The sequence below is a fragment of the Eriocheir sinensis genome, chromosome 19 (assembly GCF_024679095.1).
Source record: "Eriocheir sinensis breed Jianghai 21 chromosome 19, ASM2467909v1, whole genome shotgun sequence".
NCBI classification, from domain to species: domain Eukaryota; kingdom Metazoa; phylum Arthropoda; class Malacostraca; order Decapoda; family Varunidae; genus Eriocheir; species Eriocheir sinensis.
In genome coordinates, this window is record NC_066527.1 from 1571173 (window position 1) to 1642919 (window position 71747).

Here is a 71747-nt window from a genome sequence, read left to right on the forward strand (position 1 = left end):
TTTGATAAAAATCTTCCCTGCTCAAACTGTTGAAATCCAGTTGAAAAAAAACGCCCTTGTGTGAAGACTGCCATTAACTATCTGCCGTGCTGTTTTGGAGAAGGAATTCGTGCAAAGTTTACTGACAGCTGAAGGAACACAAAGGAGTGACGCGCACGCGAAGAGCACTGGAGATATTTATGCTCATAAAAACAAAAAAAAATCCAAACTAAATCCTTAATACACCTCCGTGGTTCGGATGAATAGGAAGAGGAAGGGGAGGAGGAAGGGGAGGAGGAGGAGGAGGAGGAGGAGGAGGAGGAGGAGGAGGAGGAGGAGTACAAAGGAGTACAAAGGACAAGCAAACAGCAACAGACCTCTTGGTCCTAACTAGGCTGTTTGTTGTTGCAACCATCTACTCTAATCTACGAGTCAGAGACACAGGACGGCGAAGGCTCCTCCCCTCCCACCAGTCCCTCCAGCCGAGGCTGGCACGAAAAGGAAGAATACCATGTAGTATAGAAAAATACAATGGAATTTTACATGGACAGAAGGAAGATCATACACGACAACTAAGCTAACACTACTTTCTGTTAGACCGGAGCAAAATAGCGGATGTTCGGGTAAGCTTCTAAATATTTGCCTAGTCGGTTTTTGAACGTGCAAATAGTTTCGCTTTCGACGACGTTTTGAGGCAGACCATTCCATACATCGATGGCACGGTTGAAGAAGTGTTTTGATTCATTTGAGTTGAAACGCTTCCTCGTTATTTTGTATCCATTGTTTCTTGTCACATTTAATTGAGAGACTGTAAAATAATCATGCACATTAACGTTATCGAATCCCTTGAAAATTTTAAACACTTCTACAAGGTCACCTCTTCGCCTGCGCTGTGATAAGCTGAATAAGTTAAGTTCTTTGTACGGTTTGTTTCGCAGTCTAGGGATCATTTTAGTATCTCGACGCTGCACCCTCTCGAGTTTATCTATATATTTTCTGTAATAGGGAGACCAAAACTGAACGCAATACTCAAATTGTGGGCTAACTAACGAATTGTACAGTCAATACTACTTTTTCTGATTTGTGTTCAAATGTACGACTAATAAATCCGATCAGTTTGTTGGCAGTTTTTACTACTTCTGTGCAATGTTGACTCGGTTTAAGATCGTTCGAAATTATTACTTCAAGATTTTTTTTTTGTTGGCTTGAGTTGCACTCCGTTAATTTGATGATTTCGATATGCATAACCTTGCACTTTTCAATACTGAAATTCATTTGCCATGTTCGTGCCCAACTACTTAAACGTTCGAGATCAGCTTGGAAGGAGGAGGAGGAGGAGGAGGAGGAGGAGAAAACGCCTGTTGTCATACTGGAGGTCTGTCCGCTTTAGTGAGTGCATATGTTAGCCAAGCTTTTTGCAGAACAAACCGAGTCACTCGCTGCACGTACGCACGAAAATGTTGAATTCAACTTTTTCGCGACGATGTAATGGTCAGTACGCTTTTTAAGTTAGCTAATTATTTTAGTACAAACTACTTTTGCAATAAGATTATTCCTGTAGCGGAGGAGCCGGCTCAAAACAACAAAAACGGCCGGTATCTATACTGTATCGTTTCTCTTTGAGCGGTAGACGGTTCTCTATAGTAATCAGGTCAAACTGGAGCTGAAATTACTATCAATGATCGATATTATTACCTTCCTCAGGTATTTGAAGACCTGGATGAATTCCCTCCGTAGAGTCTGAGTAATTCAATGATCTTTTCGTTTTAAGGGATGGGAACTGAACTGCGTATTCCAGGTGGTATTACCCGCGAGTCACACAAGTACTGCAGAGCTCCCAGCGACATCAAAGTCCCTCGCGATGAACCCGACCGTGGTTTGGCTGGAGCGGTGAGTAGTGGGTATTTTTTTTCTCTGCACTCTTTTTGTTGCCCTTGAATCGTCTTCTTTGCTGTAAAAAAAAGTCAGACTTACATTTCAGGTCACTGTTGATCATGATTCCAAAGTCTAATTCCTCATTTATAACCTGCAGGGATCTCCAGTGCATGTTGTGTGTGTGGTTACCGTTTCTGAAGGCGAGCTCTATGGGATTAGATTTTTTCAAGGTAAATATACGTCTGCCAATTCTCAGACAAGTGAATATTCCGGCTAAGATCATTTTGTATAATCTCGCAATAGGCCGCAGCGAGGGACTTTCCTACTGACAGAAATATCCATTGTAAGTCTGTTATAACAACTAGAGCCCTGTGGGAGAGATCACATCCAATAATTTTGGGTGTAAGGGCGGAAGCTTCCCTCATCAGCTTCGATATCTGGAGCTGAGGTGAACGATTGTTTCAGTCCTTGTAGCTGTACCTCTCTCACAATGATTTCCATAGACAGTACAAAGGGAGGGCGGTTACGACAGCAAGACACGCAATGGCAGTGTATGAGTTTTGCTGTCATAACCGATGGTAAATGAACCGCGAGAGACCGTGCTTTGAAGTCGGCGCGGTGCTCGAAGGGCCAATAATGGCGCCCAGCAGCCTTATACACAGGCCCGCCTATGTCGGGACTCTATCAAGGGACTCTAGGGCTTATCAAAATAAATAAACAAAGTACACATAAAATAAGGTAAATTTGTATGAAAAAATATATGCAAAATACACATAAAATAAGGTAGATATGTAGGAAAAAAAAATAAAAAAATAAAAAAAATTATATATATATATATATATATATATATATATATATATATATATATATATATATATATATATATATATATATATATATATAATAAGGTAGATTTGTATGAAAATAAATATACAAAATACACATTAAATTAAGAAAATCATCAGTGAGCCCTTTACACAACAGAAAACGGGTAACCTTGACCGTGACGTGGGCGAGGCTGGCGGAGGCAAGGTGGCTGCAGAGGAAACATCAAAACCCGCACGTTGGCAGACCTGGCAGACACGAACCAACTGGCAACTCAACTCAGTCAGTGTTCCCGGGGCCACAGTGAAGGGTTTACGTCTCTCCCCTTTCTCCACCCATCTCCACACCGGCCAGGGAGACGAGGAGGCAGCGAGGTGAGCGAGGCAGTGACCCAATGAGATGGGTGTAGTGTGTGAGGTTAGTGCGAGAGAGGACCTAAGGAAAAGGATGGTGATGCTGAGGTGAAGCTTTGGGACTTATGTTAAAGGGGAGACTCACGTGAGGAAGGTTTGTTTACTGTGTGTGCGTGTGTGTGTGTGTGTGTGTGTGTAGGAGAGGTGCTGAGCAAAGGAAGGTACTGGGGCAGGCACACAAAGCTGGTATCGATTTAACAGAGGAACATAAGAGTGCAAGAGTGTGCGTGTGCGTGTGTGCGTGTGTGTGTGTGTGTGTGTGTGTGTGTGTGTGTAAGAATATGAGGTGTTTTTCTCAGCATTTTATATTGCCTGTCTTCGAGAAAGTGAGTGAGAGTGTGTGAGAAAGGTGAATGACTGGGTGAGTGCGTAAGAATATCAAACGTTTCCATCTATATCTTATCATGAGTGTCCTAAAGATAAAGTGAGTGAATGAGTGAGGGAGGGAGAAATGTCAGTGAATGAGTGAGTGTGTGGAAGAGGTGCGTGACTGATTGAATGCCTGAGTGTCAAACGAATATGAAACGTTTCTATCTATATCTCATTATGATCGTCCTGCAGAGTGAGTGAGTGATAAAGGTGAGTAAATGAGTTTGTGAGTGGAATAGCTGCGCCAACCTTGAGGACGTCGCGAGTTACTGCTAAACGCTGATAGATTCTTCCTGAGGCCACCGTGCAGCGCCTCCATGCATACATGAGCCAGGGTCCAATGCATGATTCACCTGGGCTGCTACACGTGATCTGGCGGCAACACGTGAGCTCCCTGACGCTTGGGGGCTAAGGGCCAAATTTTTAAACATTACAGAGCCCAGGCACACATATTTGACAGGGCTTTCGGAGGAGTTTGGGGTATTTTCAGAGGTAGTTATATCTATTACAAGTCTTTAGTGGGATTTTGGGGCATTTTCAGGGGTAGTTATATCTCTGACAAAGCTTTCGTGGGAGTTTGGGGCATTTCCAGGGGTAGTGACACACATTTGACAAGGCTTTCGTGGGAGTCTGGGGAATTTCCAGGGGTAGTTATATCAATGACAAGGCTTTCGTGGGAGTCTGGGGCATTTCCAGGGGTAGTTATATCTATTACAAGGCTTTAGTGGGAGTTTGGGGTATTTCCAGGGGTGGTTACACACATTTGACAAGGCTTTCGTGGGAGTTTGGGGCATTTCCAGGGGTAGTTATATCTATGACAAGGCTTTCGTGGGAGTTTGGGGCATTTCCAGGGGTAGTAGCACACATTTGACAAGGCCTTCGTCGGAGTTTGGGGCATTTCCAGGGATAGCTTTATGACCCTGATGGTAGTTTGACCGTTCTTCTATACCATGAACCTAAAAAATAAACGCTCATTCGAACCCAATTGATCCTCTCTTTGACCTTTGGAAATAATTAAGTTGAGAGGAGGAAACGTCTGAGAATATCGACCATAACGACCTGACACACGACCACTGCCCGACGTGAAGACTAACTCGGTCTTGGTGTGTGGCGTCTTTTTTATGAAGGGTATAGTAAGAAGCGGACGTGGGTTAGTGGAGAAGGTACAGGAGGGGAGAAAAGGAAGGACACTTTTCATTCATTAAGCATCAAGCGCCACAAGCAGCATGAGCACCAAGCGTTCTTTTATAGAAGGAGGGGCAACACGTGTCCTGTACATGGGCGAGGTAGTATAGGCGCTGCATAGCATGAGGCGAACGAGGCCTGACATGCATACACCAAGGCGAGGAGTGACCGAAGCGGCGTCTGACGTTCTCTGTGAGTATAATTGACGGAACTAACAGGCCGCCGGAGGAAGAGGTACTAATGGAAGCACTTATCACACCACTGCCGTCTCATTGTCTCCTCCTGCTTAAGCCTCTGGGCCTGAAGTGTGTGATTTTCAAGACTGGACCTTCAAAGTCGGTATGCTCAGACGCTTCTGCCTCTCACATCAACTATCTGCAAAGGCCGAAAAGGAGATCAGTCGCTTTCTAATGAGCGTTTTTGTAGGTTCAAGGCACAGAAGAATGATCACACCGCCAGAAGGGTCATAAAACCACCTCTTGAAATGCCCCAAAACTCCTACGAAAGCCTTGTCAAATGTGTGTGCCCGGGCTCCGAAACGATTAAGAATATGGCTCTAAGATACCTTCCATACTTGTACAGTATGTGACCTTCCTTCGACACTGTACAAGACCTAAGAATGTGGCTGTCCCGCCGACATTAAGTTTTTCAATGTAGAATCAAGGTAAAGAATCGCCTTTATGCACTAACGGAGATGGTGGACCTTCACCCTTACACACACACACACACACACACACACCACTTGTAAATGCCAAAAATACCTTCATGATCACATGACCCCCCCCCCCCACGCCCTACACACACACACACACACACACCACTTGTAAATGCCAAAAATACCTTCATGATCACATGACCCCCCCCCACGCCCTACACACACACACACACACACACACACACACACACACACACACACACACACACACACACACCAACCACCTTTCCCCACTTCCCCCATTACTCATCACATAAATCTCATTGTACTTTGTATATTTTCAGCCTTATGGCTGCCAACAAGTGAATAAACCATTTATTATTATTATTATTATTATTATTATTATTATTATTATTATTATTATTATTATTATTGTTACACACACACACACACACACACACACACACACACACACACACACACACACACCACAACCCTTTACCGCGGTATGACGCAACACTTTTTTTTCGTGGGCAGCCGGGTGGCCTCTCCTTGCCCTCCTGCCCTTGAACCCTGTCATGCCCTGGCCACCGCCCATTCATCCGTTCTGTTAAAAAAAAAAAAAAACAAAAAAAAAATAAATAAAACACGAACGTAATTATCACTCCAGTATTATGCAACGTGTCGAAACTCACTGGCTGAAAAACGCTATACTCGTAATTAGAACATTATCAAGTATTGCATAACCTGCATTTCAACGAAAGAAAAAATATCATAAGATGCGTTACAACACCTTCAGTGACAGTGATACAATATTGACGATATCAATGCGTGCGCTGCAGAGATTCTTAACTGTTCCATAAGTCAAACACTTCAATCCCTTATCACACACCCTCGTATACTTCAACACTGTATGGTAACATTGAGAATCGAGTCTTATCTCTAATAAGCCCCTATTACACGTATCCGGTTTCCTACGGCGCCGTCGGTCGCGACGCTAGCATATGTTCAAACCGGAGCGTGTGATAGCAAATCGGCCGTATGAACGCTCACCCACGGCCGGCCGGATGAACTTTCGCCAGTACTAAAGTTGGCCGTACGGCCAACCTTCAAACAGCACGCTAGAGCAATAGCAACGAGATTGTCGTCGAGAGAAGGCATGTCACTCCTCCACCACATCCAGTGCTACACTGACCCACTTGCCACCGGCCGTTCAAATACGTGTAATAACTCTAGCCGTAGGCCAGAATTTTCCTACGGCGCCGTAGGCCAGGTTGGCCGTAGGAAACCGGATACGTGTAATAGGGGCTTAATAACTCTAGCCGTTGGCCAGAATTTTCCTACGGCGCCGTAGGCCAGGTTGGCCGTAGGAAACCGGATACGTGTAATAGGGGCTTAACCCGATGGCCGCACCTCCTTCCAAGGGTCTCGTGACGCAGCAAGTACGCTCTGTCTGTTTTTTTTTTCTCTATCTCATTTTCCTTCTTCGTTCTTCGCTTGATTGTGTCACATGGCAACCCTTCAGTGGCTCAAGGCCATATTCATAAACTTTTCGGCGCTCAAGGACACATTTGACAAGGCTTTCGTAGATGTTGTGTGGTATATCCGTGGGTAGTTTTATGATCCTGGTAGTAGTATGAGAAAGCTTCTGTACCATGAACAGGAAAATAACACCATGAGAACTCGATCAATTTGCTGTGAGAGCCAAAAGCGTCTGGGAATACGGGTCTTGGCCTCCTTCGATAAAGGGTCTAGAGCTGCCTTTGTTTTATTTAAAGGTATATTAAGAAGATGAAGAGGGTTAGTAGGGAAGGAATATCGGCAGGGGAGGGATGGGGATGAGTGCATAGTCGCAGCCTTTCTCTGCCTTACCCTCCCACCTCTCCCTCGTCTCCCTCCAGTGCACTTATCCACACAATCACAAGGTCTAAAGAATTGATGATGCCTGACACAGTTCTCTCACCGCAAGACTCCACAAGCCCTTACCACTTACTTATTACGAATTATCTGTGACGCGACTTCCCTTTCTGTCCTGATGTATACAGAAAAAAAAAAATCTTCCATAGCGACGTTTGTGGCAGACATCGCCCTTGTTATGTACTTGGCTACAGTATGAATAACTTTTTATATCAGTTAAAAGAGCGAAGAAATAAAAAAAAGGCTATTAATTTTAGGATACAAAGTAAAGGTGGAAATCTACCACTCTTTTGAAATGTATTGTGTTTCTTATGCAACAAAGGAGGCACAACAAAGAGAAAGAATCAGTCCGCAATAGCACTGCTCTCACAAATTAAACATGATTTGAAACAAGAAATGTCAGATTCAGTAACTTGATCCTCCCCAGTTGAAAGCATTAAAGCCATAAGAAAAAGACTTTGCTCATGAAAGGGATGAAAAATGAGGATACGGATTAACTCTTGCATTAGGTATCTCAACAGAGTAAGGGTGAGCTAGAGTGTAAAGTCTTGTAGAGTGAGGCCGCGAGGGGGTGAAGGCATGCACTTATCAAGTCCAAAAGAGCAGTTAGCATTAAAGTATCGATGATAGGAATGAAAGCAACACTGTAGTGGATATATTGTGATCTTTAACGAATATAACTTTTGCTAAATAACAGAAAAAAGTATCATCAACACTTGACATTAAAGCAGAAAATGCCGATTTTAGTACACTTTAATGCAAGATGGCGCCAATTTAAACATCTGCCTGCACTAGAACGGGCGGGGGCCGACCATCAGGTTCCTACTAAGAAAACCTACCGGCGCTATAAATTGAAAGTAAAAAAAAAAGCTAAAATATGATATGAGAATTAATATATATATATATATATATATATATATATATATATATATATATATATATATATATATATATATATATATATATATATATATATATTTTTTTTTTTACATGTGGCCTATAGCGCCGGTAGGCTTTTCCATAGATGCCTGATGGTTGGCCCGAGCCTGTCATGGCGCAGGCAATTGTTTATAGTGGCGGCATTATTATTGGCTCATGCTGCCCCTGTAACGGTTTAAGGCTTGGTTGCGAGGAGCTGTGGGCGTGAGGAAAACACTTGCTGCCTTAGAAGAAATGTATTCTTAACCTAAGATACAGCGTAGCGGTGATGAGAGAGCCGAGACAATAGGTGTGTGTCGGTCGAACTCTCTGGAAGGAGTGACGAATTACAGATTGGAAAATAATGAAGTTACAATTGGTCACGTATGTCAAGGTGACCTCTAAGCTTGATGAAATGCTTTGTATACATACTGAGACGGTAAACACTGACAGATGACATTCCTACAAGGTGGCGTGATCTATCTGTCGTGGGTTTTTTCCATTGATATTTGCATGCCTAATTCGTGGTGATATTAAATAATAATAATAATAATAATAATAATACACTGATATACTACATTTACTATAACACCTCCCGGAGCTCATTCTTGATTTCACTTGCACAGTTTCTTCTAGAGTCCGGGTTGATAGGTGGTCTTCAGGACAGCATTTGGGTAGTCTTAGGCCACTCGGCGGTGACTGAAAAATCCCAGGTGGCTAGCGGCGGATTCGAACCCGCATCATGGACAACGTGCCGAATGCGAAGGCCGGCACGCTAATCACTCAGCCACCGCCTCCTGAATACCTTTTACCCATTAACTTATTGTTTGAATCTTCCGAAACAACTTTCGCGTTTGGGATCATTCATAGTTATACACGTTTGATCTATTTTTTTTCTTCCCTTTAATTTACCCTCTTTACTTTGCTGTTAATGTCTTATTTTTCATCGAGGGTACTCTGGGTTTATATCAATGAGTTTTATGTTAAGGGGGTATGCGACCCTTGGGGGGGAGGGGGGTCAAAATATAGCTTTTTGCAAAACTGGGTTAAAAAAACGTTCTTATACCATCTATGAATAATCCCCTAGCAATGTTTTCCTAGTGGCGCAAATTTTAAATGTCTGGCGCGGGTTTAATTGGACCGAGTTAAAGGTTAATTTTCCTCTTTTTTTTAATCGTAGAAAATCTAAAATCAATCAGATTTACGTGTAAAGTGCAGGGAATGTTGATTGTACAAGTAGCTAGGGACCTATGATTATATATTGTTGATAGGATAAAGGAGATAGGAGTATTAAGAGGAAAAAAAGTGACAAAAAAACAGGATTTAACGCGATGTTCGACGAACATAATAAAAGAAATACCGTTATGCCTTTCTATATGGGAAACTTTCAGAATATTTTCCATAGGGTTCTAGGCATACCTAAAGACTATTCACTGCCAAAAAATGAAAGTGATTGGCTATGTATTAATGGTGCTGTGTAATTTTAAGTGTCGCTACACGTATACGCACATGTATACGTATGAGTATACATATAAGTATACATACATTGTTCTGGCTCGTACAAAATGTAGGCAACATAGATGCCTACTTAGTTTCATCGCAATACCCAATAGTTTAGTTAGATGACCTCAGGCGTCCCGTACCCCCTTAAGCTTCTCTTGATGCCCTTTCATGGATGTCAATAATAATAACGATGATAGGACAACGTTGAGGTGGTCAGAGACACGCCAGTCCTCGTCGACAGACCGACTTGGTCGGCTAGATTTCGATCGCCGATAAAGTCGGTCTGTCGGCACCCTGCTACGGGCCGCCCTTGGCTAAGGCCCGTGCTCCCTCTTCGGACAAAGGCCCGTTCCCCTAGTGATACTAGGGGTAAATCTTTTAACAACAACAACGTTGAGGTGAGTAACCTTCCGTACTGTGAACGTGGAGGCTGCAGGGCTGGCGAGGCTGCGAATATATTGACTGAATTAAGGCAAGGCGATGTTCCCTACTGTGCTTGCGTGCTTGTCCTAGTCCTGACCTACCAACAGAGACCTTAAACCTCCTCCACCTCTTCCTCCTCTTCCTCCTCCTCCTCCCTGCAGCTCGTATGTTCGTGCAGTTGATTACAAAGTCACTCAACGATCTTTTGTCATACAGCTTTCTCTCCTTTTCTTTATTCTTCCTTCTCCTCCTCTTCGTCTTCTTCCTCTTCCTCATTCGTCACTCTGTTCTGCGAAGGTCAATTCTAAACTAGTATATTGTAGTCCCTTTGTGTGTTTGTCAGTGTGTCAGTGTGTGTGTGTGTGTGTGTGTGTGTGTGTGTGTGTGTGTGTGTGTGTTTCTGTATAACCTACTATATATTTCAGCGGCGGACAAACGCTGTTTTTCGCAAATATTCCCTAAACGAATCGTTGGATCAGTATGATATTTCAGCACACTACAATTAACATCCGGACCTAATTTATGGCTAACATACCACATTACTATATGTGTTATGTGAGGAGTTTACTGACTGATATTAAGCCTAATCCAGTCATCATATCTAAGGTGTTATACAGAATCGGACGAGTGTGGGGTACTCGTCTAACCCCTCCACCAACGTCCTGAACAACCCCCAGACCACTCCTTCCCTACCCCAATATCTCAGTATCCCCCTCCTCGTTTCCCTCTTCACCATCACTCACACCATCCCCCTTCCCCAGCCCGAGAATGACTTGCAGAGGCAAGGTATAACTCATGACTGCCGAGGCGCACCCAGGTGTTGTACAGTTATCAACGTGAAATACGTCTTGCCTCCATGGAATTGTACCATGCTCTTAGTTAATAATCATATCTATACATATACACCTACATAACATTCTAATATATAATACAGTGATGGGAGAAATAGGGAGGGACACAAGAGTGATGAGGGAGGCGAGGAGCTAGGGGGAGAAGAGGAGGGATAATGAGAGCGAGAAGGAGGAGTAGTTGTGGTTAGGAATAGTTTTTTTTTTTTGGGGGGGGGCACACTTTCATTCGAATGCGTCAACATGACTCGTCGGGTTTGTGTTATTTTTCACGAGTAAACTCCTCACATAACACATATAGTAATGTGGTATGTTAGCCATAAATTAGGTCCGGATGTTAATTGTAGTGTGCTGAAATATCATACTGATCCAACGATTCGTCTAGGAGATATTTGCGAAAAAACAGCGTTTGTCCCCCGCTGAAATGTATAGTAGCTACCAACCTTCCTACCTACAGATCTGTCTACCTATGTATGTCAACTTCTCTCTCTCTCTCTCTCTCTCTCTCTCTCTCTCTCTCTCTCTCTCTCTCTCTCTCTCTCTCTCTCTCTCTCTCTCTCTCTCAATCCATATATGTAAAAAGCTGAATCAATAGACCTCTTCTATTTACAAGGATCCGTTTTAGATCACTGATCTGGCTGAAGAACCCGTGTTCTATTTACCACTGAGAACTGGATTCTCATTATCTGGGTGATCCGGATCCTCATCTGCCTGAACCAGAGGCCGAGGTGGGTTGTGGCAGACGACACCCGCGTCCAGCTCTCACGCGGTTACACTCAGCATCTCCTCCGACTTTATTTCGAGCATACAACCCAAGAGCGCCTCCCATAATGAGTGAAGAGCGTATAATAAGATGATGTTGCAGAAATGGTTCTGAAGGCAGTAAAGCTGTAAAATAGAAGTATATATTGCACAATGGAATTGTGGGAGATATATACAGGTCACACCGACGTAAGCAAGTGCTCATTATCGTCGATCTATGGGTACTGCCAGGACCTCACACACCACACACCCCATCCCCTTTGCTCAAGGGGGGACAGTAACCACTCCTAGTTAACGGAAAGAATCCGGCCTGAGCGGGGCTCGAATCGTCGCCTGCTTGGCGCGGAGCTCTAACCAGTTGAGCTACCGGAGCGGTGCGTGTGTGTGTGTGTGTGTGTGTGTGTGTGTGTGTGTGTATGTGTGTGTGTGTGTGCTTTGCTTTGATCTGTCGCTCTGCGTTCTATTTACCCAGAGCAAGGCAAGTATAGATAAGGTATCGTCATACGGGCGGGAGGAAATCACTCGTTGGCAACTCTTAGCCTAGCCACGCTTGGCCACGCCCCTTCCTCGTTGCACACTGCATTATAAGTAAAAATATGGAGCTGTAATGATAAGAACATCGATTTTTCATATGAAATTTATTATTTACATGGCATCACATACCTATACAAACGATTTAATCCAATATACAACACACGCACACAGAGAAACACATTATGTTGGTGTAGGGTGTGACCTCAACAACATTAGACGACTGCCCAGTCCAAGGGGTCTTTAATATATATCAGTACCGGTAAGGTACACATACAGTATATACACTGTGCCAGGTAGCGTTACCGGGCACGGGCACTGCACTAGTACAAAGAAACACAGCAAGAGTAATATGTTTGAGCGATTAAGATCCCCGTGGTACAGTTTCCAATATCGAAGTATTAATTGACATCTGGAACAGCTTGAGTGAAGAGGTGATTGTTGAGGTTCAAAATGTGAACAAATTTAAAGAGAAAGTGAACAAATATAGATATGGAGACAGGACATAATGAGCTCTGTTTGGACCCTATATAAAACATAACTATAATAGTAGGTTTATACACATACCCACACACAGTATAAAAGTCAAGGACAGAACTATATAGATTATCAATTATAGCAAAACAAACTTAAACAATAATTTCGATGAGCTACCTATCGAATTTATTATTTTTTTTTTTTTTAACGCCATTTGCTCTCTTTTTGTAATAACTAAAATATTTCTAAATTTTTCATATTAAATAGCCTACTAATTCCGTGATAAAAATTAAGGCAGCTATGCCATGCATAACAATAACAGTAATGATGACAATGATATTGATTATCATAATTATAGCTATAATATATTAATAATAATAATAATAACGATGGTAATAATATTAACAATAATGATAGTAGGCTAATATTAACAATAATAGCAATGCAACCTTCAAAATATCACTTACCCTGTCGCTTTCTCCTTTAAGATGATCCTGATATGAATGAGGCTACTTAAAGAAACCATCTACAGGTAATCTTACAACATTATAACAGTTAAGATATATCCAAAAATTTGACCTCATAAATTTTTGTATGAAATTCTGTACCCGCCATGGTGTATTATTATCAATACATATTATCAATATTCATTCTGTGTTCTTCATATAAAATGCAGTTTCTGGTGGTGTTCTCCAGTCTTGGCAGGTTCAGCGTTGGGCAGGACTATGATGTTATGGAGAGCTTTATCTTTTCATTTGTCAGGTGGAAATTGAAACACTGAACACTGAAGTGCATTGAACAAATATAATGGCACTTCTTCACGTCGCCGTATTTTCGCATGTCCTTTCTTTTGCAGGCCTCTATCCATATTTTTCTAAGTTTTCTGTTCCCTGGAAAGCTTTGAAAGGTTATAAATTTTCTTTTGTTCTCCCATTTCACTGGCCACGAGGCCACAGCACACGAAACCATGCCCCATAATATGAAAATGTAGAAGACACTAGCGATAAAACGTCGCGCTTCGTGGATGGGGCGGGGCACAGTCTTCATACACACACACAGCCATATTCTCAGTGAAGCTCTTCCCTCTTCGTCGAAGCGTCGCTTAGAGAGTGTGTTTCCGTTGAAGGGTATGCCCAGTCCCTAACCTTCGAAACAATCTTTCCGTGTAGTGTTGGTACTACTGTAAATCAAACAAACGTTGAAAACCGAAACCTTAATGCAATTTAGGTACATTTCTATAATGGATTATATAGTGTGACTAATATTTATGTAAACAAAGCTTGATACAGTGACATACATTATATATAGCAGAAATTTTACATTGATGCATTTAATTGGTTGGTACCCATGGCTATGTTTGCTTCGCTTTCATATCATCCCGTTACTTGTGGGCGGAGCTTAAGAGACCTCGTTAGAATAAACTGCTTTTATTTTCTTTATTTTCCTCCTGTTCCATGAGACATCTCTTTCTCCCTTCGTTATTTCTCACTTATAAATATATTTTAACTAGCTTTAGAGCTCCTATCAGTGGGTGGAAAATGGTATCATGTATATTGCTGAACTTTGCTAAGCTCCACCCACAGGTGACGTCACGAGTTTGTAGATTGGCTGTGGTAAGCCCAGCACGGAGTACCAAATACCACCACATATTCATACAGACTTGTGAAACAAGCGCCCGGAGAAAGCCTGTTTGTCCGTCACTTTAAAATTCATCCCAGCCATCTTAATTCATGCTTATGGTTCGAAGTGCCCGCCCTACAAACGCTCAAAAAGATAACTGTTGTGAATAGTTGAGACTAAAGAGCGGGCCTTCACCTCCTTTTCGTCAAGAGAGGAAATTAGTTCATTTTTTTTCCCGCTCGCCGCTTCGCGCGCTGCATCAAAGACCCTCCTCGTCACTGAGAATGCCGTTTGGTCCACGAAGCCTGGTTTCCTCGCGTGAAGGGGGAAAAGATAGTTTGAGAATTCCACCGACAGTCAGCCAGACCAGACAACCCTCTGCCCGCGCATGGGGGGGGGGCGGCGGTAGTGACGTCACGCGCGCTGAGACTCCTACTCACCTCACCTGCCCCGCACAATGACACATTCTCATAAATACTTCTGCAGTTCGCTTACAGTATCTTCTAACTATAATTTGACAACTGCGTTCCGTTCAGGAGACATTCTTTTATGAAATGTAATCGTTTATAACAGTATTCCTTTAAAAACTTACTCAGGATATAATTACAAATAAATAGTGTTATAAACATTTTGGAACACAGCTTTCACTGCAACTCACCGAATCGTCTTTATTATTGGTTATTGCTATTTTTTCGCTGAGTATTGAAAGTTCTGCATTCACTGCCGAGTCAAATGGTACAAACAGAAATCGTCTGTCTTGTGTCTGAGGCAAGATATAACGATAAGATAAAGAGATAAAGTGAGAGCCATGCCGCCTTCAGACAATTTGTAAAGAGGCCGCTGATGACTGACTCGCTCTCTGGCTTATTGGGAGGGGAGAGGCTGTGTAATGGATGCTCTCGTGGTACATGTTCATGTTTTATTCGTTATATCTTGCCTCAGACACATGACAGACAATTTATGTTTGTACCATTAGACTCGCCAGTTCACCGATAATTGCTTCATAGGATATATAACAAAAAATCCACATCATATTTAATTTTATTGTAGTAATTTGTAACATAAAAAAACATCCAAGCGGTACTAATAAAAAAGCTAATTTCGAAATTTGTTTCTTCATGTTCTATGAGAGTGACGATACCTCTCTATACTTGGCTTCACCCAGAGCGAATCCAGATCAGATTCAGATCCGGGCAGTGATCTAGAGCTGATCAGCAGTGTCCTAAACAGAAGACTTCTAATTATCCAACATACACTTTACAACAAACATAAGTGTTATTTTAACCAAGGCAAGTATAGAGAAGGTATCGTCATACAGGCGGGAGGAAATCACTCGTTGGCAACTCCTATAGCCTTCACCCTTGGCCCCGCCCCATCCTCGTTGTCTGCCCAAACCAACGACTTCACACACCTCACTCCCACCCTGTTTCCTGACCCCATTATTTTTTACGAAAACCTGAGACCACCATCATCTTCCTGAGAAGATTCTGCATCACACTAGCATAAAATTGTAACAATAATGTAAAATTACACATACGAAAATCCGAGTTAAATGAAGTAGGGAATAAATATTTTCTTGTACTTATTTCCCTTCAACCCCTTAGTACTCAGCTGGTTTTCGTCGCATCACTTTTATAAGCACAGATTCTAGATCTGCATGCAGATTTAGAATCTGTGCTTATAAAAGTGATGCGACGAAAACCAGCTGAGTACTAAGGGGTTGAAGGGAAATAAGTACAAGAAAATATTTATTCCCTACTTCATTTAACTCGGATTTTCGTATGTGTAATTTTACATTATTGTTACAATTTTATGCTAGTGTGATGCAGAATCTTCTCAGGAAGATGATGGTGGTCTGTTTTTCGTAAAAATTAATGTTGGGGTCAGGAAGCAGGGTGGGAGTGAGGTGTGTGAAGTCATTGGTTTGGGCAGACAACGAGGATGGGGCGGGGCTTAATTAGGCTCGAGGAAGGGGCGGAGCTTATCGAGACGCCAGCCAATCATCGTCCAGGATGAGATGCCGTGAACATTTCTCTCTATATTTTTTATTCACCGACAATTATTGCTTCATAGGGTATATAACAAAAACTCCACATCTTATTTTATTTTGTTGTAGTAGTTTATAACATAAAAAAACATCCGAGAGGTCCTAATAAAAAAGCTCATTTCAAAATTTGGTTCTTCACGTTCTATGAGAGTGACGATACCTCTCTATACTTGCCTTGATTTTAACCTCATTACTATCAGACGATTAAGATAAAGATGAGACGAGTTATCTAACGTCCAAGTCACCCTCACGCATTGAAAGTCAACATAGATTAAGCAAAACTGACCCAGATACCAAGCCCCCTCCTGTAAGGCAATGGGATGTGATTGGCTGGATCTGGAGGCTGGAGTTAAGGTAATGTTACAGTGGAGGGAGGGTAAGGGAGAGGGCGTGCCTTCTGGATCGATTTTTTAGTGTACGAAGAGTTTAAATACTGCCCATCGTCACTGCCAGAGTTATACCAGCTCTTCACCGCCTCCTTCCCATCACACACCTGCACCTGGCTATCATCAACATCCCCAGGAGCCACAACGCCCTTGCAAGTCACAACACACACACCGGTAACACCTTGCAAGTCACAACACACACACCGGTAATACCTAACGAAGACTTGAACAAAGATTTACATAGATATTCAGACCACACAGGTCCTATAGTCCACACTAGTTGAAATGATATTAGTCAAATACCACCATAACTTTCCATTTCTACTGTAGTGAATATTTAGTTGAAGGATGTGTTGAGAGAGAGAGAGAGAGAGAGAGAGAGAGAGAGAGAGAGAGAGAGAGAGAGAGAGAGAGAGAGAGAGAGAGAGAGAGAGAGAGAGAGAGAGAGAGAGAGAGAGAGAGAGAGAGAGAGAGAGAGAGAGAGAGAGAGAGAGAGAGAGAGAGAGAGAGAGAGAGAGAGAGAATAATAAGAGGGCAACGTAGACGAAGAATCAAGTCACTTCAGGGCACGCTTGTCCGTCAGTCTGTCACCACCACTTCAACTATTACTACTACTACTACTACTACTACTACTACTACTACTACTACCACCACCACTACTGCTACTACTACTTCTGCAGATATCACTTGGAAGAGAAGGCTGAGAAGGACATGTTGAGTGGATAAAAGAGGAGGGAGAGGAGGAGGGTTTGGAGGAGGAGGAGGAGGAGGAGGAGGAGAATTAGGAGGAGGAGGAGGAGGGAGAAGAATTGCATCACGTATTTTTTCTTTATCAAGGTAACAATTTATTATTTTTTTCTCTCCTCTGGCAAAATTTCGCAACGTGGTAATCATGAAATCGGATCCGGTCTTTATGTTTGAGTCGAGCGTAACTGATGGCCAAAATATATGTTTCTCACGGTCAAGCAATCTCTCTCTCTCTCTCTCTCTCTCTCTCTCTCTCTCTCTCTCTCTCTCTCTCTCTCTCTCTCTCTCTCTCTCTCTCTCTCTCTCTCTCTCTCTCTCTCTCTCTTCTCTCTCTCTCTCTCACTCTACAGCTCAACCTCGTCAATTCAAGCAGATTATTTTTTGGCTCTTTATACTCCCGTTTAGATTCTCTCTCTCTCTCTCTCTCTCTCTCTCTCTCTCTCTCTCTCTCTCTCTCTGTAACGAAATAAACCTAAAACTATCAACTTCTTTAAAATTTCAGATTCGAGTCTTGGCAAACTGACCTCACCTGACCTGACCTAACGCGTCTTGTTCCGTACCCTGAGACCTGCGTGACTTGACGTGACCTGACTTGACCTCCTCCACCACCATGGCTATCAACACCTTTGACGACATCTTCGACCACATCGGCGGCTTCGGCAGGTACCAGATGGTAAGTGCCTTCCTGTACCTGCTCATTGTTCCAGCTGTGTTGAGTTCATTGGGTGGCTTCACTGTTTGGTCCTGAAGTCGTCATCGTGAGGTTGTTTGGGGAATTTGAAGAAGGGAATTTAATAAGGATGAAGTGACAATTTTTTTTTTTACAACAAAGGAGGCAGCTCAAGGGCACACACAAAAAAAAACAATAATAATAAAAAAAGCCCGCTAATCGCTGCTCCCATAAAAGAATCAGAAGAGGTGGCCAAAAGCAAGGTCAAATTCGGGAGGAGAGGTGTCCTGATACCCTCCTCTTGAAAGAGTTCAAGTCGTAGGCAGGAGGAAATACAGATGAAGGAAGATTGTTGCAGAGTTTACCAGCGTGAAGGATGAAAGAGTGAAGATGCTGGTTAACTCTTGCATAAGGGGTTTGGACAGTATAGGGATGAGCATGAGTAGAAAGTCATGTGCAGCGGGGCCGCGGGAGGGGGGGAGGCATGCAGTTAGCAAGTTCAGAAGAGCAGTCAGCATGGAAATATCGATAGAAGATAGAAAGAGAGGCAACATCGCGGCGGAATTTAAGAGGTAGAAGACTATCAGTAGGAGGAGGAGAGCTGATGAGACGAAGAGCCTTAGCCTCCACTCTGTCCAGAAGAGCTGTGTGGGTGGAGCCCCCCCACACGTGAGATGCATACTCCATACGAGGGCGGACAAGGCCCCTGTATATGGATAGCAACTGCGCGGGGAAGAAGAACTGGCGGAGACGATACAGAACGCCCAACCTCGAGGAAGCTGATTTAGCGAGAGAGGAGATGTGAGGTTTCCAGTTGAGATTTTGATTTAAGGATAGACCGAGGATGTTTAGTGTTGAAGAAGGTGACAGCTGAGTGTTGTCGAAGAATAGGGGATAGTTGTTTGGAAGATTGTGTCGAGTTGATAGGTGGAGAAATTGAGTTTTTGAGGCATTAAAGGACACAAGGTTCCTTCTGCCCCAATCAGAAATGATAGCAAGGTTTGAGGTTAAGCGTTCTGCAGCCTCCAGTCTGGAGTTGTGTACTTCCTGTTTTGATGGTCTTCTATTGAAAGAAGTTGAATAATGCAGAGTGGATTCGTCGGCGTACGAGTGGACAGGACAGTTTGTTATGGAAAGAAGATCATTGATGAATAACAGGAAGAGAGTGGGTGATAGGACAGAGCCCTGTGGAACGCCACCGTTGATAGGTTTAGGGGAAGAGTAGTGACCATCTACCACCGCAGAGATAGAACGGCCGGAAAGGAAACTGGAGATAAAGGAACAGAGAGAGGGATAGAATCCGAAAGAGGGCAGTTTAGAAAGCAAAGACTGGTGCCAGACTCTATCGAAGGCTTTCGATATGTCTAGCACAACAGAGAAAGTTTCACCGAAACTGCTAAGAGAGGATGACCAGGAGTCAGTTAAGAGAGCAAGAAGATCGCCAGTAGAACGCCCTTTGCGGAATCCATACTGGCGATCAGATAGAAGATTAGATGTGGAAAGGTGCTTTTGAATCCTCCGGTTAAGGATTGATTCAAAAGCTTGAGATAGACATAAGAGTAAAGCTATTGGGCGGTAGTTTGAGGGATTGGAGCGGTCACCCTTCTTAAGCACAGGCTGTACAAAGGCATACTTCCAGCAGGAAGGAAAGATAGATGTTGATAGGCAGAGACGAAAGAGTTTGACCAGGAAGGGTGTCAGCACAGAAGTACAGTTTTTAAGGACAATAGGAGGCACTCCATCAGGTCCATAAGCCTTCTGAGAGTTGAGGCCAAAGAGGGCATAGAAAACATCATTAGGAAGAATCTTAATAACAGGCATAAAGGAGTCAGAGTGGGGATGAGTAGGAGGAATATGCCCAGAATCGTCCAAGGTGGAGTTCTTACAGAAAGTTTGAGCGAAGAGTTCAGCCTTAGAGACAGATGAGACGGCAGTGCTGCCGTCAGGGTTAAGGAGAGGAGGGAAAGAGTAAGAAGTGAAATTGGAGGAGATATTTTGGCTATATGCCAGAAGTCACGAGAAGAATTAGAAGAAGCAAGGTGTTGACATTTTCTATTTATAAAAGAAGTTTTGGTAAGTCGGAGAATAGATTTGGCACGATTCCGGGCTGCAATGTATAGATCAAAGTTAGTTGGAGTTCGAAGGCTCTGAAACCTTTTGTGAGCTGCCTCTCTATCTTTAATAGCACGAGAACAAGCGTGATTAAACCAAGGCTTTTTAGCATGAGGAGTAGAGAAAGTACGTGGAATGTATGCCTCCATTTCAGAGACAATCACCTCTGTGATGCGCAGAGCACACACAGAGGGGTCTCTCTCCTGGAAGCAGTAATCATTCCACGGGAAATCGGAAAAGTGCATTCTCAGGTCGTCCCACCGAGCTGAAGCAAAATGCCAGAAGCATCGCCTCCTTGGTGGGTCCAGAGGATGTACAGGAGCGATAGGACAGGATACAGAAATAAGGTTATGATCGGAGGAGCCCAACGTAGAGAACAGTTTGACAGAGTAAGCAGTAGGATTAGAGGTAAGGAAGAGGTCTAGAATGTTGGGCCTGTCTCCAAGACGGTCGGGAATACGAGTAGGGTGCTGAACCAACTGCTCTAGGTCGTTGAGGAGAGCAAAGTTGTAGGCTTGTTCACCAGGCTGGTCAGTGAAAGAGGATGAAAGCCAAAGCTGGTGGTGAACATTGAAATCTCCCAAGATGGAGATTTCAACGAAGGGAGAGTGGGTCAAGGGTCAAAGAGTTTTACATAGTTAGTAGAGTTAGGTGAGAGATAAACGGCACAGATGTATTTAGTAGTAGAATGACAATGAAGTCTTAGCCAGATGGTGGAAAATTCAGAAAAGTCAAGGTCGTGGGCACGAGAGCAAGTGATGTCGTTGCGCACGTAGGCGCAACATCCAGCTTTGGATTGAAATTTAGGATAGAGATAGGAGGAGGGAACAGAGTAGAGGTTGCTGTTAGTAGCCTCAGAAACCTGTGTTTCGGTGGGGAAGAGAAGGTGAGGTTTGGAGGAGGAGAGATGGTGTTCCACAGAATGAAAATTAGAACGGAGACCGAGAATGTTGCAGAAATTGATAAGGAGGAGGTTCGAGGAGTTATCAGAACACCTCTCAAGTCGGCAGCCAGAAGGGGAGTCCTCCCTGGGGGAATTTATGGTCTCCCCCCCCAGGTGGGGACTCCGAGGCAGTTATTTTTTTCGCCATGTTGAATTTTGAATTTTGGGAAAAGGTGTGTGTGTTTCGTGAATGTAGTGTGGTGTAGAAAGAGAGAGGAACTGTCTTTAGAGAGCATGCTTAACTGCTCTCTGGTGTTGATGAGACAAAAGGGAAACGGTTAGTGAGGACATGGAAAGGAATGGAATGATGAAGATGAAGGGAAAATGAATGAAGATGAATAAATTGATGAAGGGTAAATGAATGATGATATACATGGCGAAAATGATGATGAAGGGAAACTGAATGTAGATGAAAAAGAAAGAAAATGGAAAATGAAATGGAAATTCAATACCATCCTTTCACAACATTCCATACTTAATGCCTTTTTCTTCGTTTACTGTTATCCCATTTCTATTCTGAAGTACTCCAAGAAACAACCACTACTCCACTACCACCCCCTGACAAGCCTCCACTCTTCAGGTCCTGTTCTTCGTCAACTGCTACATGAACGTGATGTTGGTCTTCGTCTACTTCGGCCAAATCTTCATGACCCTCGCGCCGCCCCACTGGTGTGCTCCGCCGGAAGGCCTCGACCACCTCAACCTGACTACGGACCAACTCAGGGACCTCACCGTGCCCAGGGACGCGGCCACGGGAGCCTACGAGCAGTGCCGGAGATACGACGTGGATTTTGCAGAGGTTGGTAATAGATAGAGTTAGGGGCATATGGTATAAGTACGCGTGGCCTCGGTGCTAATCTCCGTCGCAGTGAGTAGATGAAAGCTATTTGGGGGTCACGAGAACCTACAATAAGTGCCGAAAATGGACTTTGCCGAGATAGGTGAAAAATAAAACTGAGGCCATATGATAAAGGCGTGGCCTCGGTGCTTATCTAAGTCGCAGTGGGGAGGAGGAAAACCAATACTATCTAGGGGATGATGCAGGACAAATCTAGTTCCTTGATAAGACCTTTTAGTGTGGATAGAACGGAAGAGAGGGAAGCAAGGTTACTAGGTGATACGTGATAGTCCATATATAAATAAGAAACTATAATAACAGTGACAACAGAGAGTAAATCACACCACCACCACCACCTCCATCACCACCATCACCACCACCACCTCCATTACCACCATCACCACCACCACCTCCATCACCACCATCACCACCACCACCTCCATCACCACCATCACCACCACCACCTCCATTACCACCATCACCACCACCACCTCCATCACCACCACCACCACCACCACCACTAACACTCCCTCCGTCTCCCAGGTGATAGAGACCAACGCCAGCTGGCACAACACCAGCTGGCCCACCACCACCTGTACACATGGTTGGTTCTACGACTACTCCTCCCTCTACTACCCCACCATCACTTCGCAGGTAAGACACGACCACCTGTATCACCACCACCACCACCACCGCCGCCGCCAACCTGATCACCACCATCACCAAATTTATATTTTCCTGCACCACCACCACCAAAACCACAACCACCGCCATATTGACCTGCATTATTATTATTATTACCACCACCACCACCACCACTACCACCACCACCACCACTACCACCACAACCACCATCACCACCACCAACAACAACAACAACACCACCGTCAGTATTGGTATCTTTTAAAAGTACTTTCTCTCTTTCTTCTCCTTTTTCTTCTTTTTCCTCTCGCTCTTGCTCTTTTACTTCCTCCGTTTTCTTGTTCTCGTTCTCTTTCTTGTCCTTGTTCCTGTTCTTCTAGTTCTTGTTGTTCTATTTTTTTCTTTTTTTTCTTCCTCTTTTTCGCCAAATTTCTCATTCTTCTTTTCCTCCTCCTCCCCCTTCTCCTTTCCTTCCTCCTTCTCCAACTCCTCTTCCTTTTTCCTCCTCTTCTCTCCATCGATCTCTTTTTTCCTCCTTATCTTGCTCTCCTCTTTTCCTTCTCCTTCTTTTCTAGCCATCCCTCCACCTCCACCTCCTCCTCCTCCTCCTCCTCCTCCTCTAACAATCTCATCTCTCCGCAGCTGAACTGGGTCTGCGAGGAGGACTGGCGGCCCACGCTAGCCCAGTCCCTATACTTCGCCGGCGCCTTCATCGCCTCCCCGGTGTTCGGTTGGGCGGCTGACTACTTCGGCCGCCTCCCCATCATCGTGCTCACCAACCTCATGGGCGCCTTGGCTGGCATCGCGTCCGCCTTCGCCACCTCCTTCACCTCCTTCACGGTCCTAAGAGTGCTGGTGGGGATGACCTACGACACACACTACATGGTGGTCTATATCCTACGTGAGTGGCGGCAGGGAGAAAGGGAAAGGATAGAGGGACAGGAGAGGAGTGTAGTGGGTGGTAGGAAGGGACGGGAAAGGTTTTAAGAGAACGATGAAGAGAAGAGGAGAAAAAGCAAAAGGAGAAGGAGAAGGAGGAAGAAAAGGAAAAGGAGGATGAAAAGAAGAATCAGAAATAAGACGAAAAATATAGAAAATAAAACAATAACAAAAAAAAGTAGAAGAAAAACAAGGTTACGGGAGGAGGGATAAATGATGAAGGGAAATTGGGAAGGGGAAATGAGAAGGGAAAATGGAAATGGAGATAAAGCAGGAATTACTCGATGGGGGCGAAAGGAGGATGGGAAAGAAAAATGAGAAGGGACAATGGGAAGGGAGAGAAAGAAGAAATTAGAGGTGGGTGTGATGAGGAGAAGAGAAAGGGAAGGGAGAGAAAGAAGGCATTAAATGTGGGCGGGATGAGGAGGAAGAGGAAGGACAGGGGAGAGAGATAGGGGGAGAGAGCGTAATGGTGAAGCAGGGGATCAATGGGGGGTGAAGGGTGAGGCAGGGAGGGTGTGCATGGCCGACAACACACACTGCACAATGACCTATATCCTGTGTTAGTGGCGCCAGGGAAAGCTATCGTGGTCTGTGTTTCCTTGGGTGTTGACGTTGATCGGATTCTAGGTCAGCCTCTCTTGGGGTGTTGACTGTTGATGCAGGTGCTGATGCTAATTTTACTGAGGGTGCTGTAAAGGGTGTCAGCTGTGTACTTTGCACGGATAAGATTTTGGTAGTAATGGGTCATGTGTCGCGGCGAAACCTCTACAACCACCAATACTACTGCTACTACTGTTGCCAATACCTACAGTCACGTATACTACTCGTACTACACTACTTCGCAGGTCGCTTTTACAATACACTAGAGTCACAACTACTACTACTACTACTACTTTTTCTCCTCCTCCTCCTCCCACTACTACTACTACTACTACTACTACTACTACCATTACTACAACCACCCTTTCATACCTTTTACAACATATCACTTCCACAACAACTACTACTATTACTCCTCCTCCACCTCCTCCTCCTCCTCCTACTACTACTATTACTACTACTGACGCCTTCCCTCCTCAGTGTTGGAGTACGTGTCGAGCGAGTACCGCACCATCATGGCCAACGTGCCAATCATGGTCTTCCTGACGGCCGGGCTCTGCGTCATGCCGTGGCTCGCCGTCTACTTAGCTAACTGGACACTCTTCGCCCTGGCCATGCACGTCCCTCAACTCGTGGCCGTGTCCTTCATCTGGTACGTATGGGGGTGAGAGGGTGAGAGGGTGGGTGGGGGTGGGTGGACAGAAAAGAGGAAGATGGACGAGGAAATGAAAAGTTGTGTAGGAATAGCAAACACGATAAAAGAGGAAGGAAGAAAGAGAAAAATGGTAGAGAAGAAGAGAAAAAAAGAGAGGGTAGTAAGGTGAAATGAACGTGGAAATATAGGAAATGAGATAGATCACAGTAGGGAATGTGTGTGTGTGTGTGTGTGTGTGTGTGTGTGTGTGTGTGTGTGTGTGTGTGTGTGTGTGTGTGTGTGTGTAAGGGTACTGATTTAGTTTATAATTATATCTGATAGTGTTGTAAGTTATTGAATATTTTGTTGTTGTATTTAATTAAGGAGGAAATAGAAGTAATAGCATTTTGAGGGGAAGGCAATGAAATAAAGGAGGAGGAGAAGGAATACAAAGATAAAGAAGGGTGAAATAAATAAGATGAATTATTAAAAGAAAGTCAGCGATGGGGGGAACGAGGGAGGGGGAGAGGAAGGGAGTGAGGTACTGTGTGTAAGGTTAAGTTCAGCACGAGTCAGCAGGTAATGAGGGGGTGTTCGCAGGTTGGTCCCGGAGTCAGCGCGGTGGCTGCTGAGTCAAGGGAAGCTGGAGAGGACGGTCACGATTCTAGAGAAGGCAGCGAAGGTCAACAAGAAGGAGCTGAATGCTGACGTGGTTAAGGATTTCGAGGTGTGTGTGTGTGTGTGTGTGTGTGTGTGTGTGTGTGTGTGTGTGTGTGTGTGTGTGTGTGTGTTTCCTCTTTTTTCCTTTGTCACTCTGCATCTAGTAGTTTCCCTTTACAGTCTAAGGCCTGTGTTGTTAGACGCTTTCGGTCCTCACGTCAACTATTTCCAAGGGCCGAAAAGGAGATCATTCGGGTTTTCATGAGTGTTTCTCTAGGTTAAGGGTACAGAAGAAGGGCCAGACTACCACCAGAGTCAAATAACCGCTTCTGGAAATGCCCAAAACTCCTACGAAAGCCTTATCAAATGTGTGTGCCCAAGCGTCGAAATGTCCAATAATACGGCGGCACTTTTCTTCGCCTCGTTCCTTCATCTATCGTTCGTCCCCCCTTCAGCTCTTCGGTGAGAAGCAGATGGAGGAGAAGAAGGAGTCGGTGACCATCCTGGACCTTTTCAGGACTCCCGTGCTGAGGCTGCGGTTCATTGTACTCTGTATCACGTGGTGAGTAAGTGAGTGAGTGAGTGAGTATGTGTGGTAGGAGAGAGAGTATAGGTTTCACCTAAGCTCCCTATCCATTCATCATCATTATAATCATTCTCTATACTTCTCCTAGCTCTATTAACTTCTTCGAAGCCTATTATACAATCCTTTTCTCATAACTAATCCTACGTTCAATTACTATCACACGCAATACTCACACTCCCCTTTGGCGGAGGCGGTGGGCGAATGAACAGTCCGAGGACGCGGTAATCCCACGGACCTGGGTTCAAATCCAACCGATTCAACCGTCGCCGAGTGGCGGAAGAGTACCTACATGCTGTCCAGACCTTCAGTCAAACCTTACTTTACTGATTTTGATCAAGAAGTTCACCCGGGGTCAGCATGGGCCAAGAAACAGTCATGCATCACGGCAGCCACTTAAAAATGCTTGTCTGCGTCACCAACGACCTGGGGCCATCCAGCAGGTCCCTCAAGAGAACCTACCTGGGCAGTGGGTACAAAATAAGCAAAAAATAACTATCCCACTCATCTGTAGCGCCTTTCAGCACAGTATTTCAGCCCGTACTCCGCTCATACCTAACCTTAACTAAAGTAACCTCGCTCTAGCCATACTTAATCCCTCCTAACATCCCTTTTCCCTCCCAGGATGGTGATCATCCTCGCCTACGACGCCCACATTCGCAACGCGGAACACATCGGGCCTAACTTCTTTGTGACCTTCACCATCGTGGGCGCCGTGGAGTTCCCCGCCGACCTGCTGACCATGGTGACGCTGGAGAAGCTGGGCCGCCGACACACCACCGTCTGGAGCCTAGTGCTGAGCGGCTGCGTCTGCCTGGTGATCACGGCTGTGCCCCAAGGTATGTGTGTGAGGGGGTGGGTGTATGTGGGGGCTGGGGGGTAGGTTTAAGCAGTGGGTGATCGTGGGGGGGAGAGGGGTGTGTGTGGATAGGGGAGGAGGAGGAGGAGTGTTTGTGCGTGTATGGAAGGGTGTTTAGAAGCTATTGTGGAGGAAGGGAATGAGTGAAGAGAATGGGCAAAGTGGTGTGTGTGTGTGTGTGTGTGTGTGTGTGTGTGTGTGTGTGTGTGTGTGTGTGAGAGCGCATACCAGCAGCCAATCAAACACGAGAATACTAGACGCTAATAATGAGGGCACTGAACGACTTCTGAACACCCTCACAAGACGACGGGGTGTGGAATAACTGGCATGGCATCGGTAAAAGCCTCGGACGTTTTGTTTCTTTCAATGGCTAACAATTTCCTCCTATTTTTTTCAGCCTGAAGTTCAATCTCCCACTCTTTTACTTTTCTAAATACATCGCACTCACCGCTAACTTTTTTTTCTACCACTGACTAACATTATTTTTCTTTGACCAAAATCAAGAATACACTACAATAGGGGCAATACAAGTCAGTGAACTGCTAAGTACAATAAAATATTAAACTTGTGTGCAGATGCAATAAGGAGAGCAGGGAAACATTCGGGTTAACTCTTGCATAAAGGAATTGGACTACCGAAAGAAATCTACATACCAAAGCAACACATCCTCCACGCTTACTCTCTCTTCCCTCTCCCCTACAGAGTACTCCCTGACGGTGCTCGGGCTGGAGGTGATGGGACGCTTCCTTATCACTATGTCCATGAACGTGGCCCAGCAGTACCCGGTTGAGGTGCTGCCCACGGTGGCGCGCGGACTCGGCTCCGGGGCCATTCACACCATGGGCTACGTGTCCGTCTTCCTCTCCCCTTATATCGTGTACCTGGTGAGTGTTGTTGCTTGTGTTACTGCATAGTCTTGTGTTGTATGGTATAGTGTAAGGAAAGGGAAAGGAAAGGAAAGGAAGGGAAGGGAAGGGATGGGAAGAGAGAGGGAAAGAAAGGGAAGGGAAGGGAAGGGAGAGAAAGGGAAGGGAAGGGAAGGAAAGGAAAGGAAAGGAAGGGAAGGGAGGAAGGGTAAGGAGGGAAGGAAGGAAGGGAGGGAGGGAGGGAAGGGAAGGGAAGGGAAGGGAAGGGAAGGGATGGGAAAGAAGAGGAAGAGGAGAGAATGAGGAGAGGAGTGTTGTGTTGTGTTGTGTTGTGTTGTGTTGTGCTGTGTTGTGGTGTGTGTGCGTGTGTGTGTGTGTGCGTGTGTGTGTGTGCGTGTGTGTGTATATGTGTGTGTGTGTGTGTGTGTGTGTGTGTGTGTGTGTGTGTCCCTATCTTATTGTAACGGTGGTGGCTTGGTTGCGAGCAGCTCAGACAGGGTCTTGGTGGACGAACAAGGCGTGAAGGGAAACACTCGCTGCCTTAGGTGAATATATTCTTAACCTAAATACAGGGGCGTTGGAGAGAGCCGAGACCGTAGGTCTGTATCAGTTGGGCTCTCAGGAAGGAGTGAGATTAGAGACGTGGAAAATAATGAAGTTACAACTGGTCACGTACGTCAAGGTGGCCTCTAAGTTGACGGAATGCTCGTTACACATATCAAGACGGATGACATTCCTATAGACGGTGGCGTGATCTATCTGAAGTGGGTATTTTCCACTGCTACATGCATTTCTAATCCATGGTGATATATAATAATAATAATAATGCACTGATATAATTACAACTACTATAACATTATCATACTGTAAAAAAAAAACCTAATCATCCTTCCGTATTCTTTTACTCCATTTATCTGATCACTAACTTTTTTTATCATGCCTCTAATCATATTCCTCCTTCTTGCCACTAATTCTTTCTTCATACAATAAACTCTCTTAATCTTTTATCTCTTTACGCCTCTAACTTCCACTTTATCACTGTTATCTCCATTTCTCATCATTATCATCTTTAATCGCGTCTTTACCTATTAATAATAATAATGCTGCGTTTACACCAAGCGAGTCGCGTCGAGTCGAGTCACGTCAAGTCATTTGAGGCGATTCATACTGACGCAACTCCGTTCAAGTCAGTACTCAATGACCCATTTGATTTCATGGGGAATGGATGCATGTTTTCGTTTTTTTTTTTTATGTTAATTTATCTTATTTATTTTGTTTTCCATTGGTCTTTTACTCTTTTTCTTTTCTTTTCTATTGGCGTTTTTCAAATCTTTTTCTTTTTCTTTTCTTTTTAGTTCTTTTCTTAATGTTGTTTTATTTTTTTATTTTTTTCTATCATACTTAAGTTGATGTTCGTGTGTCTGGGTGAGCCGCTTTCCTCCCAGAAGGGATTAGCGAGTTATGATTTACTTCATGTTTCTGGTGACGGGTATAATTTCTTGGCGTATGCTTGAGTATGATTGAACGTAACGGATGCTATGTGAATGGTGAACATTGTTATTTACAAATATTAAAAATATTCATATTAAGTATATGAATATATCCACTCCCCCTTGTCCCTTGTCCTACTGACATAGCTTTGTGATAGGCCCCAATCTTAACACTGTGTGCATTGTATGTACATATGTATGAATGGTTGAGTGAATGGTGTGCATGCTTCAGGATGATACGTAAAACTGAAAACTTCTTTCCATAAAGCAGCGAAGACATCACGATCCCGGTGGTTAGGGTCACTGAAATCATATATAGCAGGGGGCTCTTGAGCTAAGTTGATTAGGAGTTCCATCAGCATGCTTGAACGCACCACGGCAGACTCGCTGTGACTGACGTCAAAAATAGGTCCAGCCCTATATGTGACTCGACGCGACGCGACGTGACTCGACGCATCCGATGTAAACGGTTTCTTTAAAAAACCCATACAAATCAGTGTTAAAACTGGGGTGGCGATTCATGATGCGTCACGAATCGTCATGACGCGACGCAACGCGACTCGACGCGACTCGCTTGGTGTAAACGCAGCCTAACTTCTCTTTCTCAACGTCATTCTTTGCACAACCCTTCATTTTATCGCCTTTATAAACGTGTCTCCTTCCTTTTTCTCATCACTATTTTTCTTACCATTTAATCTCTAAACAACTCCTATTCACACCATCATCTTCCTAAGCGGCTCTACCTCCGTTTTCTTATCATTAACTCCTTTTCCTCACCATCATTATCCATACACTGCTCTAAACAACTCCTTTCACACATAGTTGTCTCTTTACAAACACTTATAGTACCCTTTTTACACCATTGATACTTCTCCAAAACTTCAAACATCCTCACGCGTTATTTTCCTTCATTTCCCCGCCAGTCCAAGGTTGGGTTTGCCGTACCCTTCATCATTATCGGCATCGTGTCCATCGCCGGAGGTCTCGTGAGCATTCTGTTGCCGGAGACGCTCGACCAGGACCTGCCGGACACCCTACACGACGGCGAGACCTTCTTCAGGGGCCAAGGCTACTGCTACAACCCTTGGCGCAGGAGGTGAGGCTTTTAGGGCCGTGCAGAGAGAGAGGATGCGGTTCAAGACGTAGGAGAGAGGAAAGAGGAAGAGCTAGAATGAATGGTAGAAGCGATCAAGCCGAGATGAATGAGTGATGAAGCTGACGGGGGAGGTTGGAAAGTATATATGAGAGGAAGGAAGGGATAGAAAGAAGGAAAGAGATAGAGGGGGGCGTGTAGAGGGAAATGCTGAGTTATTGACTGGGGAGGAGACTGGAAAGTATAAACGGTAGCGATGAGGAAGCATAGAAAGGAAGGGAAGAAAGGTAGGATGGATCGGGGCTTTGATGAAAGATGAAGTAGAAGATGGAGGAGAATATGCAGAATAAAAGGGATAAGAGGAGGTAAACACAAAAGCTGTAATGCAGAAGAATGCCAAGGAAAGATAAGTGAATAAGAGTAGGAGAGAGAAATATAGATAGACATATGGGTAAAATAAAGAACAGTATAGAGCCTAAGGGAAAAAAGATATAGATAGATAAAGATAAAGAAAATATGAATAGTACAAAGTCAAAAGAAAGATAAAACGTAGAACAGAGACGAAAGAATGACACAAAGTCACACGAAAAAGCCACACAAAGGGGAGGGAGATGCCTAAAGAAATGCAAAGACTGAACATGCATTAACACGCACTTAACTCAACCTCTTTCCCCTCCACCCGCAGGTCCACCGTCGAATATCTTCCGGCCATGCGAGAGGAGATCGAGAATGTCAAGATTCCCATCAACGAAAAGGCGACCCCGACCAGTGCAGTGTGATCTTCTAAACTTTGATTCCCTCGCATGTAACCGAGTCGCCCAATGTCCCCCAGAGCATTGTAAGGAGGCTCTATACACTTTGTTTTTGGCTAAATCTTCTTAACTCTGCCACCATCAACGAGAAGACTAACCAGCTAGGCCTTCACCAGTGCGGTATAACATTTTTTTCTTTTTACATCCCCGCCTATAGCGCCGGTAGGCTTTCTTCAGGGGCCAGATGATCAGCCCAAGCCCGTCATGGCGCAGGTAATTTTTATAGTGGCCCCAATAATGCTTGGCTCATGCTACCCCCCGGCACTCATTCTTGATTCACTGGACGGTTTCTTCTAGAGTCCGGGTTGATGGGTGGTCTTCTGGACAGCATGTGGGTAGTTTTAGGCCACTCGGCGATGACTGAAAAATCCCAGGTGGTAGCGTGGGGATTCGAACCGACGTTGTCCATGGAGTGGTGAAAGTGAACCCAGCACGCTAGCCACTCAGCCACCGCCGTGTAACTGAGTCGCCCAAAATCACCCGAAGCACTGTATGACGGAACTATATACACACTGATTATGGTTAAGTCTTCTAAGCCTTGCACTATCGAAAGGAAGACGGCCAATCCTCAAGGAGACCATCACTAGTGCCAGTATAATCTTCAAACCTCTGACTACCATTGCGTGTTACTAGGTCATGCGAAGTCCTGCCACTGGAAAAAGGCTGTACACTCACCATTGTTGCCTTTGCCGATGCCTTCTGAAACCTCGACCATCGAAAAGAAGACTAATTAGCAAGTTCTTCAGCAGTGTGGTATAATCTAACTTCTGACCTGCCAGCAAAGGCTCTGCACACATTGTTTTGGGATTAAGTCTTCAACACCTCCCGCACAGACCACAAGACATTGAGAAACACGTCAAATATAAACTTTCACATACACAGTTCCAGATTCTCGAGTCTTACGGGTACATTAATTTAGAGCATTCTCGGTATTCTGTCCGTAGTGTTAAGTGATGCGAGTCTGTGGTTCTTGAGCTGGGACGAAGCACTTGAGTACTGCCAAAGTTTGTGTGTAGGTCATCGCTGTGCAACGTGACCTCTGTGCTATGCAGGTATTGATGTGCTTCTATGACGAGGCCTTTGATGAATGAAGGAAATCAGTGCAGCGCCTTTTACCCGAATGCAATATATGGTGCAATTCAGTATGATATGTATGTGCTGAACGATGCACGATGAGATAGAACACATAGTGATTTCCAGTGCAATAATGAATAAATAAATGCAATGCAACATAAAGCAATTTATTATAACGAAGTGCAATACGGTGTAATAATAGACGGTATGGAAAAGTGAGTTATTCTTAAAGTGCAATATATTACAAGAAAGACAAATCAAAGAGAAATAAAGTGAAATAGTTTTAAAAAGAGATTATGGTAGTGTGAGTGGTAGTGCCGAACAAGAGAGAGAGAGAGAGAGAGAGAGAGAGAGAGAGAGAGAGAGAGAGAGAGAGAGAGAGAGAGAGAGAGAGAGAGAGAGAGAGAGAGAGAGAGAGAGAGAGAGAGAGAGAGAGAGAGAGAGAGAGAGAGAGAGAGAGAGAGAGAGAGAGAGAGAGAGAGAGAGAGAGAGAGAGAGTTTGGGGAGGGATGAAAAATAAATATTATGCTCCACAACCTTTCATTTCCCCTCCTCCTCCTCCTCCTCCTCCTCTTCCTCCTCCTCCTCCTCCTCCTCGCTCCTTCTCAACACACAAAGAAAAGTAACATTCCAAACATCCCCGTAAAGGATCTCTTCCTTCATGGACGCAAATATAACACTGGGTTACAAAAAAAATTGTAAGTTGTCTAATTTTTTTCAACTGATTTAGGAACAATTTGCACCGCTGAATCCGAAAATAACATCCGTTTCTCTCGATCAGGCCAGGTATTTGTGCTAAATCTATTTTTAGAAAATCCAACCTTATAACTAAATAGATTACATTTTTGTGACATTTTCGGTTGATTTTTGTTTATATTTCTCATCCGAAATAGGGTTTTAAGATAAAAAAATCGTTTTCTAAGACAATTCATTAATTAAATGTTACAAAAGTTGATAAGTGTACATTGAGTAGTAGACATTGATAAAGGTAAGTTCATGTAAATTGGATAGTAGGTCATCATTTTTCAAAATTCAGGGCGTGAACTTCCGTTTCTTCGAACTCCTAGAATGCTCAGCGGTAGGGATGTCTCTCTTCAGAGTCCAGCTGTAATCATTCATCATGACTGCATCCCAGCGTCCCTGATACCTGGTCTCCATACACCTCACGTCCTGATGGACTCTCTCCCCATGCTCGTCGCTCATTGATCCCAGATTCTCAGGAAACCGATCCATATGCGAGAATAAGTAATGCATTTTTATGCTCATGTTGCATCCGAGGTTTCTGAAAGCAGTCAGCATATTGCTGACAAGTTCTGCGTAGTTCCTGGCCTTCTTGTTGACAATAAAGTTCTTCACGACAAGAACGAAAGCATTCCACGGTTCCAGTTCCACTTCGTTCATTGAGTTTTCAAACTTTGGATCTCTGATGAGCTGACGGAGTTGAGGGCCGTCAAAGATGCCAGCTTTCAACTTCTCCATGGTCAGTCCTGGAAAAGAGTGGCACAAGTACGTAAAGCAGCCACCATCCTTGCCCAGAGCTTTGGTAAACTGTTTGATCAAGCCAAACTTGATGTGCAGCGGTGGGAAGAGCATCCTGTCTCTGTCCACCAGAGGATTGTTTACGGCGTTCCTTGCTCTGCAAGGCGCCAATTCCTCCCGAACAGGCCAGTCCTTCTTCGTGTAATGCTGAGCTTTGTCGCTGCTATTCCACATGCACAGAAAGCTCGGGTACTTGGTGAACCCGGACTGTTGTCCCAATAAAATATAAAAAAATATCAGTTAGTAAAAAATTGGAGCATGTAAACTCTTCAGAACTCTTTTATTCAAAGAAATAAGAAAGAAGTTTGCCTCATAAAAATAGAAAATACCCGTACGTGCAAAAAAAATAAAAGAACATCATGTGGCGATAGATATAAAAAAGTTGACCTGATTGAGCAAGACCAATGTGATTTTTGGATTCAGCACGTCAAAATTGTCCTACATCAGCTAAAAAAACTTAAACGATAAATTTGTTGTTGACCAGTGATAATTAATGTAATAGAAAAAATGAACCATAAGCCTGTTAAAGATTTATGACGCCCTTTTTTCATTAACATCAGAAGAGACGGGGGAACGAAACAAACATAAGGTGGAAAGAAAAACGCAAAACGGCTGTCCTGTAATGATACACACTCGAAAAAAAATACATAATGACTTTTAAATATGGTTCAAACTACGTCTCGATATTTCTTTCCACGGACATTAGTTTCTTCAACGCCAAGAGAAAATGTCAAAGGAAAAGAAAATGCTTGTGAAAACATCCCAACATCTCTGGTAATCATTAACACTTGGACATGAAAAAAAGAAAAAAAAAGAAAAGAAAAAAACCTATTCAATATGACTCAAGAAATTCGATACGTCTTTTTATATACTCATCTTATGTACACTAACGTACAATATTAAACCTATATGCTAAACCTATAACTTCCTTTCCTTACTCATGTCACTTACAACATCATACAACAAAAATAAATAGGTATGCCTTATAAATACTCATCTCACAAAAAAATATCAAACATATTAACTAAATCTCATGTCACGTACAATGCAATGTTAAACCTTTGCACAAACGAAGTGCTTCCAACCTTTTTTTCTCCCTCTCTCTCTTATCAAGTTCCATCTCATCCTCTGAACGCATGATCAAAATATATCATTCTCGTCACACTCATTTCTTACTCTTAAACTTGTGCCCTTATTTTTCGTTAGTATGAAGACTTAAATAACGTTGCCTAAGTTTAATAAAGACATGTGATAGGGTAATTTAAGCTTGTTATTTATTTTTTACCTCTACTACTACTACTACTTTTTTTTTTTTTTTTTTTTTTTTTTTTTTTTTACGTCGCGGCCTATTGCGCCGGTAGGCTTCTTTCCGGTGGGGCCTGATGGTTGGCCCAAGGCTTCTTCCCGGTGGGGCTTGATGGTTGGCCCAGCCCGTTCTGGCGCAGGCGAGTGTTTATAGTGGCGCCATCTTGCACTCACTACTACTACTACTACTACTACTACTACTACTACTACTACACATATCGTTCTTTATATCCACATTCCACATACATTTGGCGTCCTTCTACTTTCCTATAAGAGGGTTTGTCACTGCCTTAAATTTGCCCAAGTATTATATTAGACAAATGTGATACTACTGTTACTTACTACTGCTACTGCTACGACGACTTCTACTTTACTACTATTGTTTCTACTGTTGTTATATATAAAAAAAGTGTGTAATGATAAATTCAAGTGTTTTGTTTCGATGTTTGTCTTCCGTGGATAGAAGTTAATATATTTATGTATGTAAAAATGATACATAAATAAAATGTATCTTTTTTTTAATGCATACTATTCTTTTCCTTATTATATTTTGCTAGTTACACAAGGCAGAGAGACAGATGGGAAAACAAACACACACACACACACACACACACACACACGCACACACACAGAACCCCCACCCCCATCCCGCACACACACACTCCTTCCCACCACGCACACGGCAACAGAACATGACGCAACACTGCCAGACATCCTTGCCTTCAAACAATAATAAAGGACAGACACAACGCCCTTACAAAGAAGAAAACAAACAGGCAACATTCCAACTACTTCAAACACACACACACACACAAAAAAGAAAAAAGAAAACAAACAAACATGAAATCAACTCGTCTCCGCAACGTCATTCGCCTCCTCTGGCACATTATGCTGACGACGCTAAGCTGCTGCATGTCAACTCCAAGCCCTCAATACCTCACCACCTAATGCACACCTTTCCATGCTAAATATACTTGCGCCGCACACCTTTCACGCTAATGAGGAGTAAAAAATGTGAGAGCATCCATTAGTGTTTCAAGGCTTCGGAAAAAAGACTTGAAATATTGTGACAACCAGATGTGATATATGGGAAGGGTTAAGGAGAGAGAGAGAGAGAGAGAGAGAGAGAGAGAGAGAGAGAGAGAGAGAGAGAGAGAGAGAGAGAGAGAGAGAGAGAGAGAGAGAGAGAGAGAGAGAGAGAGAGAGAGAGAGAGAGAGAGAGAGAGAGAGAGAGAGAGAGTTGGACAATGTTTTGCACGATGAATATATAAAAACAACCCATGAGAACCCGATTAATCTCCTTTTTGGTCTCTGGAAATAATGAATGTGAAAGCCGAACGCGTCTCAGAATACAGGCCACATGCAGATACATTCTATAATCCTTTTCACATTCATGGTGCAGAACGCTTGTCTAACTATCACTAGGCTCATAAAGCTACCCATGGGCATACTAACACAGCCTCTACGAGATCCCTAACAAGAGTGAGTGTGAAGGCCCCGAGATGTTTAAGGATATGGACCTGTATTCTAAAACCCCTGTTGGAATACATATATCTAAAACAGCGCTCTTTTTTTACGGCAAGGGAGGCAGCTCAAGGGCACAAAACAAAAACAGCAACAAAATAAAAGCTTTCTAGTCGCTGCTCTGGCTAAAGAGAATAAAGAACGAGAGGTCAGAAGAGAGGTCAGTTACGGGTGTTAGTGTTGGTAAGAGATATAGCGACGTTGGGAAGAGTTGTCAATAAAGAAGGAACGGAAGAATCTCTGTCGCTTATACTTCCCTTCGTGTTAATCTCCATATAAAGGAAAACATCAACTTAAAAACTACTATTTCCACGTACGCAGCGTTGACAGATTATCGTATTCACCACATTGTATTTATAATTTCGAAGCCTTAAACTTTCGTACCTACACAAATTACGATAGAAAATTAAAGTTAGCGGTAAAACTGTTATCTATTGATGTGAGATTGTCTTTTTTGCAACAGTTATCGGTCAGACACTAAGAAAATGCAGTGGTATGAGTAAGATAATTTGCCAAAACTGCACAGACGACAAGCAACAACAGCAGAGACGAGAGTGTATGGGACTAAGTGGGGCCATAATCTTAAAACAATTCGGCTCCCAAGCACACACATTTGACAAGGCTTTCGTAGGAGTTTTGATCATAGTCAGTAATAGTTTTCTGACCCTGGTGGTAGTCTGACCCTTCTTCTGTACCGTGAACCTAAAAACAACACTCACTAGAACCAGACTGGACTCTTTTGATCATTCTCAGTAATAGTTTTCTGACCCTGGTGGTAGTCTGACCCTTCTTCTGTACCGTGAACCTAAAAATAACACTCACTAGAACCCGACTGGACTCTTTTGATCATTCTCAGTAATAGTTTTCTGACCCTGGTGGTAGTCTGACCCTTCTTCTGTACCGTGAACCTAAAAATAACACTCACTAGAACCAGACTGGACTCTTTTGATCATTCTCAGTAATAGTTTTCTGACCCTGGTGGCAGCCTGACCCTTCTTCTGTACCGTGAACCTAAAAATAACACTCACTAGAACCAGACTGGACTCTTTTGATCATTCTCAGTAATAGTTTTCTGACCCTGGTGGTAGTCTGACCCTTCTTCTGTACCGTGAACCTAAAAATAACACTCACTAGAACCCGACTGGACTCTTTTGATCATTCTCAGTAATAGTTTTCTGACCCTGGTGGTAGTCTGACCCTTCTTCTGTACCGTGAACCTAAAAATAACACTCACTAGAACCCGATTGGACTCTTTTGATCATTCTCAGTAATAGTTTTCTGACCCTGGTGGCAGCCTGACCCTTCTTCTGTACCGTGAGCCTAAAAATAACACTCACTACAACCCGACTGGACTCTTTTCTGGCCTTTAGAAATAGTTGATGAGAGGGGAGGGAAGTGTCTGGGAATACCGACTTAAGAGTGGTAATGGAAAACGTTGACCAAAATAGTGACCTCAAAAATACCTCGAGAAATTCATATATCTTAGACGAGTGACGGAGGAGGAGGAGGAGGAGGAGGAGGAGGAGGAGGAGGAAGAGGAGGAGGTATATATATAAATGCAGGCACCTCCGGGACCTCATTCATTTCTCCACCTCAGGTACGAAAGATTTTTCTCGACATCACATTTTCGCTTTTTTTTTCAAGTTAACTCGCACCCCCCAGCACACACACACACACACACACACACACACACACACACACACACGGTCTCTCTCTCTCTCTCTCTCTCTCTCTTTCACACACACACACACACACACACACACACACACACATGCAGTGATATGGATACTTTCTGTCTGTGATTAACCCGCGAAACTCTATAATTTTGATGATTTTTGAGATAATTAATATTCACTCATTATTTTTCTTCCATTCGTCAATACCAAAATGAATATATCTTATTTTATTAACCTTTCCCATCCTCGGTAAGTTAAAAAGAGAATCATAAAGGGAACTGTAAAGGGCAAAGGTTCATCGACTTAAGCTTCTCCCTTTAATTTTCTGCGTCTCTTTGTTCAGTTATATTCATCATCATTTTATTTTTAACTACATTTTTATTTGCATTTTATCGTCTATATATTTATCAACATCTTTAAATCTTTATCTGAACTTCCATCTACATCTTTATTTTCGTACCGTTATCTGTATCCTGTTATCTACATTATCTACGTCCTTATCTACATCTTTTTTAATTACATCTCTTATCAACATCGCATACATTTTTATCTGTATCTCTCAATTAATTTATTCATGGCTTTTATTATTTTACTCCTGAAACATTTATCCTTATTTACTCTTTTTTGTTCCTACTTCCTTTTCTCTTATTTAATCCTGCACCTCTTTACTCCTACTCATATTAACTCATCATATTCACTCCTGCTCCTGTTTACTCTCATGTATAAACTCCTACAGCTATTTACTCCCGCTCCTATTTACTCCGACTCCTATTCACTCCCACTCCTATTTACTCATCATATTCACTCTTGCTCCTGTTTATTCATATATTTACTGCTACAGCTATTTATTCCTGCACCTATTTTCTCTTATTCACCCTCAACATATTTGTCTCAACCTTCATCGCCCTTCCCCAGCCATGATGACCCCGGCCAGCGTGTTAAGACTGTCCTTCGTGGCTCTCGGATTGCTTGTCTCGACGGGGGTCAGCGGTCAGGAGGTCACGGGTAAGTACTGTTGTTGTTATTACTATTATTGTTATTGTTGTTTTTGTTTTTAGTATTATTAAAGAGGGAGGGAAGCCACTTAATTTTATGATATCAAAAAGAAGTCGAGGTTTTAAGCTTTTGTTACTCTTCTTCGTTTTTCTTTTTCTTCTTTCTCTTCTACTAATTGTCGTTATTGTCCTTCTACGTCTTCTTTACCTCCATCTTTTTCTTAAGACTTCCTCTCCTTTTTCGCCCTGTTCTTCTTGTTCTTGTTCTTCTTCTTCCTCCTCTTCGTCTTCTTCTTCTTGCTCTTCTTCTTCTTATTATTATTATTTGTGTTGGTGATCTAAGAGACACTTGCAATGTCCTTAACAACCCCACAGCCACTCAACACAAATTTTCGAGGACATTTCACTTTTCATCGCCACCAATACAACACCCACAAGCCACACCATACCACCAGTAAGCCAACGAAAGGAAACACAAGCCCAATCAACACCGTAGTACTTATTCTTGCCAGCGAAGTTGACCTCACATCTTGAACCGAGGAAAAAAAATACTATGGTGAACATACGAGCACAGTAATTAAAACAGTAATACTTCCCTCACCGCCAAAGTTTCCCTCAGAGCTTGTTTAACGGAGGTCACAAGCAACTGAGGAAAGCATTTCAGCAACACAACCCACGGAGGAACTCTTCACCAACACCCAAGAGAAAGAAATGGTCGTAACACCCATACCACTTCAGTCACACAAACTCAAGCAACACACAGCACACGAGGAACACTGCAACACTACATATTCGGCACTTTCATAACTCTACGGGGAAACATGTAAAACACTCCTGAGCAACAGACAAGTATATTTCTGCAACACAGGAGGAGGAGGAGCAAAGTAACACCCATAAACAACATTCAGGCATAACTTCTCTAATTTGAGCTCAGAGCAACGATCATACTCAAGAAACACAAGTAAGGAAGATTTTAGCAACACACACGAGGAAAACTTTAGCATCAGAATACAGATTGTTGAAGAGTTAAGGAAATAATATAGATGAAAACAAACGGATACCTCAGGACAAAGGAAAAGCAAAAGAGCCTATAATATTCTCCATGCCTTAACCATCAATGAGGCAAAGAAAACAGGCACGGAATACGGTTTAAAAGACTTTATCCCTCACGTTTTAAAGACACCATCCCTTCCTCGACTCATAGAAAGGAACAACACAAACGAAAACCAATCTCCCTTTCTAACAATCATTCTCGTCGCTACAGATCTATGAAAAACATCAAATATAACGAGACTCTTCAACCGTACTTTTTCCATTCGTCCAAACACAACACCAGAAGCAGAGGCAACATTTCCTTCACTATATTTAAAGCGCCTTCCCCTATTCAACCCACTCAACAGGCAAAACCACAGATAACCAATTCAGTGAAACCAGCCACCAGGACACAGGCAACCATACCAGCACCACCACAGAAAGGCCCTTCAATCAAAACTCTCCAGCTACCGTACAATCCAACAACCAAGACAGCACCAGCACCACAAACGGACCCCTCAACCAAAATCCAACAGTCTCCCGGCAAACTGACAACCAGGACAACACCAGCTTCGGCACAGCCACAGAAGGACCTTACAGCAACAACCAAACGCCTGACCCAACCACCAACGCCTCCTGCTGGTTCGGAAACACAAGGTTGCAACACGGGGAGACAGCGCTGGGGCTGCCGGAGGGTTGCATGAGGCTGGTGTGCTGCAACGGGGAGATCGTCAAGAATACTATGGTGTTAGAGGGACCGAGCTATCACCCTGACGTCGACCCCTGCACCATGGACGACCACAACGACCATGAGGGGAACAATACCACCTGGTCCCCTTGGCGAACCTTCCATGACGATTATAGCAAGTGTGAGTGTGGTGGTGGTAGTAGTAGTAGTAGCAGTAGTAGTAGTAGTAGTAGCAGTAGTAGTAGTAGTAGTAGTAGTAGTAGTAACAGCGATATAAGAATGCAATAATAGTTTCTGTATTCGCTGTTCACACAAGGCTTTCTACATTCACTTTCTTAAGCAAGTGTTAGCATTAGAATTTTTGACTTATGATTCCTCCTCCTCCTCCTCCTCCTCCTCTTCCTCTTATTCTTTTTCTTTCTCCTCTTTCCTTTATCTTTCATTCACTTTCTCCTTCTCCTCCTCCTCTTTTTTTCTTTCTTCTTCTCTTTTTCCGTCTCTTTTTCTCTATCTCCTACTCCTTTTGTTTTTCTTTTTCTTCCTCCTCCTCTTTTTCAATCTTTTTATTTCTCCTTTTCTCCTCCTGTTCTAATTTTTCTTTATCTTCTCTTTTTCTCTTTCTTTTTCTTTCTCCTCTTCTGTTTTTTCCCTTTTCTCATCAATGTAAGTCTTCCCTTTCTTAATATATTCTTCGGTTTTATATTCTTCCCCTTCGCCCATTTATACAATTTAATAACTTTTCTTCTACTCGTATTTTTAACTTTTATTCTGTTCTTCATTAGCCAGGTTTTTCAATGTTCCCTTCCCTTTCTCGTCCTTCAATCAACCACATGTCATCCTTTCCTAAACCATCTTTCTGGTCCTCAATCCTTGCCTGCGTCCCTTCCCTCCTCAAGCCTTTCTCGCCTTCCACTCACCTCGTTCTCGCCTTCCCTTACGTCTTAGTCTCAAGCCGTCCCTTCCCCTCTTCCCCTTCCGTCGTCTTAAGCATCTGGACAGTCGGTACTTTTAATTAGCTTCCCCTCGTCCCTTCCTTTCATGCCTCCCTTCCGTTCTCTGTTCCCTTTTCCTCCGTCTCCCCCCTGCCACGTTTAATTCCCTTGCTTCAGCTTGTGTTTACTTTCCTTTTCAACATTCCTTTCTGTTCCCCCTCCTTCACCTACTTCTCATCTCCCTTGCTTACATTATCTTTCTTTTATCTAGTCTCAAGTTTCCTATACCTCCCCTTTCATCCACTTCGTCTCAATGTTTTATGTTTTAACTTTTCTTTCAACTTTTCAACTCTTCTTCAAATGTTTTTTAGTCTTACTCTTTTTTTCCCTTTCTGTACCTCATAGTTAGTTTTTCCTTTCTTTTCTCTGTCATTTCCAGTCTCCTAATCTTTCTCCTCAACATATATTTATTTTTTTCCCTTATGTTTCCTCTTCACCATATGCCACGTATCCTTTCGTCCTTTCTTTCCCTTATGCTAAGTACTAAGATCATCCTTCATTCACCTTTCAATCCATTCCCTTCACCCCTTTTCTCTGATTTCTACTTCCACTCAAGAGACAAACAGACGGAAATAACAACTGAGACCACGCACAACTATATCATATGCCCCTAACGTTACCTTTACTACTCTCCCTTGCAGCATCACCTCGATAAACAGTTCCACAAGCTCCTCATCTCCCCCTTCCCTCCCTCAGGCTGTGTCTTGGGCAAAGAGATGTATGATCACGGGCACATCCTCACCAACTTCTGCGTTAGGATGGTGTGTCACAATGGCCACTGGGACTTCGAAGGCACCATCGACCCCACGTGTAAGTCCTCTTAAATCATGGGTCTAGAACAGCAAGTCTTAATGGAGAGGAACGATGCTAAAAAGAAGGTACGAAGGTTGGAAGGTAAGTAAACCAAGTCAGCTAATGCCCGTGGAAGTTCTCTCATGGAAATGGATCTCAAGTAACAAGTCTTAATGATAGAACACTGAGTAATAAGGGTAAACAAATGCAAGGTAGAGGTGTTAATCAGAGAGGAAGATAAAAGGTTGTCAAGTAGGTAAAAATCAAGCCACTTTTGACCCCATGAACGAAAAAGCCCTCGAAGTCAGTGGGTCCAAAGTACTAATGAAGTCTTAAGGAGAGAGGAACAAAGCTAAAAAAAAAAAAAATACAGGTAAGAAGGTTACCAGGTAGGTGAATCAAGCCAATTTTGACCCAATGCACGAGAAGTCCTCTTGAGTATTTGGGTCTTCAGTTACAAGTTTTAATTAATGAGAGGGACTGGACATAAAAATAATAATAACAACAGGAAAATAAAAAAAAATAGCAAATAAAAGGACACAAAAGGAAAGTACAAGGAAATAGACAGTTGAGAGTTTGGAGAGTTGGCGCTACAAGACACTTTTGACGTAATGGGAATGTGAGTGCTCGCCTATGTTCTTCAATTACATAGTCTAAAGTAATGACGCTTAGAAACTTAGGAACAGATTATACATTATACAAAAAGAGAGGGATTTGCAGGGTTGGTAATAGATATGGAGCACCTGAAATGACCTCTTGAGCTCTTTAAACATCTTCAAGTCTTGATTAATTTGAATGCTACGTAATGATAGTTAAAGGAAGTAAAGGAAAGAATAACATGCAAAAGAAAAAAGTTGTATATACTGTCCTTTTTTTTTGAGAGAGAGAGAGAGAGAGAGAGAGAGAGAGAGAGAGAGGAGTGTTCCATGTTCGTCTGTTTTTTGCACCATTTCTTTTTTTTTCTTTCTATTCTCTCCCACTTTTTTCAAACCCGTTCTGCCTGTTTTTCCTTCACTCTTTCTCTCGCAATATGTTTTCAGGTTCTTTCTCCGCCTTTTTTCCCTGTCACTCTTGGGTTTCCCACTCTCACAAAATTTATCCATCGGTTGACCATTTTTTTCGTTGCCTGATACTTTCTTTATTTTTTCTATTTTTATCGTTACAACTATTTTTTTTCGCGGCCGTTGTACATTTCGCTTTATCTATTTATTTATTTCTCACATTTACGGTGTAGAGAGCCTAACTTTAGTCACTAGGAATTTCCGTACATAACTTTTCTACATTCGTTTGTTATTTCTTGCTTTTGACTCCACGTTATTAGTTGTTACAGATTCACAAACCCTCTGTGTCGTGCCGAAAGATGGATCAAAACCAGCACTTCAACCATTCAGTTCCACAAGACGTTTCATTCCTCACTAATAAAAATAAAACAAATAATCAGAAATTTCGTCCTTGTATTTAAGCATTCCGACGTGAACTCTAATAAGAGGAGAGTATCGAGACGCCACCCCTTCCAAATCTTTTTGGCCTGTCTTTCTTTTCTCTTTTACAGGAGCAGCTCTGAGCAGGATTTTTGTTTTTTGCTTTTGTCATTGCTACTGAGCTACTTCCTATACTGTAAAACAACTCTGCGAAACCTCGAGAATCCGAGCATAACCCGACATCCCTTTTTTAAACCTCCCGTACAAGCTCTATCTTCTACCTATACATACCTTCGGGCATGCAACAATTCCGTCTCAACCCAGAAACCTCAACATTCCAGCTTAACCTGCCATCTCTTGTTTTAAACCTTCCCTACAGGCGGTCACTGCTGGGTATACGACGACCCCCACTTCACGACCTTCAACGGGACACACAGAGACTGGCACGGGCGATGCAACTACTCCCTGGCGCAGACCGACAACTCCTACAACCCCTACACCGCCGTCTACGCCTCCTTCAAGAAGTGCTTCAAGAAGGGCGGCGGCTTACCTTCCTGTATCGACACCGCGACGTTTAGAGAAAGTCCGAACAGCGTTGTGGAGATGTTCGCTGGTGAAGACGTTGAGGTGATGATGGTGGTGGTGGTGGTGGTTAGTGGAGGTAGTGGGTGTCTTAGGAATGTTAGTAGTAGTGTGGTTAGTGGAGTGGTAAGTGGGTGGTAGTTACAGAAGTAGTAGTAGTAGAAGTAGCAGTAGTGGTGGTTATGGCGGCGGCGGTGGTGGTAGTGGTAGTGATTCAATTCTAAGTTAGGATTGTGGATGCTGCTAGTATAGACGTATTACTCTCTCTCTCTCTCTCTCTCTCCACCCTTCTCAAGACCCCACCTGTAACCCCCATCATTCCCACTTTCTCTTCCTTACACGAACCCATTTTCCGTCGCCTTTCACCCCTAACTCAAGCATCCTCGCAGATCACGGTCAACGGGGAGCTCGTGATGATCCCCGACACCCACGACTTCAAGGGCATCACCACCTCTCACGGCAACCATCCTCTGCTGGCCGTGAGGCTGGACGAGTGTGTTATCATCATCGGCGGCTGGTCAGGCTTCGTGGTGAGCGATTGAGACGCCTCAGAAAATGCTGTTCTCTTGTTAGGGCTTCAGAATCAACGGGTGTTTTCTCTATGTTTTTTTCCTGCCTCTGTGATGTGTGAGAAGGGGAGGTCATATAGGCTTTCTTTTTACATTTTCTTTCTATTTTTCTGTTTTCTTTTATCTCTTTATTGTTTGTGGTGTAATCTTGCTTCTTCGATCGAGTTTGATAGTATTTTGTGTGTGTCACCAACTGCTGTTTTTTTCTGGAGCAGAGGTCATACAAGCTTTCTTTTTACATGTGCACAATCTTTTTTTCTATTTTCCTTCAAGTAATTATTGTTAGTGATGTAATCTTGCTAATTTGACCGAGTTCATGATATTTTGTGGGTGTTACCAATTGGTGTTTTTTTTGGAGAGGTCACACAAGATATATCTCTATTTACTTTTCTTTGTGTTTTCCCTCATATTATCAAGTAAGAGCATCTTGGGTCTCAGACGGAGTTCATAATTTCTGTGCTTCATTGTTTTACTCTTCTTAATGTTTTTCCTTCTTTTTTTAGCTACACTGTCTTGGTTTTCAGGTGGAGTTTATGATTCCTGAGTTTTGTCTTTTTAATTTTCTTTATATTTTTCTTTAATTCTCTAGTGATACCATTTTAGTTCTCTGACGATCATGATTCCTGTGTTTTATCTTTTTTTTTTACATTTTCCTTTTGATTTTTTTCTAGTAGCAGCATCTTGGGCCTCGGGCGGAGTTCATGATTTCTGTCTTCAGTTTTTATTTTTATTTTGTTTTTATATGTTGTAATTTCATTTTTTTTTAGTAACAGTACGTATCTTAGGTCTAGGGCGTACTTCGTGTTTCCGTGCGAGCTCGTCCTTAATAATGAACTCTCCGTCCATGTACTGTTGCTTAAATAGGAATTCTTTTCCATCAGTTCCTAATGCAGCTCGAAGTTTGATCTATAAATCTTTAAAAAAAAAAAAAAAAAAAAAAAAAAAACACCCTCATTTGAATATATTTTTCTCGGAGCATTTTTCATCCGAAAGGTTATTACGAATGTTAAGTCCTTCGTACTCCCCGTCCTCTCCTCCTTCGATTACGTCCCCGTGTGTGTGTGTGTGTGTGTGTGTGTGTGTGTGTGTGTGTGTGTGTGTGTGTGTGTGTGTGTGTGTTCTCTTGCTCTCGGTTTGATTCGAATTTGCCCTTCGTCGTCTCTGCTGCAGTCATTTTCCTCTCTTGCCTATCTTCATCTTCGGCTCCTTCATTTTCCTTTGCCTATCATTATATTCGTATCTTCCTTCTCTTCTGTCAATCGTCTCCTTCGTACCTTCCTTCTCTTTTGTCACAGTTTCTTTTTTCTCCTTTTGCCAACCTTCATTTTCATCCTTTTTTGCCTCTCGTTAGTTTCGTCTCTAAAAAAAAAGTCACTTAAAATGAATGTTACTTTAATTCCCATTGTGTCCTCGTCGTGGCGTTCGTGTAGGTGATGCAGTGCCCCCATCGGCTGGACGTGTGGGTGCGGAGGTCGTCGTCTGGGGGTGGCGTGGACGGGCTGTGTGGCCGCTTCAACAACTTCACGAACACGACAAAGAACAAAACCGTCACGCTCAGTAGAGTGAACGTCACCAACACGACAATGCATCCGTTTCTCTGGCTGGTGAGGGAAGGAAGGATAATTATTTTCTTCACTTCGTCTCCTCTTTATTATTCGGGATATCTTTTGCTTCATCTTCATCCGCCTCTTGTTTTGGTCTTTTCCGATGACTAGTTCTTCCATCGATTCATTCCTCTTCTTCTTTTTCTTTTTCTCCTTAATTTGCCGCCTTCTTCTTATGATCTCTACTTCTTCATCTTATCTTCATTCTTCATCCTATTCCTTATTCTGTTCTTCTAGTTCAATCTTTGTCCTTTATTCTCTTCTTTCTTTCGTCCTCCTAATCTTCTCAATGGTCTCCAACTCCACACTCTCTCTCTATTTCTTTTCGCAAATAATTCTTCTACCAAAAGTCTTCCATCACCTCCCCATCCACTCTTCAACACGTGTCTTGCCATTCTACTTTCTCCTCTGTCACCTTTTCCTTATTCTTTTACTCTGTCTCCTTTAAATTCATCTGTTATCTGTTCTCTTGTTTTTCTCTTTATCGCTTTTTCTCGTTCCATAAGTCTTTCTGCTCTTCTTTAAACTTCTTCTTTTTGTTCTTCTTCCTCTTTATATTACTCCTGTTCTGTTTGTTCTTGTTTTTTTCTTGCTATTTTTCCTCCTCCCTCTCGTTTTCTTCTTCTCGTTCTCGTTCTTGTTCTTCCTTTTCTTATTATTCTTGTTTCTTAGTTCATGTTTTTGTTCTTGTTCATATTCTGTTTCCTCCTCCTCCTCCTCCTCCTCCTCCTCCTCTTCCTCCTCCTCCTCCTCCTCCTCCTCCTCCTCCTCCTCCTCCTCCTCCTCATCATCATCATCATCATCATCACACTATGAACGTTGGGTAAAGTATTATTAAGTAACGCTATTCACATCATTGAAAGTTTATTTATTTACATGCTGCATGAATGAAAAAAAAGAAAAAGAAAACCGATTACTGACACCTCTCCCTCTCCAGGCTAACAACAGCACCAAGGAAAAATGCATCACCACCGATCAAGACCTAAACAATGTGAGTATTAACATTTTTATTACTATTATTATTATTATTATTATTATTATTATTATTATTATTATTATTATTATTATTATCTTATCTTTACTTCTCTATCTCTTCTTTGTAATTTTTTTCTTTACCTGTTCTGCTCTCGGGTTTTTCTAATGATACTTTCACATATTTAGCTTTTTATTTTTCGTCATTTTTTCTTCTTCATCTCCCCTTTGTTTTCTCTTGCCTTCGTCTCTTTTCTTATGTTTTTTTCTCTAAACCTTAATCTTTCCTTCATTCTTCGTGATATCCATTTCTTCAATCATTTTCTTGGTGCTATAATCATCATGCGTCACTACCAGTCCCCCTGACCCGTGTGTGTCTCTGTGTCTGTGTGTGTGTGTGTCCAGAGTGCCGCGTGCAAGGACCCGCTGGACGACTTCGTGGAGCCCTGTGAGAAGCACACACGAGGATACGCCTACCTCAACCGTGAGTGTCGCCAGGCGTGAGCAGGGCAACTCACTTTATAGTCCTGTTTTTTTTCTTTCTATGATATTTTTCAATGTTACTCGCCTCTATTGTTCTTGTTTTCCTGGACCCATTATCTTAAACTCTTCCGGCTCACATTACGACCATTTCTAAAGCCACACGTAAGATCAGTGGGTTTTCATGTTTTTTTCTCTCACTCATGGTGTAGCAACCTTGTATAGCTACCTGAGTGTCTTGATAACCACCAATGAAAATGCTAAGAACTTTTACAAGAGCTTTTCCAAACAGGCGAAATGAGAAACCAAAAGACATAATCTAGCAGTACTATAACTATTACTTCTGAAACCCCCACGACCATTACCTCTGTCCTCTTCCCCTTTCCCTCGACGACATGGAAATGCTAAGAACCTTTACGAGAGCTTTTCCAAACATGCGTATTGAGGAGCCAAAACGCTTGATAGTTTGGGCCTTGAATATCATCTAGCAATAATACTATCACTACTATTTATGCAACCACCACAAGTACAACCTCCGTCTTCCTTCCCTTTCCCCCGACCCATGAATATGATAAGAACCTTTACGGAGGCTTTTTCAAACAGGCGTAATGAGGAACCAAACTAGTTGATAATTTGGGCCTTGAATATCACCTTGCAATAGACACTACTACTTCTGCACTCAGCACAACCATAACCTCTGTCCTCCTTCCCTTTCCCCCGACCAATGAAAATGCTAAGAACCTTTACGGAGGCTTTTTCAAACAGGCGTGATGAGAAACCAAACTACTTGATAATTTGGGCCTTGAATATCACCTTGCAATAGTTACTACTACTTCGGCAACCACAACAACCACAACCTCTGTCCTACTTCCCTTTCCCCCGACCCATGAAAATGCTAAGAACCTTTACGAGAGCTTTTTCAAACAGGCGTGATGAGAAACCAAACTACTTGATAATTTGGGCCTAGAATATCACCTTGCAATAGCTACTACTACTTCGGCAACCACAACAACCACAACCTCTGTCCTCCTTCCCTTTCCCCCGACCCATGAAAATGCTAAGAACCTTTACGGAGGCTTTTTCAAACAGGCGTGATGAGAAACCAAACTACTTGATAATTTGGGCCTTGAATATCACCTTGCAATAGCTACTACTACTTCGGCAACCACAACAACCACAACCTCTGTCCTCCTTCCCTTTCCCCCGACCCATGAAAATGCTAAGAACCTTTACGAGAGCTTTTTCAAACAGGCGTAATGAGGAGCCAAACTACTTGATAATTTGGGCCTTGAATATCACCTTGCAATAGTCACTACTACTTCTGCACCCAACACGGCCACTACCTCTGTCCTCCTTTCCTTTCCCCCAATGCAGAGTCGTGCCAGTACGACCTGTGCAAGCTTAACCAGACGCCGCTCGGGAAGAGGAAGAGGAACGTCAGGAGGTGGCTGAAGATCATAAAACGCAACGCCTTCATCACCGAGTTTCTGGACAACGCGACTCGAGGTGCGTGAGTATTGTGTGTATATATGTGTGTGTGTGTGTATGTCTGTTAAGGGGGGGTGAAGAGTGTGTGTATTTTGTGTATATATATGTGTGTGTGCGTCTGTTGAGTGTCGGGGGTGGGGGGGGGGGGTGAAAGAGATAGATATGGAGTTACTGTGAGAGAGCGAGAAAATCAGTCAATCTTTTAAACTAATACAAACCCAATAAGATAACCCCCAAACTTTTCCTTATACGCATCCACTATAATACCTTTCTTGACTGCATGCCGTGGAAAAAAGTAACCTACCTCATATGACAATAGATAGATAGATAGATAGTGACAGATAGGGAATGTGTGAAACTAAGGGAATCATTCACTTTTCCAACATTTAGGAAACCAATAAGACAAATCCTAAACTAGATAGATAAATAGATAAATAGATAGATATATAGATGGTTTGAGGGAGAGAAAATCAGTCACTCTTTCAACACTTACCTAACCCATAAGATACATCCTTAACTCTTCCTCATAAGCATCGACTTTGAAACCGTTCCAGACTACATGGCGTAAGCAAAGTAACCAGCCTGACATGACCCGTCCCTCCCTTGCCCTAGCCAGCCACAGGTGAGGTGAGGTGAGATAACGTGAGCACATGTGTGAGTGGCTTGTCACCTGCACACGTCTGTTATTGCACTGTCCCTGGCACGCCTCAAGGAGACGATGTTGGCCTTGTGTTAGAATGTAAAAGTGATGACTCTTTGTAACAGTGACACTCGCACGCACTTTTAATTACACGGTGTTGGATTCGAATAATAAGTGATTGAAAAAAAAAAAAAAGGGTTTTAAAATCTTTGAAATGAAATGCATGAAATGAAATCTTTGCACAACACTAATGAATTGATAGCATCTGGCTTTGTTTTTGTTTTTTATATGTAAGCTAAAATGAGAAAATAAAACAGGATTATTTTTTTCCACAAGGCTGACAAAAAAAAAACATCCATGACATCTTTGAAGTGAAGCAAAGGAAATGAAATATTTGCACAGCGCTAATGATTTGAAAGCACCTTTATTTTTATATGTAAGCTTAAATGAGAAAACAAAACAGGAGGCTGACAAAAGAAAACATCCATGAAATCTTTGAAGTGAAGCATAGGAAATGAAATCTTTGCACGATCTTAATTAATAGGGAGCACCTGGTTCTGTTTTTCGTGTCAAAGCTCCAGTGAGAAAACAACGGGATCATTCACTCTACTAGGCCGAGGAATGGTGGAGAAAAACAAAACAAAACAAAACAAACAAAAAAACATTAGTCTCACTTTCACGTCATTAATATTGGAATAACGAACGTTTGCATAATAACGCTTCATATTTTTTTTGCGTGTGCTGACATATCGAAATAATACGGAAGTGATACATACACCCAAAAAGAACAACAAAATAGCGAAGCATAACGAAATCAAAACATATATTTCTACACTGGCAATTACACTTAAACGAGACGACCTTGTGATTATTTTTATATTTCACTTTGCTAACGAATCCAACTAACGAGGGGATACATTAACAAAAAACAAAAAAAACAAAAAATGAAGCGAAACAATACGCAATGACATTTAGCAATATTATCGTTCAAATCCGGCACTGAGGAAGAGAAGGGAGGACGGAAGAGAAGGGAATAAGAGAAGAAATGAGAAGAGATAAAAGAGTAAAACAGACAATTATTATTATTATTATTATTATTATTATTATTATTATTATTATTATTATTATTACTATTATTAGAAAAAGCTGAAAATCTCTCCCTTTACTGTTCAGTCCAATATGATCTCTTTAACACACACACACACACACACACACACACAAACCTCCCCCCCCTACAAAACCTCTTACCCCCTCTCCCTCCCATTCCTCCCCTCATCACCCCTCACAACCCCTCCCATCCCCCTTCACACATAGTCAACAATAAACATATGTGTCAGCGGCAGCCAAGGCGGCCCGCAGCTTGGAGGCACACAGGAGGCGGCTGGAAAACGTTTAATTATAATACTGGTGCAGGCTTAATGGTGGTAGTGGTGGTGGTGATGGTGGCAGTGGTGGTGGTGATGGTGGTGGTGGTTGTAGTAGTAGTAGTAGTAGTAGTAGTAGTAGTAGTAGTATCAGTAGAAGTAGTAGTAGTAGTAGTATCAGTAGAAGTAGTATCAGTAGTAGTTGTATTAGTAGTAGTAGTAGTGGTAGTAGTAGTAGCAGTAGTAGTAGTAGTGGTAGCAGTAGTAGCAGTAGTAGTAGTAGTAGTAGTAGTAAAGGCTTTGAAATACCGTATACATGAAAACAAATTAACGTTTCAGTATCTCGAACAAAACCCTTTACGAATAACACAAACTCACAAAGGCTCAGAATAAACGCAACACACACGGAACCGAAGCGCGTGGTCGCACAAGTGAATCAACTCGCTAAAGGGTGACGAAGGCCAACAAATTCGTCACAGCGATGAAGACACAAACAAACGAGAGAGCGTGAGTGTGTGTGTGTGTGTGTGGCCGACGCGCGCCGCCCACCATGAAATTGATCACGCCCGCTGACAGACAGGCGGACGGAATAAAACTCTCTCTCTCTCTCTCTCTCTCTCTCTCTCTCTCTCTCTCTCTCTCTCTCTCTCTCTCTCTTACATTCTTTCTTCCCCGTTTTCTTTCTTTCTCTCCGTTTTCTTCTTTCTCTTCTCACCTCCTTTCCCTCTTTTCTCTCTCTCTCTCTCTCTCTCTCTCTCTCTCTCTCTCTCTCTCTCTCTCTCTCTCTCTCTCTCTCTCTCTCTCTCTCTCTCTCTCTCTCTCTCTCTCTCCATCTATCTATTTATGTCTCTCTGCCTTCCTGTTTTCTTAGTTTTCTCTCTCCTTACTTCCTTCCTTTCTTGTTTTCTTCTTCAGTCTTCCCATCGTGTCCCCTCCTATCTCCCACCTTTCCTAAGTCTACGGAGCTAACACAGAGAATTCAGATTTACTCATGTCCCATAATCAATCACACTGTTGCCAAGACCTTATGAACGCTAGGGAGTGCGTGTGGTGGGAATGAAGATACTATTTAGAAGACACTGGTGTAGGTGGACAGGTCGACAGCTTAAAGAAGAGAGGGAGGGAGGGAGGGAGGGGAAGAGGGAACAGGTGTCTCGTAGAAGAGGAGAGGGACGGGAGGACTCTCTTGTTGGTTGGGGGGAAAGAGGGAAAGGAGATGAAGGTAGAGAAGAGAGACGGATGGAGGGAGAAAAGGGTGGAGAAACAATACAAAAAAGAAAATGAATGAGCGGGGAGGAAGAGAGGAGAGAAGAAGAGAAAGAGGATCGAAAGAGTTGACGAAAAGATGAAGGGGAGAGAGAAGGACTGCGGGAAGAAAAGGGGGAGGAAACAATACAAAAAAGAAAGAAAATGGAAGAACGGGAAAGAAGAAAGGAGAGAGGAAAAGAAAGAAGAGGCTAGGAAGAATTGACGAATAGGTAGGTAAATGAAGGGGAGAGAGAAGGATGGAGGAAAAGAGGGAGAAAAATACAAAACCTAAATGAATGGGAAGAATGAAAGGAAAGATAATAGAGAAGAAAAGAGGAAATGAGTAAGGAGAGGGTGGATGGGTAGAAGAAAGGAAAGGGAAGGAGATAAGAAGGGAAAATAAAGCTGGAAAGAGGAATAGGGTGAGGAAACTATACCAAAGAAAACATATATGAAAGAGAATAATAGAGAGGAGAAAGAGGAAAAACGGAGAAGGAGAGAATAGTAAGAGGAGACTGAATAGGTGGAGGAAATGGGAGATGAAAGGGAGAGAGAAATAAGGATGGAGGAAAAAGTGGATAAACATTATAGAAGGGAAATTGGAAAACAGGAAAAGCATAAAAAAAGGAAGAGAAAGAAAAGAAGTAGAAAAAAAGGAAGAAGTGACTGAGTTTGAGGAAGAAAGGAAAAAAAATGGTAATGAGGAGGAAAAATAAATAAAAGGAAATAAAAAAGACAGGTGTGTGTGAGAGAGAGAGCAAATGAGAATGGCTGGCAGGTAAGATAGAACCCTAACGGCCCCCCTTTCTCTCTCTCTCTCTCTCTCTCTCTCTCTCTCTCTCTCTCAAGACAGACGACCAAGTTAATCCAGAGTCAGTCAGTTCTCTCACTTGCTGTTGCCAGGGCGATTCTCTCTCTCTCTCTCTCTCTCTCTCTCTCTCTCTCTCTCTCTCTCTCTCTCTCTCTCTCTCTCTCTCTCTCTCTCTCTCTCTCTCTCTCTCTCTCTCTCTCTCTTGTCTTAACTAAACGGTAGGCAGTTCGGTTAATTTCTCTCTCTAGTAAGGTTAAACACACACACAGATCTCTCTCTCTCTCACTCTCTCTCTCTCTCTCTCTCTACTTCCTACCTTTGTTCTTTTCTTCGTTGTTGCTGTTCCTTGTTCCTTTCGTCCTTCCTTCTTGCTTCTCTTCCTTCCTCTCCTTCTCCCTTCTTCCCTTCTTTCTTTCCTTCCTATCAAATCTTCCTGCATACCTATATCTTCTTTCTTCCCTTCCTTTCTTCACTCCTTCTTTCCTCTCCCATTCTTCCACTGCGATTCCTTTTCCTCCATCCTTGTTTGCCTTTCTCCCTCTGTCTGCATACTAAAATCCCTCCCTTCTTTTCCTACTCCACTGTGATCCCCTTTTGCTTGCCTTCCTCCCTTCCTTCCTCCCTGCCTGCCTGCGTCCCCCGCCTCTGCCTGCTGGAGGGTGGCGGCGCGGCTGTTGGCTCCACATGCTCCGCTGTCAACGTGAGTGAGCGAGACGCGGCCACCAGGTGTCGCGCGCGTTAGCCGGCTCACTGGGGAACTTGGCCTAACGATGCATGCTTGTTTTAATGCTTATGGCATTAAACGCGCGAGGGGTCAGAGGGAGTTCCGGAAAACGATCAGCAGTTCTAGTTTTTATAATGGCGTACGCAAGCGTTATTTTTTTGTAATTGTTTATAGTAATGATACGAAAACTGTAGATTCGTGTTTTTTCAATCATTATACGACTTGCTTACGCGAAACGAGTCGAATACCTTACGTATACACATTAATTCCGCTCATCAATTATTATTTCCTAGGAAAAACTAAACATCGGAACATGAATAAGAAGAGGAATTATTCTCCTATGAAATATTAAGCATATAAACAAACATAAAATGAATAGAAGGCGTGGTACGAGCTCTGGGAGAAGAATTGTATAACGCTCCATAGCTTTAAACACTGATCCCTTACCATTCCTCTCTTCCAGATGCGAAACTGGAGTCGCAATCAGCACAGAGGAAGGGAGAAACACAAACTTAGAACGCAGACTTGACAGAGAGGAGGCAGAGCATGTAAACTTGACAGAACGTGAAGACATAACCTAAACTTAACAGAAGCAAACTTGACAGACCATAATCTTGACAGAGACGGAGCGTAGAACCTATACTTGACAGGCAGAGAGGGAGATACAGGAACTTAAAACATGCACACCACAACCTTTCCTACGCAAACTCTGTCCCTGCACATCGACCCTTTCTTTCCTGTCACTAAACACGTATATCATCACACGCACGAGGGAGTAGCCATATATTTTTTACCCTCCTGCACATCGACCCCCTCTTTCCCGACACTGAACACGTACATCATCACACGCACAAAGGAGTAACCATAAAATTTTTACCCTCAACAGAACCACCGAATGCAAAAACTGACCATCCACACCCTGTCCTCTTTTCCTATCGAACACTAAACCGCTACGGCATCACAAGAAAATACAATAACCATATCCTTCTCACCCCTAACAGAACCCCCGGCAGTTCCCTTCTGGTACCAATGGCACAGATCAGAAGGGGGGACGGACCAGCTGGACTAACGTGGAAGGTTTAAACGTATGGGACAAGAGGATTATAGAGGAAGACAAGTAAAGGCCATGGAAGGACAATATTGCAGGAAGAGATATAAGCAAAAAAGGAGGAGAATATATATCACAAAGAAGACATATGAGAAAAATATAAGGAAGCAGAAGTTAGCAAGAAAAAAGACACCGAGGAAGAAGTGAATGGATAACGGAAAGACGAGAAAACTGAAATAAATATGGAAGTACAAGGCAGCAGGAAGGGAAAGATAAAGCAAGGAAGAGGTGAAAGGATAACAAAAAATGAAGAAATCTGAGACCCTCCCAAAATCGATGACAAAATAATACCAGGAAAAGACACTATAGACATGCCTGACTAAGAAGATGACAAAAAGTAAACAAAGTATAAATAAGATACGTGACAAATTAGATGGATAACAAATCTCCTCAATAACAAAAAGCAAAGCAAAACAGATGACAAAAAAATCTGATGATAACAAATAAGATAGTTGAAAAATATACCAGGTAATGAAAAATAAAATAATGACAAAAATGACGAGTGAAACAAATAAAAAAAACAGAATAAAAAGAAATGAAGAAAGTAATAATAAAACAAGAATCTATCAACACAGAGTCAATCAGAAGCCGTAAAGGTGAATCATCGACTTCCAACAACTAAAAAAAAAAAAAAAAAAAAAAATGTAACTGGCTGTCCTATACTAAGGGAGGAGGGGGCAGAGGGGTGTGAGGGGGGGATGTCAATGGGGGAGTTAAAGGGGAGAAGGGGGAAGGTAATTAGCGGGGTCAGTCCTAAACTCCCCGTGACCTTGGCAATTAAGGGTCATCAGCGGCTAATTATCGACCATAAATACCTGTGATTGGTTGCAAGGTGACGCGGTCTTATAATATTATCGGCAGGAAGAATGTGTTAAGTTTTTTGTTGGATTATTATATGTTGTATTTTTGTTATTTTTACCATTCTCATTATTATTATTATTATTATCGTTATTATTATCATTCTTTTTCTTTTTTCTTTTCCTTTTCATCCTTTTATCACATCTTTTCTTCTTTTTCTTTTTCTTTTTGTTCTTCTTTTTCTGATCATTATCGGTATTATTATTATTATTATTATTATTATCATTATTATTATTATTATTATTTTTATTATTATCATTATTATTATTATTATTATTATCATTACTATTATTACTATTATTATTATTATTATTATTATTATTATTATTATTGGTATTGCTAGTTTACGTTGACTCATTATTATCCTTAGCGCTGCCTTAGTATATGTATATCAGCCTGTGGGTAAATCATTAGTAACAGACTGACATGTAGCTCCGATGACGCAGACTGGTGGTGGCGGGTATTCATTTACTGCACGGCTTGGTGACGCGTGCAAATATAGTCTTAGCAATAAATCTATGATGCAAGAAAACTAGTATAATATCGATATCTTCCCTTGCCCCTCCTCAACCTACCTACTAATGTTACTACTACTACTACTGCTACTACTACTACTACTACTACTACTACTACAACTACTACTACTACTACTACTACTAGTATTCGATGTACATGTAGAATTTTACAACGAACATATGTGAGTAAAGATAAAGAAAAATTGAAAGTTAGATAGATAAAGAAAGAAGGGAAGAAGAGAGAAGGGAAGAAGAGAGAGTACCTTAGCGTGAAAGAAAGTACCGATGCGAAAGGAAGGAAGGGGAGAGAGAGAGAGAGAGAGAGAGAGAGAGAGAGAGAGAGAGAGAGAGAGAGAGAGAGAGAGAGAGAGAGAGAGAGAGAGAGAGAGAGAGAGAGAGAGAGAGAGAGAGAGAGAGAGAGAGCATGATTCGTACCATAAAATACAATGCATATTCAAAGGTCTTTTTCCGAGGCGATAACACCTGAAGATTACCATGCGAGGCGGGGTCGCGCGGCGGTGCGTGTGTGCATGCGTGCGTACCCTTACTTGGAGTCCCGCTCCGTGCAAAGGAATGGCTTTTTAATATTTTGATAGGTAGATTCAAATGTATGTGTGTGTGAGTGTGTGTGTGTGTGTGTGTGTGTGTGTGTGTGTGTGTGTGTGTATTAGTGGTAGTAGTAGTAGTAGATGTCGTAGTATTAGTATTAGTAGTAGTAGTTGTAGTAGTAGTAATAGTAGTAGTAGTAGTAGTAAAAAGAAGAGGAAGAGAAGATGGAAGAGGAGGAATAAAACAAGAGGAGGAACAAGAAAAGAAAGGAAGAGGAGTCTGGAATGAAAAATATAAAACAAAACAAATAAAAAAGAAAAAGAAAAAAAGAAAAGGAAAAGGAAAATTTGTAGTAGTAGTAGTGGTAGTGGTAGTGGTAGTAGTAGTAGTAGTAGTAGTAAGTTGCCGGGAAAGGGCGAAGGAAAATCCATCTGGGAGACAAATTCGTGCCAATTGAAATGAGCCGATAAATTATTCCTTTCAGACCGTAATGAAGGAATATTGATGTCTCTCTCTCTCTCTCTCTCTCTCTCTCAAATTTCTGAGCATCATTTATTGACAAATTTTCATCTTTTCTCCTTCCTTTCCTCCCTCTTTCTCTCACATTTTCTTCTTTGATTTCCTTTCTTCTCCTCTTTTCTTTATTTTCTTTCATATATGTTTTCAGTTTTTCTTCACTCGGATTTTCTTTTCCTTTTCTATTCCCCTTCGTTTATTTTTCGTTTTTCTTACCTTTTCATCTTTCTTATTCCTCCTCCTCCTCCTCCTCCTATCATCTGACTGGCGAGATGTCAAAAGCGGTGTTCCACAGGGGTCGGTGTTGGGACCTGTTGTTTTTAGTGTACGTAAATTTGCCGACGACACAGATATAGCCAGCAGAAACACTACGACAACGGATAAAGAACACTTCCAAACTGATCTCGAACGTTTAAGCAGTTGGGCACGAATATGGCAAATGAATTTCAATATTGAAAAGAGCAAGGTTATGTATATCGGAATCAACAACGATCATATTCATTATCAAATTAACGGAGTGCGACTTTCTAAAGCCAGCAAAGAAAAAGATCTTGGAGTAATAATTTCGAACGATCTTAAACCGAGTCAACATTGCACAGAAGTAGTAAAAACTGCCAACAAACTGATCGGATTTATTGGTCGTACATTTGAACACAAATCAGAAAAAGTAATATTGACTCTGTACAATTCGTTAGTCCGCCCACATCTTGAGTATTGCGTTCAGTTTTGGTCTCCCTCGAGAGGGTGCAGCGTCCAGCTACTAAAATGATCCCTAGACTTCGAAACAAACCGTACGAAGATAGACTTAACGAACTGAACTTATTCAGCCTATCAAAGCGCAGGCTAAGAGGTGACCTTATAGAAGTGTTTAAAAATTTCAAGGGATTCGATAACGTTAATGTTCATGATTATTTTACACTCTCAATCAAGTGTAACAAGAAACAATGGATACAAAATAACGAGGAAGCGTTTCAACTCAAATGAATCAAAACACTTCTTCAACCGTGCCATCAATGTATGGAATGGTCTGCCTCAAAACGTCGTCGAAAACGAAACTATTTGCACGTTCAAAAACCGACTAGGCAAATATTTAGAAGCTAACCCGAACATCCGCTATTTGCTCCGGTCTAACAGAAAGTAGTGTTAGCTTAGTTGTTGTGTATGATCTTCCTTCTGTCCATGTAAAATTCCATTGTTTCTATACTACATGGTATTCTTCCTTTTCGTGCCAGCCTCGGCTGGAGGGACTGGTGGGAGGGGAGGAGCCTTCGCTTTTGCTGTCCTGTGTCTCTGACTTGTAGATTAGAGTAGATGGTAGCAACAACAAACAGCCTAGTTAGGACCAAGAGGTCTGTTGCTGTTTGCTTTTCCCTTGTACTCCTTTGTTCTCTTCCTCCTCCTCCTTCTCCTCTATTTTTACCTCTGTCACTGCCACAACATCACAACAACGCCATATGAGTCTTCCCTCTTCCTCTTCCTCATCTTCCTCCTCCTCCTCCTCCTCCTCTTCCTGAACATAACTCAATTTACTTACAAAACACACAGGTGATAACAGAACAAGAGGAGGAGGAGGAGGAGGAGGAGGAGGAGGAGGAGGAGGAGGAGGAGGAGGAGGAGGAGGATGAGGAGGAGGAAGAGGAACAGAAAAAAAGAAGGAATAAGAAGGTAATAAGAACGAAGAGTTGCTAAGAAATTAAATGAAAATAAGAAGGAGAATAGGAAAAGAGGAAAAGATAAAAATAGATAAAAAAACAGATAAGAAAATAAGGAAACAAGAGCAAGAATAAGTAAGAAGAAGGAGGAGGAGGAGGAGGAAGCAGAAAAAGAAAAAATAGAAGAGGAGGAGGAGGAGGAGGAAGAGGAGAAGGAAAAGGAAGATACTGGCAATGCAATGAATAAAAAAAAAAAAAAAAAACTTGAGCGAGAGCGAGAGAGAGAGAGAGAGAGAGAGAGAGAGAGAGAGAGAGAGAGAGAGAGAGAGAGAGAGAGAGAGAGAGAGAGAGAGAGAGAGAGAGAGAGAGAGAGATGCAACACTTGGCCACGCAATAATCAAGCCAACATGAACACCTGGGAATGACTAATGGGTTGGCGTCCGTCCCTTGGCTCAACACAATCCGATTTAGTGTTTCTTGTCTTGCTAGGAACGAATGGCATGCTCTTCTTCAGTAGGCTTCGTATTTCAAGGTTTCTCTCTCTCTCTCTCTCTCTCTCTCTCTCTCTCTCTCTCTCTCTCTCTCTCTCTCTCTCTCTCTCTTTTCTTCTCGAATCTTCTCTCTCTCTCTCTCTCTCTCTCTCTCTCTCTCTCTCTCTCTCTGTTTCTTCTCACCTTCTCTTTCTCTCTCCAATCTCTCTCTCTCTCTCTCTCTCTCTCTCTCTCTCTCTCTCTCTCTTATCACATAACAAGAGCCAGAGCCAGAGAGAGAGAGAGAGAGAGAGAGAGAGAGAGAGAGAGAGAGAGAGAGAGAGAGAGAGAGAGAGAGAGAGAGAGAGAGAGAGAGAGAGAGAGAGAGAGAGAGAGAGAGAGAGAGAGAGAGAGAGAGAGAGAGAGAGAGAGAGAGAGAGAGAGAGAGAGAGAGAGAGAGAGAGAGAGAGAGAGAGAGAGAGAGAGAGAGAGAGAGAGAGAGAAAGGAGACTCGACCGCTGTAAAGTCCCCGAAGAATAATTTTGGGCCGCCCGCAAACAGCCGTAAGTTGTAAACAGTGGGGGAACTTTTACCCTTCCGAGGATCATTTGAGGATTAGCGGCGACAATGAGGAGCGGAGGAGGAGGACGACGACGGAATACGGAGGAGGAGGAGGAGGAGGAGGAGGACGAAATACGGAGGAGGAGGAAGGGCGAAGGAAGGACACCAGGAAAAACGGGAAGAGTGGAAGAATGTAAGAAGGTGAGAGAAGGAGGAAGAGGAGGAGGAGGAGGAAGAGGTGGAGGAGAAGGAAGTGGGGGGAGGAGGAGGAGGAAAGTGAAGGAAGGAAGCCTAAAAAAAAGGGAAGAAGGTAAGAATCTAAATAGGTGAGAGGAGGAGCAGCAAGAGGAGGAGGAGGAGGAAGAGAGGGTAGGAGAAGAAGAGGAGGAGTAGGAGGAGAGGAGGAGGAGGTCTTACACAAGGAGGAATGTGACGGAAGGAGAGAAAAAAAAAAAAGGGGAAGAAGGGAAGAATGTAGTGGATGAAGGTGGGGACGGAATACGGAAGAGGAATACAAGAAGAGGAAGAGGAAGAGGAGGAAGAAGAAGAAGAGGAGGAGGAGGAAGGTGAAGGAAGGAGACTAGGAGAACCGTGAGGGAGGAAGGAGGGAAGAATGTAAATGGGTGGGAATATGGAAGGGAAAAAATAAATGGTGTCAGGACTGGGATAGAAGGAAGGAAGGAAGGAAGGAAGGAAGGAAGGAAGGAAGGAAGGAGGGAAGAATAATTAGTGTGGAAGACATGAGAAGAAAGGAAGAGTACAAAGAAGAGAAAGAGAAAGATAGGAGGTGGAAATGAGTACGATTCGAAGGAGAGGAAGAGGAAGAAAAACAAGAGGAAGAGGAAGAGGAAGAGGAGGAGGAACAGGAGGCGTGGGAAGTGGTTAGGAGGAGGATGAAAGGACAAGGAAGAGGATGAGAGGTAGGAACAAGAGGATTAGGGTCAGAGGGAGGAAGACAATAGCTATGAGGAGGAAGAGGAAGAGGAGAAAGAGGAGGAGGAGGAGGAGGGCAGCGTGGACGAGGAAACGAAATAAGAATCCAAAGTAGGAGGAGGAGCAGGAGGAGGAGGAGGAGGAGGAGGATTAGAAAAGAGTTTAAGGCAAGAAAAGGAAATACAAACCCACGGAATGAAAATTGTAAAGTAAAGAAGAAGAGGAGGAAAAGAGAAAGAAAATGAGAGAGAAGTGAAGTAGAACAGAAGAAAAAAGAAAGAGAGGAAGGAATATAAAAAAAAAACGATAAATACAATAACTATCCACAAATGAGAGAGGGAAATACAGGCAATAGAAGAAATAAATGAAGAGAAAAATAAGTGAAAGAGAACGGAAGAAGAAGAAAGGGAGGAAGGAATATAATAAAACCTAAAATATACTCTCAACAAAATGGGAAATAAATAAAAAATGAGAAAAGAGTGAAAGAGAACAGAAGACAAATAAAACAGAGAAAAAAAGTAAAAAAAACATGATAATATAGAAAAAAAAAATGCCCCCCCCTCCCCTTAACCCGGTAGCAGCGACGGACCAAATTTGCGCCATGATTTAACCCCCCAAGAATAGATGATACATAAACTGATCACAAATGCGTTGATATATATTATGAAATGGTTTGTGTGAGTGATGATTTTTTTCATTTTTCTCGCTTAGAGGGACCATTAAGAAATATGATCCCCGCTGCTACCAGGTTAAAAATATCGGCAAGTTATGAAAAGCAAAACACCGACTTCGTAAACGGCTTCTTCTTTATTCTTGCTATTTTCCTGCTCTTCGCCTTGACAGCTTTAATCTGTGTTCATAAGGGCTCGCTGTCAGGGGCGTGCGGCTTGCGGCTGTGTTCCAAGCTCCGCCGCACTAAGAGATGTCAGTTATTACACACTCAGGACCCAACGGCAACTTCAAAGCAGTTTCTCACCCTCGTTTTATTCCGCGCACTTCACTTCCAATGACTTTTTATCGCTTAACCTCTTTCTTTTTGATACCACCTTATAATAAAAAAAAAACGTACCATCCACTTCGTCCAACTCGAAACCCAACGACAGCTTCAAAACAGTTTATCACCTTCGTTTGATTCCACGTACTTCGCTTCCAATACCTTTTTTTCCCTTAACCTCATTCTTTTTATACCAACATAATACAAGAGTACCTTATTATTAAAAACAAAACAAAAGCGTAACATCTCAAAATCCAACGACAGCTTCAAAACAATTTCTCACCTTTTTATTCCACGCACTTCTTCGCTTCCAATACCTTTTTTTCCCTTGATCTATTTCTTTTTGATACCAACATACTACAAAGATTAACTTATTATTAAAAAAAAACACGTACCATCCACTTCGATCAACTCAAAATCCAACGGCAGCTTCAAAACAATTTATCACCTTTTTATTCCACACACCGCTTCCAATACCTTTTTTTTTATTACCTTAGTCTGTTCACTCCATACTCTTACTAGCATAGCATTGGACATCTCGCAAAAAGGACCTTAAAATTATATATATATATATATATATATATATATATATATATATATATATATATATATATATATATATATATATATATATATATATATATATATATATATATATAAAAGTTAACATCCTCTTCAACTAACATTCAACCAACTCAAAACTCAAAGAAAGCTTCAAAATATAAATCAAATAAATAAATAAATAAATAATTAAATAAAGAAAGAAAGAAGGAAAAAAGAATGAAAGAAAATTATTGAAAGAAGAATGAATGAGAGAAAAAAAATGAATAAAACAAAAACAAAAACAAAAACTCAAAATCCACTTCAAAACAACACTGAAAACAATAATAGACTCAGGTAAATAAACAAAGAAAGAAAGAAGGAAAATAATTGAAAGAAGAATGAATGATAGAAAAGAAAAAAAGGATTAACCCCCCCCCTCAAAATCCACTTCAAAACAACACTGAGAGCAATAACATAAAAGTGACACGCCAAATACAACCATCCAGTAATCGCTGTGAACGTCCATTAATTTCCGCGGCTCACCCAGCAGCAAGTAGCGGGCCAATGCCTAAATGATTCCACTCTTAGCCAGACCAAACTCAACAGTGCATCAGTCACGTCACCTTTTGCGGGGTGGAACTTAATGGATAAATCGCCTCTGTGGATAACCCTTTCTTTTTATATGTATTTACTTGGCAGCATAGACGAGAGGAAGGGCCAATGCGACAGAGATGAGCACCGAGGTCAAGCGCAATTATATCGTATGCTTCTTCAACCAGTAACTAAACTGACTAATGAACAGGTATTGAGTTAACCAGGAATTCAAGGAAGAGATTTCGAGGAAGTCAGGGTTGAAGAGGAGGAGGAGGAGGAGGAGGAGGAAGAGGATGATGATTAGGGATGAGGAAGATCAGAAAGGGTAATGAGCAGAGGACACAAACCGAATGCAGAGGAAGTGAAGGAGGAGGAGGAGGAGGAGAAGTATAAGGAGGAGGAGGAAGAGGAGGAAGGGAAGGATGAGAAGGAAGAGGAGGGGAAGGAGAGGGAGGAGGAGGAAGGAGAAGAGATTAGAAGAAGCGAAGACGAAAGCAATGAACGAGGAGAATGGGAGGAAAAAGGGAGGAGGAGGAGAAGGCGGCAGTGGAAGAGGAGAGGAACAAGAAAACAAGAACAAGTACAACAAGAAAAAAACAAAAACAGAACCAACAATTAACATAAAGAAAAAAATATGCAAGAAGAAAAAAGCAGATGCGAAGAAGAAAAAGAAGAAAAACATGAAAAACAAGAAGAACACGAAGAAAAAAAAACACACAAAAAAAATATTAATGCGAAAACAACACAGCGAAAACATATAAAAAAAACGAAAAGAAAAGTAAGAAACCGTCGTATTAGGAACATCACCAACAGCAACAGCAACAAGAAGAGGAAGAAGAAGAAGGAGGAGGGTAAAAGCCGAAGGAGAAGAAAAAGAGGAAGAAGAGGAGGAGGAGGAGGAGGAGGAGGAGGAGGAGCAGCCGAGTAGCAGGTGAGAGAAAGAGTGCCGGTTCATAACGAGGTTACCTGCTTCAGTATTCTACACAATTCCGTCAGGCTTTACAACCTCGATAGAAAGGAAGAGGAAGACGAAGAGGAGGAGGAGGAGGGGGAGGAGGAGCAGGAGGAGGAGGAGGAGGAGCAAGAGGAGGAGGAGGAGGAGGAGGAGGAGGAGGAGGAGGAGGAGGAGGAGGCCATGAAAGAGAACGAGGCTGTAATGAAGAAAGGAAAAAGAAAAGAAAAAAAAATACAACAAAAATTGAGGCAGTGAAATTAAGTAGGAAGGAAGGAAGGAAGGAAGGAAGGAAGCAAAAGAGGAAAACGGTGTAATCAAACAGAAGGAGGGAAGGAAAGGAAGGATAAAGAGGAAGGAGAGAAGGAAAGAGGAGAGAAATTCAGAAAGGAAGGAAGGAGGGAAGGAAGAAAAAAGAAACATGAAAGGAGAGGAGAGAAAGAGCAATACAGAAGAAAGAGGGGGAGGAAAGAGGATAAAAAGGAAAGTGCAAAGGAAAGAACGAGTATAGTAAAAATAAAGGAAATAAAAGGAAAAAGAATAAAGAAAATGGGAATAGAGGGAAAATTTGATGAAAGGACGAAACAAAGAAACCCAGAAAAGAAATAGATGAAGAAAAGGAAAGATTTAAGGCAGAGAATGGAAGGAAGGGAATAAGAAAGGAGGAAGAAAAGGAAGAAGGGACGAAGGGAAGGAAAGAAGGGAGATATAAAATACGGTAATGAAAAAAAATAAAGAAGAAAACTTAATATAAAAAAAAAATGGGAGGCAAGAAAACGTTAGGGCAGAAAATTTGTTTAAAGGGAAACTGAGCAGAAAAACGGAAGTAAGTAAGTAAGGAAGGAAGGAAGGAAGGAAGGAAGGAAGGAAGGAGGGAAGGAAGAGGAGAAAGGTTAGGAAGAAGAGAAGAATAATATGTAAAATGAAAAGTGAAGAAGGAAAAACATAAAACAAATGAAGATAGAAGAAAAAAATTAAGAAAATGAATGTAGGAAAAGCGGTGAAGAAAAAGAGAAGGAAAAGGAAAAGAAGAAAAAAGAGAAGGAAGGGAAGGAAGGAAGAAAAGAAAGAATGAATGAATGGAAAACGGAGGTAAGGAAGGAAGGAAGGAAGGAAGGAAGGAAGCAAAATAATAAGGAAAACAAGGATAATAGAAGGAAAGTTAAGGAAGAGAAGGATGAAGGAACAGAGACAGACCGAATAAAAAAGAAATACCGACGAAAGGAAGGAAGAAAGGAAAGAATGAAAGAAACAAGAAATCAGGGAAACAAAGACAGACAATCGGATGAACAAGGAAATACGAAGGAAAAAAAGAAAGAAGAAAAAAAGAAAATGGATAAAGAAAAGAAAAAAAAAAAAAGAAGCAAGGCAACGAAGAAGGGAAACGAGGAGGTGTGGTAACATTGAGGACAGTGCAAAGGAGGAGGAGGAGGAGGAGGAGGAGGAGGAGGAGGAGGAGGCCATAAGTCAACCATTATCACTCCCTTGTTTACACCACGGGGTTCGAACGCGTGCCCTTGACCTCGACTTCGGCTTGGCGACCAACGAGTTTACGGACACAGGATTAGACAAAAAGGAGGAAGAGGAGGAGGAGGAGGAGGAGGAGGAGGAGGAGGAGGAGGAGGAGGGTGTGTCTTCTCAGTTTATGTACTAAGAGTTTTGGTGCGTGGGAGGAGGAGGAGGAGGAGGAGGAGGAGGAGGAGGAAGAGGAGGAAGAGGAGGAGGAGGAAGAGGAGGAGGATGCACTAAATGGGGAGAGTAAAAGTGGAGATACGTTGGAGAGAGAGAGAGAAGAAGAAGAAGGAAGAAGGAGGAGGAGGAGGAGGAGGAGGAGGAGTGAGGAGAAAATGATTAGGAGAGAGAGAGAGAGAGAGAGAGAGAGAGAGAGAGAGAGAGAGAGAGAGAGAGAGAGAGAGAGAGGACAAAGGTATATTTATAAGTTTTTTCTTTCCTTTGTTCGCTTTTTTTATGTATTTTACGACTCAATTTTTTCCCATCTATTTCTCTTTTAGTTGTCCTGCGTTTCCTTCCTTCTCTGCCCTCTCTCTCTCTCTCTCTCTCTCTCTCTCTCTCTCTCTCTCTCTCTCTCTCTCTCTGCGAACCATTCATTTAAATCTCTTTTTTTTTTCGCTTTCTCATTCGTGATTTGTTTCTTTTCTTATTTTTATTCTCTCTCTCTCTCTCTCTCTCTCTCTCTCGCACATTGTCTCCCTGGCCGATACGCGGGCCTTCCATTGTCTTCACCGCGGCTGTCGCTTTTGTCTTCACCGAGATGCCCACGGAACGAAAACTTCCCTCTAGTAATGACTCTCTCTCTCTCTCTCTCTCTCTCTCTCTCTCTCAGACATGTATACAATTTGATTTCGTGACTTTCTCAGCTTCTAATTTCTTCATCTCTCTCTCTCTCTCTCTCTCTCCGGCAATGCGTCAATACTTCCTCTTTCGCTCCATTGTCATTTTTTTTCCATTTTATTGCTTCTCTCTCTCTCTCTCTCTCTCTCTCTCTCATCCCTTCCTCCTCCTCCCGCTCACTTTCCTTCCTGAGCTCATTTTCAAAGTCTTCTCGGAACTCATTCTTGTTGTTTGTCCCGCTGCGGTTGTCAAGCTAACCACCCTTATGCCCTTCAATGGTTGCTCCCTCTCTTCCAGGATATCATAGTGCAGAAATATTTCTCGCTATATTTGTGGGTGTTCGTCTCTGTCTGTGTCTGTGTCTCTGCATCTCTCTCTCTCTCTCTCTCTCTCTCTCTCTCTCTCTCTCTCTCTCTCTCTCTCTCTTTCTTTCACCAAGCCATCCAGTTCATATCCCCCCCACCCTCCCCCCACCCCACACACTGCCCTCTCCCCCTTTCAATACATACACATTGAGCTAAACCAAAATAAGAGATAGGAGAATAAAAAAATAAAAAAATACAGCAAGCGAATAAAAAAAACAAGGCAAATAGTAATACACGTGAATACTCAAGTGATACACATTCATTAAAGCACGAACACACACACACACACACACACACACACACACACACACACACACACACACACAAGCAAACAAAGAAAAAACACAGAATCGAATGAAAATACAAAGAGATAACAAAATAAAACGAAAAAGCAAAAAAATCGAAAATAAAAGAGAACATTCGCAGAGGACAAAAAAAGGCATTCACATTTACAGATGGAAGAAAAAAACATTCGTTGACGAGGAGGGAAGAAAAAAATGAAGATGAACGTTTAAAAAAGGAAACAATCACTCAGTTTTCTTCTCTTCCGCGGCAATCAGGCAAATTACTGCGAGAGAGAGAGAGAGAGAGAGAGAGAGAGAGAGAGAGAGAGAGAGAGAGAATGCGTCAGTGGATGTTGTAATAGTATTAGTGTAATAGTAGTAGTAATGGTAGTAGTAGTAGTAGTAGCATAAGTAGTAGTTTGAGGTGAAGTGAAATAAAAAGTATAATGATAATAATGATAATAATAATAATAATAATAATAATAATAATAATAATAATAATAATAATAATGATAATAATAATAATAAGATGAAGAACAATTTTAATAAGAATAAGAATAAAAAGAAACAAAAAACGAAGAAGAAAAAGAACAGCAACAACAATAATAACAAAAACAGACATAATAACACTACATTCATAATAAAGCCTAAGTATTGACAACTACATTAATTTATACACTAACAAGAGAAGTGGTATTTTTAATTTTTTGCGTTTTAGCCCTTGAGTTGCCTCCCTTGCTGTAAAAAAAAGTCATACCCATCATTATCATCATCATAATTGTCATCATCATCATCATCATCATCATCATCATCATCATCGTCATCATCATCATCATCACAAGTAGCTCAACCGTTTCTCAAAATTCCTATGACATCAAAACAAAATACATCCTGTTCATAATATTCACATTCATCACGAAGTCAACGGCCCATACATCCTCTCTCTCTCTCTCTCTCTCTCTCTCTCTCTCTCTCTCTCTCTCTCTCTCTCTCTCTCTCTCTCTCTCCTTCCGTATGTGAGAGCCTTGGATAATGTTTTTTAGGACTATGTTAATGGATGGGAGAGAGCAGGCAACGAGGAGGAGGAGGAGGAGGAGGAGGAGGAGGAGGAGACGGAAGAGGAGTGACTAGGATGCTATTTTATGGAGTCTTAAAGGATAGGTAAGTTGATGAGCAGGAGGAGGAGGAGGAGGAGGAGGAGGAGAGGAGAGGAGAGGAGGAGGAGGAGGAGGAGGAGGAGGAGGAGGAGGAGGAGGAAGAAAATGAGGAAAATATGAGCGTGAGGAGGTAGAGAAAGAGAAAATAGAAGAAAGGAGGAAGAGTAAAATGAGGAAATAATATGAAAAATAATAAAATGAGGAGAAGGAAGAATAAAAAGAGGATGAGGAAGAAAAGGACAATAAAGAGCATAAATTTACGGAGGGAGAAAAATAAGAGTAAAGAGGAAAGGATAAGAACAACGAAAAGAAGGAAGAGGAGAAGGAGGAGGAGGAGGAGGAGGAGAAGAGGAAAAGGAGCAGGAGAAAGGAAGGGACGGGGAGCAGGAGAGAGAAAAGGAAGAAGAAAATGAGGATGCGAAGATGAGGATTAGCAGGAAAACGAAAATGAGAACGAGGAGGACGAAGAGGAGGAAGTGGAGGAGGAGGAAGAAGAGGAAGAGGAGGAGGAGGCCATTTTTGAATACATATAATCTTGAGGTAATTAGCATAATAACCCCGAGACGTGAATACTCCGCCTGTTGCCTGCTGGAGCATAATGGCAGGCACCTCCACCACCATCACCACCACCATCACCACCACCACCACCACCACCACTATCTGGGTCACTGTCTGTATCACCACTATTTTAACTATTACTTTTCTTTATTTATTTTCGTCTACTACCACTACTACTACTATTACTACTACTACTACTACTACTACTACTAATTCTGCTACTACCACCACCACCATCACCACAACTAGCCTTTGCATCACCTATTAAACCACTGTATTCACCACCTAAATTTCCCTACCACCACCACCACCACCACCACCATCACCACCACCATCACCATCGCTGTCTGGGTCACTGTCCGTATCATCTGTATTTTAATTAATGCTTTAATTACTATTTCTACCCCTTCTCCTCCTCCTTCTACTTCTGCTAATGTTACTACTACTCTATTCAGAAACCCTCCCAAACTCACACTGCCAAGGGATATCTCTTTGGCTGACTGGTTAAGGAGTGGCTTTCCCATCTAATCGGTCGCGCGTTCGATCCCCGGCGCCGTTAAAACCATTTCCGCGTCTGGATTGACTTCTCGTATGTTTTGTAATACGCAGAGGTCGTGTGAAGGAATAGTAAAGTGTTAGGACAGTGGCGTTAAACTATCAACAACACCGCTACGACTCTTAGGCTTGTATTATCAGACATGCGCTTCTTACATCAGCTATTTCTAAAGGTCAAAGAGAGGGTCAGTCGGATTCTAATGAGTGTTTCTTCAGGTTCACGGTACAGAGGAAGGTTCACACTACCACCAGGGTCATAAAACTACCCCTGGAAATGCTCACAACTCCTACGAAAGCCTTGTCAAATGTGTGTTCTTGGGCGGCGAAATGTCTTACAATACGACGCTTAAAACCGCGAACCCTTCTTTACATCGCCTTTTCTATCGCTTTATTCATAAACTCTATTTTCTCCACCTCGGCCACCATCACCACCACCAATACCACCACGACCATCATCACCAAAGACCAATTTTCGTGACAACCAAACACCAACAACACTAAAACTTAACCTCCACTACCAAAATCACCATCACCACTACCGTCACCACCACCAGAGTCACCCCCATCACACATTAATCACAGGCGCCATTTTAATAAAGTTCCCCCTCCGTGTCCTATCATAATTCCTCTTCCCTTCGCCCGTTTTCTTTGTAGCTTCCGTTGTTTTTTTCTTTTGTTATGGACTTGGCTTTCGTTCTGCTGACGCCTCATCTTTCCCCTCATCTTCCTCACCTCTGCTTCCTCCTCCTCCTCCTCCTCTCTCTTCCCTTCCCCTCTCTCCTATTTCTTCTTTTAATCTCTTTTCCACCTCTTCATCTCCCTTCTCTCTCTCTCTTCCTCTCTTTTCTATTTCGCATTTTTATCTCTCTTTCACCCTCTTCTTCATTTCCCTTCCCTTCGCTTCCTTTCCCTTCCTCTATTTCTCCTTTTATCTATCTTCATCATCCTCTCCTCCAACTCTTATTTCTTCCTTTCTCTTTCCCTCTTCCATATTCACCTTCTACTTCTCGTCAACATTCTTATCTCTATTATCCTTCTTCTCTTTCTCCCTCTTCTCTTCCACTTTATTCTCCTCAAACTCATCTCCTTTTGTTCTCCTTTCTCTTCTATCTTCTCCATTTTCTCCTTCTCGTACTCTGTGTCCTGTCATTATTTTATTTCCTTCTTCCCTTTTATCTTACCTTCTCTCTATATATTACATCCCGTTCCTCTTCTTTTTTCTCCTTCTCCTCTCCTTCTTATTTGCATCTTAATTTCTTTCCCTTCTTCGTATCTTATTTCCCATCCCCCAATAGTATTTTTTTTCTTGACTATATACTTTCAATTCTGCTGCCTTTTTTTCTCTATTATATCCTTTAGTTTAAGTCTTCCTCTCTCCCTTCCTCCTCATCCCTCTCCTGCATTAATATATCAATTTCTCTTCAGTAATCCTCCTCCTCGTCTTCTTCTTTTTATTCTTCCTTTTCCTTTTACTACACTTCTATTAC

The 71747-nt window shown here is 42.4% G+C and overlaps 2 protein-coding genes across 6 annotated transcripts; both read left to right on the top strand.

Annotated features, from left to right (window-relative positions):
* Nucleotides 1–2874: 2874 nt before the first annotated feature.
* LOC127000506 (organic cation transporter protein-like) lies at nucleotides 2875–32667 on the top strand. Of its 3 annotated transcripts, none has more exons than XM_050864236.1 (13): nucleotides 2875–3096; nucleotides 13169–13212; nucleotides 17983–18153; nucleotides 21786–22004; nucleotides 22587–22697; nucleotides 23328–23586; nucleotides 24708–24879; nucleotides 25462–25588; nucleotides 25977–26083; nucleotides 26729–26943; nucleotides 27666–27847; nucleotides 30243–30415; nucleotides 31098–32667. In XM_050864236.1, exons 3-13 carry the CDS (start codon nucleotides 18091–18093, stop codon nucleotides 31189–31191), a joined length of 1722 nt encoding a protein of 573 aa, XP_050720193.1. In that variant the 5' UTR covers nucleotides 2875–3096; nucleotides 13169–13212; nucleotides 17983–18090; the 3' UTR covers nucleotides 31192–32667. The 3 variants fall into 3 exon arrangements, with proteins under 3 accessions (XP_050720193.1, XP_050720191.1, XP_050720192.1); XM_050864234.1 differs by having other exon boundaries at nucleotides 2875–3053; XM_050864235.1 differs by lacking the exon at nucleotides 13169–13212 and having other exon boundaries at nucleotides 2875–3053.
* A 6590-nt stretch (nucleotides 32668–39257) lies between these two features.
* Nucleotides 39258–56447, top strand: LOC127001010 (mucin-2-like). Of its 3 annotated transcripts, none has more exons than XM_050865188.1 (11): nucleotides 39258–39347; nucleotides 40738–41238; nucleotides 42746–42859; nucleotides 44642–44889; nucleotides 45234–45374; nucleotides 46844–47017; nucleotides 47955–48008; nucleotides 48395–48473; nucleotides 49844–49975; nucleotides 50512–50589; nucleotides 55746–56447. In XM_050865188.1, the coding sequence occupies exons 1-10, from the start codon at nucleotides 39260–39262 to the stop codon at nucleotides 50523–50525; spliced, it is 1545 nt and encodes a 514-aa protein (XP_050721145.1). In that variant the 5' UTR covers nucleotides 39258–39259; the 3' UTR covers nucleotides 50526–50589; nucleotides 55746–56447. The 3 variants fall into 3 exon arrangements, with proteins under 3 accessions (XP_050721145.1, XP_050721143.1, XP_050721142.1); XM_050865186.1 differs by having other exon boundaries at nucleotides 50512–50579; XM_050865185.1 differs by lacking the exon at nucleotides 50512–50589.
* The last annotated feature ends 15300 nt before the right edge of the window (nucleotides 56448–71747 follow it).

What these genes read in the sequence shown, in the direction of transcription:
- LOC127000506 (XM_050864236.1), top strand. Translation starts at nt 18,091, where the DNA reads ATGGCTATCAACACCTTTGACGACATCTTCGACCACATCGGCGGCTTC. An exon ending in GCTTCGGCAGGTACCAGATG is followed by an intron (nt 18,154 to 21,785) that starts GTAAGTGCCTTC and finishes TCCACTCTTCAG; the next exon opens with GTCCTGTTCTTCGTCAACTG. An exon ending in CCCCTTATATCGTGTACCTG is followed by an intron (nt 27,848 to 30,242) that starts GTGAGTGTTGTT and finishes TTTCCCCGCCAG; the next exon opens with TCCAAGGTTGGGTTTGCCGT.
- LOC127001010 (XM_050865185.1), top strand. Translation starts at nt 39,260, where the DNA reads ATGATGACCCCGGCCAGCGTGTTAAGACTGTCCTTCGTGGCTCTCGGA. An exon ending in CCATGACGATTATAGCAAGT is followed by an intron (nt 41,239 to 42,745) that starts GTGAGTGTGGTG and finishes TCCCTCCCTCAG; the next exon opens with GCTGTGTCTTGGGCAAAGAG. An exon ending in AGGATACGCCTACCTCAACC is followed by an intron (nt 48,474 to 49,843) that starts GTGAGTGTCGCC and finishes CCCCCAATGCAG; the next exon opens with AGTCGTGCCAGTACGACCTG.